Source organism: Ictalurus punctatus, chromosome 10 (assembly GCF_001660625.3).
Source record: "Ictalurus punctatus breed USDA103 chromosome 10, Coco_2.0, whole genome shotgun sequence".
NCBI lineage: Eukaryota > Metazoa > Chordata > Actinopteri > Siluriformes > Ictaluridae > Ictalurus > Ictalurus punctatus.
The window spans coordinates 3,068,772-3,127,261 of NC_030425.2; the positions used below are offsets into that span (position 1 = coordinate 3,068,772).

Below are 58,490 nucleotides of genomic sequence, written 5' to 3' on the forward strand. Positions count from 1 at the left end.
TGTGTGTGTGTGTGTGTGTGTGTGTGTGTGTGAAATGCATTTTCTTTCTTACTCGCAAATGAAACCACTTTTATTTACTCATACAGTAATTTTAGTTGTTAATACAAATGTGATAATTGCTGGATCGTTTAAAATTTCAAAATATGCTCCCCATACTCTTGTAGTACACTTACCCCTGTTTTTAATTAAACAAAAAACAAATACCCATATCATAATGCTGTGAGAGTTACACTATTATAGGATATACACAACTGGAGACGGAAACACATAGGGTAGCATTTTTTAATATGGTAGCGTGAATCGATAGACTCTGGTATTGACTTGCGCTACCGTAGCAAAATCTGACAAGGTACTGCAAATCGTCAGAACAGGCGACACGACTACGTATTCGTGTGGTAAAACGTCACAAATAAATTTTTAACCACATTTTTTATGTCATATCAATTTGTTAGCTTAATCACACACATTTCTGCAATAATGTGTCAAGCAGGATCATAGGAAAGCCAGTGGACTTTTAACAAAATCATTAAACACTTAAAAGTCCTTACACTCAAACAAACTTTATATAGAATGTGAAATATAGTTAAAAATTATTAACATAAGTAATCATTTGAGAGATGCAACAATGATAACAAGCTACCTACATTTGTAGCCGGAAGTTGGCTGAGAGTTCGTCCCTCATTTCTTGGTCAAGCTGACAGGCTTGAGAAAACATGATGTCATTTACAGTAAGGGAACATAATAGAGCGGTGCAGGGACGACGTCATTTTGTACCGGAACCCGGAAGTTATCATCACACCGGTTCCCTCGACCAAAGCCCAATAGGATTTTCACATAGACTTTTGGATTATCGCAAAAAATAATCTCTGTGACCAACAAATGTTTACAACACTAACACGTTTCGTCCATCAAGATCATTTTCACAGATGAACACCACGTTTATGAAGTGTGAAGCCTAAATACAATCACCAGAAATAAACAGTTAACCGTACGCTATAAACAAACTACACCACGGTCACTCGACTTCAACGTCACCATCAGCGAGCTTCCCACAACTTCTCCAAACTTTATTTAAAACATTTTCCATAATACGGATTTACTCTGTGGATGATCTTCATCCACGTTTTTTTGGGGGGGATTGTGCACAGCAAACCTGAACCAGTTTATCTGCAAAGTTTTTCCTGTTCTGCGTGATGACGTTTAATGCCCCCGGCAACGTCTGTAGTCCCAATTATCAACTTGCTTGCAACCGCCTTTTTCAATACACGTAACGCTTTAAAAACTCATGTGTGGGACATTAATGATGTATTTTATGTCGTAGAATAAAACATGAAAATATTTTGAGCTTGTGTTCACCACAGACCTTATTTCAGTTTTTTAACCAAAATCCCATTCAAAAAACCCACTGACTTCGGGACGATGGAACCGGAAGGACTATAATGTTAACTTGTTTCTGGGTTTTGGCGTACAAAATGACGCCATCCCTGCACCACTCTATGAGCATCAAAGCTCCCTGGTTTTTGCGGTGCATTGTAAAAAAATTATAATAAAATAAATAAAAATGAAAATAGTACCAAAACATGTAAAGCAAATTATAACATAGATTAAATTACATTTCATCCATACATGTCGCCAGTAATTTAGAGAGTTTTAAGGCCCACCGCTTTTTAAAATTGCTTTAAGGATTGAAATAAAAAATGTAAATAATTTTTAAATGCCTCAAAACATCTCCATTTCAATCACATCTAGGTTGCTTCATTTCAAATCCGTTGTGGTGGTGTACAGAGGCAACATTTTTAATATTGGGCAGGGTGGCTTAGTGGTTAACACCTTTGCCTTTCACCTTCAGGGTTGGAGGTTTGATTTCTGCCTTGTGTAAGCAGAGTTTGCATGCTCTCTGGTCTGGTCCCACACAAGAGCTAATGTAGCACTAATTGCTAAAAATGTTAATGATGGAAATGTGTCGGAACATTGCAACTTGCTGTTTAGGGGAAGCAGAATTATTGGCACCCTTCATAAGAATGGGAAAATCTTTGTATAAATATTAACAATTTTCCACCCAAATGTCACACTTTTATAATCTGTAATGTTTATGGTTATCCTGTTAAACATGTTTTGTTTTTGTTTTTGTTTTTTAAACAAAAAGTAAGGTTACACAAGTACAATGGTTCTGCCACTGAGTGGTTTCCCTGGGTTATAGAGGAGTATTCCCATTTGCTTACCAATTACCAATAGCCTTGTGACTCCACATGGGTAGTCTCCACTACATCAAGCTTGTCCTTTGACCATTCATGTCATTCCCAGTGATCAAGATAGCACACCTCACAAGACCAAAACAGCACACATACTGTAAATAGTGCTGATACTGTGGATACTGAAGAGGAGAATCACTCGGTCTCACCACAGAGCAAAGTATATCGCTCACTGAATGCCTTGAGTGTATGACTGGCCTGCAAGAGAATGTACTGAGCTGGTTTAGGTCCCAAATCAGTCATGTTCTCAGTTAACATTGGTAGCGTTTATTCATCCATTGCTCTCACTGGAGATCGTTTATCAATATTTTAGAAAAGTCAAAATTTAGCAAAGTAAAATTTTCATCCATTTATAAAAGTTTTTTTTTTTAATAATGCTGATTTTCTTAATACTCATGTGTTATGTTGATGAACGCTAATCACGTCTATGTCGATAAAAAATATTATTTTGCAGCTTGCAAAGTCCTTGAAAGGGGTTTCAAAGCACCTCACACAAGGAATCTGCTATGTTTAATATCAGCAACTGTTGCCAGAATTCTACCATGCACCCATGTGCCTTCTCTGATGCCACGCTGGAAAAGCAGAAGAGCGTGCGTCATAAAAAGCTGATGCTAGCACGCAGCACACTAGTGAGTATATGGTGCGTTGCAGCTTGAGACATACCAGATCGGTCATTTATCAGTCAGTTAGTGCTGGCTCTAACAAAGTGTCGCACAGCATTAAAATAAGATGTCATTGCTTGTAGTTAGAATTCTCTTAGTGCAGCCCAGGAGGTAGGCATAAGGTGCGTCAAATGACATCTAAGGGGGAACAAATCTCTTTATCTGCATTCAAGTATACTTGTTCAGTCATTTCCTTTACTCAAACAGTTTGTGTTTAGATAGCAGAACACCTTAAACATGATTGACCATATTTCCATATACCACTTGAACAACAACAAAACAAACCTTTCACAGATTCACTTTAACAACAATTAACTGGGAAGACATTAAACAGAGTTGAGACTAAGAAACAAAATTGTATCTATAGAATCAGTTTCAGCTGGCCTGGCAACAGGAAACACAGTGTAAAAAAACAGGTCAACCACATAAAGGCCAACTGAGAAACTAAACTACACGGTTCCCACCGCTAAACATGAAACTCATGTTAATAGTGTGTTCTCAGACACCAATGAACCTAACGAACATGACAGAACACAGTACAGGGCAGAAGAGTGCTGTTCAACATGACGTCAGTGTTTCAGCATTAATCCAAAACTTTTCCAAGCAGCCGGACAAAAAAAACATTCAGAATCTCAAATGAAAAACCATGAAAAGATCAGTCCCCCTCTTAAATTAACGGAATTTTGGAGGGTTTTCCCCTTCAGTCTCCTCTACAGGCGGTGAAATGTTGCTCATCTGGGTTAAGGACTGGGCCCAGTTCTTCGGAAGTTAATCTAATCAGATTTCAGCTATCGGATCGGATTTAATCTTGAAAATGGGTTGTTCAAAAGAAGAAGAAAAAAACACATTCTGAAATCAGATTAGATCACGTAATCTAATCTTGCTTTTGATCTGGATCAAATATTCAGTATGTGTTGTTCAGTATTCAGTATGTAGGATTGGGATACCTGCTATCCAAAAACATCAGGATTATCCTGATCCAGCAAAAGGGTGGATTCTGGGAGGATGTCAGGAAAAATATGTAATAAAACTTTATAACTGGTCAAATAATCCAACATTAGTTTCATGTAGTATATAAATTTATTTATATTTTGCACTTGATTTGTTTCACCGTTACAGTGATAAAGCAGATAAAGTATACATTAGGCTACCAATTAAGCCTTTCAGTACAGTAAAGTAAAAAAGAAAAGATTTTGTCCCCATAAATAATCCCTCAAACAGCTGACAAAGATCATACATTTAATTTCATTTGTCACTGTATATTAATTACAATGACACAATCATCAGAGATGAACCAGTCAAAAGTCATTTCTAACAATTGCATCTCTTACTGCTCTCCACACATGAAGGACTCTGGACGTTCTTATTGCATTAACTATTGGACATTTAGACTTTTGATGATTTAAAACATGTATTCAAAATATTCCCAATGTATTTGTGAATAAGGTGTATTTGCTTGTTTGTATTTATTTGTTGTGGGTCTGATGAGGGGTCTGACTGTTTAAAAGAAATTGAATAAGGACAGGGATGTTTGCATTGTTTTATTGTGCTGTTTTCTGTCTCCATGCTAGCCATGATAGTAGTAGCCTACACTGTGATATGTAGTCTGATTTAGAGCACTAGTAATCCGGATTTGGTCATCTTGAAAGGTTTTGTCTGGTTCAGGGTGATCCAATCCAAAAGTAAGATCGATTACTTGATCCTGGATAGCAAAACATAGGATTTTGATCCAGATGACACTTTTTGAACAACTGGGCCCTGGTGATTGACTTGGCCAGTCTAAAATTTTCCATTTCCCCCCCGATAAATCCTTTGTTGAGTTGGCAGTGTGTTTCGGATCATTGTCTTGCTGCATGGTAATGTTCCTCTAATTCATTTGGATGCATTTCTCAGACAAAATGTTCCTGTAAACTTCTGAATTAATTCTGCTGCTACCATCATGAGTTAAATCATCAATAAAGATTAGTCAGCCTGTTCCAGAAGCAGCCATGCAAGCCCAAGCCATGACACTACCTCCAGCATGCTTGACCAGTGAGCTTGTATGTTTTGGATCATGAACAGATCCCTTCTTTCACCTCACTTTGACCTTTCCATCACTTTGGTAGAAGTTAATCTTAGTTCCAGAACTTTTGAGGCTCTGTGTATTTGTTTGCAAATTCCAGTCTGGCCTTCTGATTCTTACTGCGGATGAATGGTTTACATCTTGTGGTGTGGCTTTACATTTCTGCTCTCAAAGACTTCTTTGAAAAGTGGATTATGATAGCTTTACCCCTGCCCTTTGGAGGTTGTTGGTGATGTTAGCTCTCACAATGTTTATGTTATCAACTGCTGTCATTTTCCTTGGCTGACCTATTCAATACCGGTTGTTAGTACAGTACACCAGTGGTTTCTTTCTATTTCAGTAAATTCCAGATGGTTGGCTATTTGATTTTCCCTCATTTTCAGATTCAAAATGGTCTTTTCCTTATAGACAGCTTTCTGGTCTTCATGTTGGTTTATCCTTTTTAATAATCCAGTCTTTTAATTGGAAGTCCAGTCTTCAGAAGTGAAACCCAGGGCTGAATCCAGGAGTAGACATTCAGAGCAAAACAATTGTTTAAACAATCTTACCAGGGCAAACCTCGTCAACAAGAAACACCTGTCGGGCACAAGTCCCAATATTTTTTGATCACTTGAAAAATGGGTGGGTTCAAACACAAGTTGTAATGTTCTAAGTTGTTTAACTTATCTATGTGTAAATATCAGCAAATGAAAGCTAGAATTCTGATCTGTCATGTCATATACGCCTTTTGATCTCTAACCGGAATTTCTTCAGTGTACAGTAAAACCAAAAGAATTGGCCAAAAGAGTTCCAATACTATCAGAGGGGAGTGTAATTATGCTGTAGTTCATCATGTAGCGTAACTGAATATAGAGAAACCAAAACGGAAAAATATTTTTGTTCTATGTATTTTGCATCTTAATTGTGTTCTGTTAAACTTAATGCAATTGCCATTCAGAAAGCAATATGACTGCAGTCCAATCTTAAGCGTCCATATCATGTAGCACTTTCCTCAGTTGTTTTCAGAGTAGTCCTTCTTCTGTCATTAAATTACAGACATTTAGGAAACTGCTATAACTATGTTTGCCAGCTGGTAAAAAGCCAAAGAGATTCTTAATTACTACTATTAATGGCAATTATTTTTAAGAAAGTAAATAAAATGTCAAACATATCTGTAACTCATATCATTTTAGCTATGTATGGATTTTTAAGATGGGAAAAATGTTTTTAAAATCCATAGTCCCTGGATAATTTTCATTTAAAACCACATACAGTGCCCTCCACTAATATTGGCACCCTTGGTAAATATGAGAAAAAGAAGGCTGTGAAAAATTGTCTTCATTGTTTAACCTTTTGATCTTTTGTTTAAAAAAAATCACAAAAATACTCTGCTCTCACTTGTGTTTAAATCTTTAATTTAAAATACATTATTGTTACAAATATCTTGTGTCAGTTTAAGGTATAATTAAATATGTGTCACAATACACATCAGTGCGTGGCCATGCTCCTTAGCACAAATAATGTGAACAAGTGAGTCTAAACTAAACTCCTTTGCCATATTTAAAGGACAGTGCAAATGGCAACTGGAGAGAAAACCAGAACCATGAACCATGATAAGCCACAATTTAGAGACAATTCCTTGAAACAGGAACAAACTACATCTTAATAATTTGATATCACTCTGTAAAAGAAAATACAGTGCTCCAATGATTGGTGCTACCAGACTGAAAAAAAAAGGTTTTGCTGTAAGGCATGTGCAGTAAAAACAAATCATTTGCAAATCCTCACACCAATACTAATAAAATTTCTCTCTTAATGTACCTGAACATTTGCTTTAATAACCCCACGAAAAAGGTATCTACACTGTAGATTATCTCGTACAGTATCTCTGCATGATCCATGATGCACCAGCATGTTAAAGGTAATATTGGAAGATATGACCTAAATGTAACCTGATATGCACAACAACTCAATCTCATGGACTGAATCACAGAAACACAGTGCAACAATAAACAGTATAAAAATAAAATAGTTCTGATAACATTAGGCAAAATAAATAGTAACTGCTCTATATGAAATGCTTTCTGTGAATCTCAGACTTGCTCTCATTGACTTGGACTATAACTCATCTTTCTGGTTGATGTGATCCCACTGGTGCTGGTTTTCGAGAGCTTGAATCACTTCGTCAGCTTGAAGCCTCTCCTAAAGAAAATGAGATTTTGAAAACACAAAAGGAAGTTCATGAAGACACACAGAAAACCCGAGCACAATCTGATGTGTCTTGACTTACTACCCCTGGCAAAAATGATGGAATCACCACACTTAGAGAATGTTCACCTGGTGTTTTTTTTTTTTTTTACCTTGTAGCAAATGAACAAATCACCGATATGACACAAAACAATTTTTGTTTAATAACTGAAGAGTCTGGCTTCGTAAAACATACTTCAAACAAATTAAATGAATTTATTTTAATCGATGCTGTTTTTTTTCCAAATCAAATAGAGGAAAAAAATATGGAATCATCAACAAAAGAAATCACAATTAGTACTTTGCTGCTCCTCCTTTGGCTTTTTTTTGAAGCATGGACTTCACTAATGAAAAATACTCCATCAAACTGGATCCAACTTTCTCGATTAGCGGTTGACTGATCAGCTTTGCAGGATGGAGCCTTGTCATGGACCAATTTTTAAAATTTCCACCATAAATTTTCAATCGGATTGGGATCCGGACTGTTTGCCTTGTCATTGAGTTGATATGCCTTTCCCTGAAGAAAAGCTTTAACACTAATTGCTCTGTGGCGAGATGCATTATCATCCATTATCAAACCTATATTCTATCGATGGAATGAAAAGAGTCTAAAATTTTAACGTACAACTGTGCATTGACTGTTGAGGTCTCCTGTGCTCCTTTACCTGACATGCAACTCCATATCATAAATGAGTGGGGAAATTTGATTGTTTTCTTCAGGCGGTCATCTTTATATGTTTCATTAGAACGACACCACACAAAAGTTCCAGCATCATCTCCTTGGGCAATGCAGATTCGTGATTCATCACCAAATATCACTTTCATCCGATCCTCCACACTCCATGACTGCTTCTCTTTAGCCCACTGTAACCTTGTTTTCTTCTGTTTAGGTGAAAAAAAAGGTCTTTTGGCTTTTCTATGTGTACAGTGCCCTCCACTAATATTGGTAAATATGAGTAGAGAAGGCTGTGAAAATTTGTCTTTATTGTTTAACCTTTTGATCTTTTGTTAAAAAAATTGACAAAATAGTCTGGTATCATGAATATCAATCAAACAATTGCAAACACAACACAGCTTAATAATAATAAAAAAAAGCTTTGTTAAATATGTGTGCAACAATTATTGGCACCCCTATCAATTCATATGAGAAAAATATATTTGAAGTATATTCCCACTGATATTTACATTTTTTAATACACCTGGGTGACTAGGAACAGGAAATTGTTCAACCATGACTTCCTGTTCCACAGGGGTATAAATATGAGGTAATGCACGCCAAATTCCCTTAGTCATTCATAACAATGGGTAAGACCAAGGAATATAGCTGTGATGTGCAGCAAAAGGTTGTTGAGCTTCACAAAATGGGACGTGTCTATAAGAAAATAGCACAAGTATTGAAAATGCCCATTTCCACCATCAGGGCAATAATTAAGAAGTTCCAGTCAACTGGAAATGTTATGGAATAGAATGTGTGTCTATATCGTCTCAACGCACTGTGAAGATGATGGTTCAAGTGGTCAAAAAATCACAGCTGGAGAACTGCAGAAGTTAGTTGTGTCTTGGGGTCAGAAAGTCTTCAAAACTACAATCTGAAGTCTCCTACATCACCACAAGCTGTTTGAAAGGGTTTCAAGAAAAAAGCCTCTACTCTCATACAAAAACAAACTCGAGCGTCTTCAGTGTGCCGACACTACTGGACCTTCAAATGGGATCGGGTTCTATGGTCAGATGAAAACAAAATAGAGATTTTTGGTAATAAACACCAGAGGTGGTTTTGGTGCACACAGAGAGGTAGCCGTATGGAAAAGTACCTCATGCCCACGGTTAAATATGGTGGTTGCTCTTTAATGTTTTGGGACTGTTTTTCTGCCAGAGGACCTGGACATGTTGTTAGGATACATGGCCTCATGGACTCCATCAAATATCAACAGCTTTTAAATGAAGACCTGACTACCTCTGCCAGAAAGCTTCAAATGGGCCATGGTTGAATCTTCCAGCAGGACAATGATCCAAAACATACATTAAAATCAACACAAACCTGACAACTCTCTTGTTGTTTCCTTTCAATTAGCCAAGTCCAACAGCTTGTTAAGGTCTGTAAGCACTCTCTTTAAACTGCAGACTAATTAGCATTTTTAGATTTGTGCAGGTATTTGGTTTAGAAATGCAAATTATAAAAATTCCATATTTTTTTCCTCTACTTTATTTGGAAAAAGATATGCTATTAATTAAAATAAATTCATTTAATTTGTATGTTTTATGAAGCCGAAATGTTCAGCTATTAAACAAAAATTGTTTTGTGTCATATCTGTGACTTGTTTATTTGCTACAAAGTAAAAAATGCCAGGTGAACATCCTCTAAGTGTGGTGATTCCATCATTTCCATCACGTGATGGCAATACTCACTAGCTCTCTATAGAGGGGATCAAGGGTGAACCAGATCGCCACAGCGCAACGCTGCCCTCTTGTGACTGCACGCACACCATGTGGGTTCTCACCACCTGAGGAGAAACCCACCATCCGCCCACACCTCGGCTTCACTGAAGCCTGAAGCAGAAAATATTATTACAAACAGAAAAAAAAATACTTCGGTTATGTAAACCAAGTAAAGGTTTCATAACTTTCATACCGTGATAGTTTTGGCATCCATTTTAGTAAATATGAAATCACCACCTTCAAAATCCCCATTGAGGTAAAGAAGGGCACTATGAGACAAAGAGAATTTCTCTATATAAGTTATAAAAGGAAATGAATGCAGACATCTTGAATACAAGATTATTATTATTTTAGAAGTAATGAAACTCCAGTGATTAGTGATGAAACATGTTTAAGAGTAGTCCTGTTGTTTTGATTGACTCTTACTAACCATTACTATGAAATGCAGTAAACCAATCCCATCCAACTATCAAATCAGTTCCTACCTATAGTCTCTGTATGTGTAAGCAGGAGGCTCTTTCCAGCATTCACTGGCTTCGGGGTCTAGAAGACAGTTATCAGCGTGGATCGGGTGGCTAAGGTCATTCCTGTGCTCCTGCTGATCTAATGTGAAAAAAAGACAGTTAGGACAGTTAACTTAGGTAAGGGTCAGTATTCTAGTAAAAACAGTCAAATGAGCTTAAAGGTGCATTACTGAAGATTAGTCAAAAATGTTTCAAGTTGTGAAGTTTAACAATACCGGACACAAACACATTCCAGTGTTCAGAAAAACCTGGATGGCCAGAATAAGGCCATACTTGTATTTCTAGTCTCAGAAATTGATAAACATATAAAGAAGATCTACATGAATTATTTCTGTGTAACTAGTGAAAAGAAGCGATGTATAAGGTAACGGCTTTGTTCATCTTTGCCCATAAATATTTATCAGTCACATATCATGTAAAATCAAGTTTTTTCAAGTAGAAAATGAGGCCAAGGAAAATCTTTTTCCCACTGACTACCATTTTGTTAATGACATTAGGCTTGTCAGAGAACTCTGGCAAGGCAGATGTTGCACCAGTTCCCTACTGGGAATTCCAAGCATAATTCCACATAATACACTGATGCCATGGCTGGTTTTATTTTTTTTACATTGTCTATTATTGCATGTTTCAGCACTACGTTATTGAACCTGGAAGTTTTGTATTTCTAATTACAACGTTTATACTGGATTCTCAGCGAAAGTGATTTAGTGCAACACACACCTGGGACAGCCGTCCTGCACACTAGATGTGTGTATGAGAAATGTAGAGTGGAATTCAGCATGAAATAGGACTCGATTATCTTCCTGGCCTTCTCGCTGACGTCGTAGAAGAGACGAGCACTTCTTAAAGGAACACGGCCTTCATAACCATACTGTAAACCACAACAGTTCCAAAATTAGAGATACCGAATTTTGCATAAAGCAGCAGTTCTAGTTTCCGCAGCCAATACAAATTGATTTATGAACACAATGAACCTGTTCAAATATAAAGCACATGACATGATCCATCATATGTACTTGAATAATTTTGACTAATTATAAGAATAATTTTAAAGTTTTTACTCCTGACCACTTTCGTTTTTAGTCGTAACCAGTGGCGGATCATCCATGGGGCAGATAAAGCAGAGCCCCACTACACACTCATCACTCACATATCAGTTACCTTACCAGAATAGAAAACAAAATCACCTTCAAAGTTTTGAGCACAGTTGTCCCTTCAAATTTTTCATTTGGTGTGTGAGGGGACACCTTTCCTCTGTAACCATCTCCAGTACTTGTCGTAATCTAACATTGGAGATAAAATATAAAACAATAATTATTGCAAATATCTCCTCTGGTATCATGATACTCACAGAAAGCATGGATATCCTCTTGTGGCTTGTTTACAGCCAGTCTTTCTTTTTTTTTTTTTAACTGTTTAATACTGTCAATAGGGGCAGAATGAATGACAATGGATTAAAAAATGTGTGTCTCTGAAATTTGTAGGCGTAACAGAAACAACTGTGAGATTGAAGCCATATTTTAACCAGGTTAAGGGCAATTTTAATGCCTTCTGCAAGCGGGAAGCAGTAGACAAGTCAGTATGGTTAGTACGGGTGTAACGATCCGGTGATATGGATCGATGTATTGATCAAATCGGATTTTTTTCAGCTTTGTTTTGTAGAGTGTGAAAATGTTAAGTTAATTAAGGACATGGGTCCTTAAGGTGCCATATGAGAGCTTACTAATGTGAGATGGGGGGTTAGGTAGTGTTTCTAGGGTGTCCGTTAATATTGGAAAGTTCAAAACACCTATGCAACCGTCAGTCATTCTATGTTCAAATGTCGACAGGCTCATCTACATTTTTTGGGGAACCTGAAGATTACAACACATACTAATACAGTTGTGAACACACAAGTCAAAGCCATGTGTGTGTGTGTGTGTGAGATCAAGGACATACATGTGCCAGATGCCTCAGGTCAGAACACTCATCTTCAGAAATCACATCATCAAAGAGAACCCTCTGTGTTCCGTTTAGAGCAACTGAGTTCTTCACCAGTCGAATACTGTCATACAACAAAGAGCCTCCTACAGCGGGGGAAATAAGTATCGGACGTGTCAACATTTTTTTCAGTAAATATATTTCCAATGAGGCTATTCGCATGAAATTTTCATGTTAATATTAACTCAATATTAACTCAAGAAATCCGGAAAATGTAAGACTTCACAACATTAAACATAAATAAAGTTATGTGTAATAAAGTGGAAAATAATTTTGGAAGGTCGGCCACTTCTGGGATGGGTCACTACTGTGCTAGGTTTTTCCGTTTGGAGGAAAATGTGGTTCTTTGGCGTCCCAGAGCCTTTGAAATAGCTCTGTAACCCTTGTATTGTATATTTGTAACTGATGTATTTCAATCACCTTCTTCCTCATGATTTCTGGAATTTCTTTCAACTTTGACATAGTGTGTTACTGAGTAAGACCTTTTAACTAACTGCATGCTGTAGAAAAAATTCTATTTAAGTGTCAATTTGATTGAACAGGGTTTGCAGTAATCAGGCCTGATTGTGTCTAGTCCAGCTGAACCTTATTTTGAATGCAGTTTCAATGCTAATGGATATTGGGTCACTTATTTTGTCATAACATACATATATGTAGGTGTCAGAAAGAGCCAAGCAGCAATAGAATTGATCATTGTAATTTTCCTTGTTTAATCAGGTATATTGAGCTGTTATTCTGTTAATATATTCCGATGTTAATGTATGTGTGTCCTCCTGCTAGCTTAAAAAAATCTTCTGCAGTGTTGGCTACTTCAAACACTGCACTACATCAACCTACCCTCTTGTAGCTGCTGCATCATGACCAATGAGCTGTTCTTTTTCTTAGATATGGGCACATACTCCATCCACCCGTCTGTTCCGGAGGGGATCCTGAGGAAAAATGAGAAAATATGAGCCACGGACTCATGCCGTTTGAATACTAATATCGACAGTGTTCAGCTGGAACTAATAAACAGAGTGAAATACCGATGTTCATCATCTCTTCCACCAGAGCTGCTCCAGTAGTTCTTAAAAGAAAACAGAAAAATAATCAGACGAGGACATGTATTTCAAACAACTATGCATGCATCATAGAAATAAATGATTTCTAATTTATAAGCACCTGTTACCATTAATCATCCTTTAATCATCAACGTTGCACAGATATGAGCACACAGAATGAAATACATAATAGTTATGCATGAAACAGAAAATGACAACAAAGCAAACGTTGATCTGACTGCAACTAATGAATCAGTTTCAGCTATATGGACCCAAGTTCCTGATCACTAGTCCTTACTTACCATTACCTATATGTATATTGCATGCCCTAAATTTCCCTTATATACACCCCTAATTCACATAAAACACGCCCTGATGTATGCAGCAATGAGCCAATAAAAGTAAAGCTTTCAGCAGACTACAATTATCATTAATCTGATGAGGTAAAGCCAGGTTTACACTGGATAATTTTCAGCCTGATTATGGGGTCTCAGAATTCTTTAGTTGTAAGTTGAGATATGAGTTGACGAGTCTTGTAGGCTGACTGGCACTTCCAAAATGTCTGTAGTGTGTGATTGTGTCCTGCAATGAGTTGGCATCCCATCCAGGGTGTCCCCCGCCTTATGCTCTGAATTCCCTGGGATACGCTCCAGTGTAAGGTAAGTACTATGGAAAATGGATGGATCTCAGAGTATGAACACTGCTACACCGCTTGTCTAAAAGCCACACATTGGACGACAGCACAGGAGGATGCCAAACTCACAGCGCAGCTACAAACAGTGGCGATGATGAAATGTAAACAAAACTAAAACTAATGTTAACTTTCTTATTACCTCAAGCACCCTTTGAAAAATTTTTATGTTTATGTGAGCCTGTTTTCTGCATGATTTCTGATTTCCACATCACGCCGATTAATGATGTAAGTAGAACATAGAAATTTTCTTTAATTGCATGACTACTGTTGTAGGACCAGTGTATAATGTGACATGAAAGACACATGATCACAAACTCTGTTGTACATTTTACGCAGCTTTGTTTTTTGGGATCATCTCACACAGTGTGAAAAGTAATATGATATAGACTACTGAAATCACAAGTGGGAAAAAAATGGCTTTAATTGATTCAGTGAAGCTGAGTTAGAGTTGCTTGTGCTGCAAATATGAATATTGTGTTTTTGAGGCCTCCAAAAACTTGAAATATGGAAAAGATGTCCAAATAGTTTGTCTTTCAGTGCTTTCTTTTTTGCTGAAATAAATGGTGTTGCGGCCTATACAGACTGAAGAGATGAGTGCTGGACATGATCACTAGTAGGAACATACATGGACAAGTGTGCGCACACACACACACATACACACACACACACACACACACACACACACACAAAGATATATGTAATTAAACAGTCCAAATTAAATTCTCACCTCCTCTACGTAGGGCACACCCAAATTATTACTGCCGATGAGGAGTAGTTCCAACTCTTTCTTGTGTCTCTTCAAATAGTGCACAGCATCCTACAGACAAGGAGGAGGAAAGTTTTACAATGCTGCATTATTCTCAACCAAGCAGTCCACAGTACGGAAAAGATGAGCTTAGTGACAATGTCCCTCTTTCACAGACCATTAAAATATGATCTAAATACAATTGTAGTACTGTAGTAAAATACCACAACCGGGCACCATTAGTGAGAAAATGCAAGAACCTCCATATTACATACATGTAATACAGACGTCTATTTTAGTCTAAAAATGAGCCCCATACCCGAGCATAACGTCCCATCTCCTTCAGGACTAGCCTGAAAAGAACCGCTGAAGCAAAGCCTAATGCTTTGTAAATATTCTGTAGTGAAATTATGTGTAGTTTTGAATACTCGGCTGGCAGTGAGAGCTAAGTTATGAACAGAAAACAGATGGTAGCATTTGTATTTTTTGGAACGGTTTTACTCTTTCACAACAGCCATGAAACAAGAGCTCTGTGACATTTCAACATTTTCGGAAATCCATGGATATTTGGCAGGCCTCTGTAGAACTGAGTGAAAAACTGCTGCTGGAAATGAAGCATGCTTAATTTGTGATCCTAGGAACTGGAAACACTGCGAATGAATGAAAAAAGTAGCCACATAATAAGCTAAAAACTTAACATACCATTTACTCTGGTCTGATTAGGCAGAAAGTAAGAAGCCTTCATGAGCTTCTCTACACTATATGACCAAACATTTGTGGACACCTGCAAACAAACTTATATGTGCTTTTTGGACATCCCATTCCAGATTTAGTCCCCATTTACTGTCCCAACAATAACCTTCAGTCTTCTGGGAAGTCTTTCTACTAGATTTTGAAGCATGGCTGTGGGGATTTGACTATTCAGCTACCGGAGCAATAGTGAGGTCAGGCGGGGCATGGCATGCAGTCGTCATTCCAATTCATCCCAAAGGTATTCAGTAGGGTTGAGGTCAGGGCTCTGTGCAGGACACTCAAGGTCTTCCACTACAACCTTGTCAAACCATGTCTTCATGGAGTTCGCTTTGTGTGCACTGTCATGCTGAAACAGGTTTGGGCTTGGTCCCTTAGTTCCAGTGAAGAGAAATTGTAATGCTACAGCAGACAAAGACATTCTAGACTATTATATGCTTTCAACTTTGTGCCCACAAAACAAACAAAGGCCTACATAAAGGCCTACACTTTTAATTCTCAAGTGTCCACATGTAGTATTTGGCTATACAGTATACAGTGGGGGAAATAAGTATTGAATAATGACCCCAATGGTGCTTACTGGAGGATTCAGAAGTTTTGAAATACAGTTGTATCCGATTACATCGATATGTTTCTCAACAACAGGATTGCGGAGATCTTGGGAGAGCTCTTTGCTTTTACCCATCATGAGATGTTTCTTGTGTGACACCTTGGTAACGAAAAGCCTTTTTTTAGACCATCAATTTACTAACCCAGCTGATATTAACTTGCGCAGATCAGAGGTATAATTACTTTCTAACTACTTATGGATTTCAGCTGGTTCCTTGCCTTGGAGAACTGCTTTTTCTTAGCGTGTTCAATACTTTTTTCCCATGACATTGCAATTTATTACACATAACTTTATTTATGTACTTTAATGTTGTGAATTCTTTATATTTCCAGATTTCTTGAGTTAATACTGATGTCTGGTGAAAATTTCATGTGAATAACCTCATTGGAAATATATTTACTGAAAAAAATATTGATGTGTTCAATACTTATTTCCCCCACTGTATATATAATGCATACAGTATTGTGTGTGAGGCTTTATTTTCTATTATAAATATTATTCGTGGGTTTGCTGAATAGGTATGGTGAACACAAGACTTAACCAACCTTAAGCAATCTGGCAGCTGTGCTTATGGAAAAAGAAACTGCATATTTATACTGTAGATTCAAAAATATAACTAGAAATTTAAATAAAACAGCTTTAAACGTAACATCCAAACAATTCAATTGTCTAAATACCTCAATTGTGAATTTTAATATCAATAATGGTTTCGTTCATAACTCACCTGGCGAGGCTGTCCCCCATGTCCCAGCATTTCAGTGTAGTACTCCACATTTTCAGTCATGAACTCCTCTTCTTCATGGAACAGCAGGTAAGTCAGAGCACAGCACAGAGCCTGCTCCAGATTGTTCACTAGAGAGAGAGAGAGAGAGAGAGAGAGAGAGAGAGAGAGAGAAGCAGAGAAACAGACAAAGAGATTTAAGATTTAACACACATCTTTCTTCTTTATTTTACCCAATAATAGTTACAATTCAGTAAATTGTAGCCTTTTCATCGTTCAGAAATTAAAAACTAAATGTTCATCTTTATCAATGGGACACAGAACCTCCCCACGCCCCACACATCACAAACACCTTCTACATTACTCACCAGCCTGTAACATGCATATATTCCAGCTATCAGGGCAATCGGCATCATTTTTGGACCAATGCAACCAAAGACCCTGGTTCTTTCTTGTTTTCCAAATTGCTCATTTGGAACACTATGTTTTCCCCTCCAAACTGCAAACTATATTTTCCTAGCTTTAATATTTCAGTGGAAGCTCAGTGGTTAAGATGTTGGGCTACTGATTGGATGGTCATGAGTTTAAATCCCAGCACTACCAAGCTGCCACTGCTGGGCCCTTGGGCAAGGCCCTTAACCCTACATATAATCTAAAGCACTTTGAGTGTCTAGAAAAGTGCTATATATTTTTCTAAGGAATTAAAAGGTAATAAGGAACCCTCAACTGCTCAGTTGTATAAATGAGATAAACATAAGTTGCTCTGGATAAGGCCAAATGCTATAAATGTGCACCCACCTTCAATAAATGTTCTGTTAGAAAACACTTCCCCAAACCCAAAGAAGCATCTATTTAAAAAAAACAAAAGGAACTAGTAAGCAACCAAATGTTTTCCGATTTCCGACTGGCCACAAATCCAACGCTGTCCTGTAACTGCTGGAATTAGGTGCACCACATGTCTGTTTTTAGCTATTGCCCTGTGAATAATCCTCCACTGTTGATCAGTTGTTTTCTTTTCCTAAGGAGGCTTCCTGTTCCTCATACAACACAGAAGAACTTTTACAAGAAGAGGTTCGACTATCACTGCCCATATTTGCACACATTCCCTCTGTATCAATTTTTCCAATCTGCAAGTTCTATGCAGAACCATCCAGATCTCTTCCAGTAGCTTTGATGCTACTCTGGAGGACTGTATTACTGTTGCCTCCCTAATGGCTTCAGCAGATTTCCACCCACTGCTGTCCATAGCAAAAACCACGTTATGTTCAACCTTTCCTTCGACACATGTTTGTATGTTTGCCAAAGGCAGCATCCTTTTTTGGATTAGTGTGATATGGAGCAGTGTTTCTTCCCTTACCCACTCTCCAGAGGTTTCCACAGATTTTTGCACCTTGAAATCTGTCTTCCATGTCTCAAGCATTGATTGAAAAAAGGGACTGGCTAAACCAACTTGTTCCAGTCTCATTAAAAGCAGATTATTCTGTCCTCTGTAGAATAGCCTTAGCTATTACAGTTCATGGTAGAGCTTTTCTGTTCAAAAGTTTTTAGCTGCCTGCAACCTAAAAGCTTGAATCCAGTTTTTAATATCCACTAGACCTTTACCCCGTTCCTCGATTAGCAAATACAAGACTGCAGCTTGAGTCCAGTGTTGTTTGCTTCAGAAAAACTGTACTGCTTTCCTTTGTGTACCTTCACACATTCCCTTTGGTGGTTCTAAAACCAACAGTTTGTGTAACGGTGTGGAGGCAGCCAGGTTGTTCATCACCAGCCTTCAGCCTTTAAGCCTTCTCGTCCCCAAATTAATATTTTAATAATATTAATAATAATAATAATAATAACCATTATTATTATTATTATTATTATTATTATTGTTGTTGTTGTTGTTGTTGTTGTTGTTATTATTATAATTATATTAAAAGTGGACCAGTCCAGTAGGCAAAATAATCTCAAAAAGAGAGAGAACTTGATAATGGTTGCATCAGGAATTTGCCTGTTATCTGAATGATTTGATTGGCATCAAATTGGTGAATATGTTGATAGCTTTTGTGATAAGAGAGAAACAGACATGTAAAACATACAAAGTATAATAATAAGAAGAAACTATCAAGTGAAAATATATCAGATATCAGATAATGAGTGGAATGCAGCTTAATGGCAGACACACAGAGAGTGTAGTCAGCTGTGGTTGCTTGGGGAATAGATATTTACTAATATCAAAGTAAGGATATGTCCTTTAATATTTCTTTTAAATAACAGCAGTCAACCTTTTAGTACTACTTTACCACTAGTAGTGCTGTGACAAATCATTAACTCCTAGACCACAAAAAGTTATTGCTACCTCTTCACTAACATGTGTTCCATGGCTAAAAGTACATTGACCCATCTACCACAACCCCATTCGGCTTCATTGGGTTCAATGACTATGGGTTTCCTGGAGGAGCACAAATTAAGTTATTTCTGCTGATAATAGGGTTCACGTCCCCTTAAACCTCCAACATTTATATTAAGCGAACCAACCTTCAAGAATGTCATGGCAAGGAATTAGTGGACAAAAAGGAAAAACAACAAATTGTGATGCATGGTTATTTCTTCTTAATTGGATTTTTTTGCTTTCTGGATACATGTGGCTTTTGAGTAGATAGCGTTAGGTTTAGCATCAGGTCCTCGTCACCTACACATTGCTCATTCCTTCACACTAGTCCTATGATTGTTTATTTGACATAGGTTTTCGACAGCTCACCCGCAAATGGATGTGAGTGATCAGTATCAGTTTGACATGTTTTTCTTACCTTATGCTCAGTAGTTTTTGACTTAATAGTCATTGTCTCTGTGATAATGAAGTTACTTTCTTCTAATATTTGTTCTGCATATTCGTAAAAATTTGAATCCCTATGTCTGCCTTCATTCCATTTAATCCGCTGCCCCTCCATTTGCAGTCTAACAACGCATGGTTTTGACAGAAGTGCATTCGGCAGCCTGCTGTTTGTGTGGACATGTTGTTCTATCCTATATCCCTACATTTAACACACTGTCAACTTACTGTGGTTGCACTATAAACAATTTTTTTCATCTTTAACTCCAAAGAAAATATTGAACGTTTGCATTGGTGAATCATGCACCTGTCTTCGAAAGGATGTTATGTGTGTTAAAGCCACGTTGTTGACATCCTAGCTAGACAGCTGTATTTTACTTGCCAGTTCTCCAAAGTACAATAAGTCAATCTCCAAAATCTCATGAGGGATGAAAAGTGAAGGATCATTATTCATATTGATGGTTAGTAATGTGGAGTGACCTGAACAAAACTTTCCTTAATTACAAGACTGCTTACTATGAGCTTATTAACTAGATATTCTTTGGCAAGAAACACGACTACAGCTTTATTCAACTTTGTGTCCTACAGCGAGGAGAACATCTTCAATTGATATTTGTGGCTCAGGCATACACCTTAGGCCATGGCATAGTGATAGGGACAGCCTCTGAGATCCATATCTACCGCTTTACATTTTAAAAAATCAACCAAAGATTCATCCAACATGCTACAAAAAACAGGCTGAAAAATAGCACTTCCAAACACCTGCTTCCCAGCATGTACTGAGAGGGAGGGAGAGAGAGATTAGCGGTTAAAACACTCACTGTATTAACACGCAACAAAGTTTTCGTATTGTCGAGGCTGTCTGCATGGACACAAACAGCACATACGTGCTTACATTCCATGTAAATGACTATGGCAGTACAGACACTGAACTGAGGTTGTGCACACGACAAACCAACGACATACTTTACCCTGGAAATAAGCAAACTGCAGGTAATCATAGTGCAGCGGCAGATAGCTCTCCATTGGCGAGAGGCGACCGGGGCGTGTAGCCAAATCTCTCACACACCCGTGCTTGCAGTTCAGGACTTGTGTGTAATGATCTGGAAGGAATAATTCAACCCATTAGTGCTGAGCCACTAAGTTTTCTCAGGGCTTAGAGGCTTTCCACATGGTGCATTCCTGGCATGTCATAGTGTTTCTGATCATACAATTCAACTTATAATGCAAACAAATCTATAATGCAATATTGTAAAAGTGCCTAACAAGTCAACATGGCACAGTTATTCTGCTACCCTTAAGAGGTCTCTAAAAAATTCCCCTGCATATTATGAGTCAACTCAGCTTATTTTGTCGTTCTCTAGGATTTAATCACACATTAAATGTATTTTATTTATAGTGACTTAGTTAATTATAGACATTATTATATAATGTCTATGATTATAGACATTTGTTTAATTTCACAGACACAGCACTATCTATTTCGACTCTGCCACTCAATCAAAGCCTGGTGAGATCATCTCAGTGAGCTGAGCACATAAACCAGCTGCGTGGTTTTAAGTAGACATGTGCCACCACACAAGGCTTTGATCTGGGTTAATTAAAGAGTTAAGTAGCAGCAAGGCCATACAGTACCACTGCTTCAACCGATTATTATAATTATTATAAGTCAGGGTAAATTAACAGTGATCAAAACTAAAAAAAGGCAAAAACACTGGGAAACAAGATAACCTGTTCTGTATTCCCAGTGTCTGCTATTTAAGGCTGGGTAATATGATGACATCTTATCAATATTGTGAGAAATTATGTATTTTCTGAAATACACTATACAGATAGCCAAAAGTATGTGGACACCTGACCATCACATCCATATGTGGGCATTCCTCAAACTGTTTATGATTTCCCTTCATTGGAACCAAAGGGTTCAAACATGTACCAGCATGAGAATGCCACTGTGCACAAAGTGAGAACCATAAACATATTTTTTGCCAAGTTTGGAGTGGAAGAACTTGAGTGGCCTGCACAGAACTCAACCTCACTGAATACCTTTGGAATGAACTGGAACGCTGATTGCATTCCAGCCCTCCTTGTCGGACACATTCCAGAAGACTGGGGACTGTTCCAACAGCAAAGGGGAAACCAATTTCATATCAATGGCCGTGGATTTGAATGTGACGTTCAGCAAGCACATATGGTCATGATGGTCAGGTGTCCACATACTTTTGGCCATATAGTGTATCGGGATATCTTTTTATTGTGAATTGTGATTTTAGCTTTTTCACAACACACAACCCTAATACTACTATATAATGATAAGTAAACAATGTAGTGTGCAACACTGTTTCCTAGAATCATAAATTCCGTCCTATTAGTGTGCATTAGAGGAGCTAGGTGCCATTACAGACACCTTGCAAGTAATTTTAGTAACTACTCCTAAAACCACCTAGTACAAAAATTGAAACAGTACACCTATGCATATTTAATAAAGAATGCAAGTACTGTAGTGCTAGATCAGATGTTGACTGTTCAATATAGGACATTAGAACTGTTATAAGCTGAGATCTTGAGACCTGGCACAGGAAAATGTTTTTTACCTGAGATGAGCTCAGAGAGGGTGTAGCGGTAGAGCACATGATCATGATCCCTGAAGCTCTGAGGACCCTCACATAGTACTCGACACGCTGCGTCTGCTTTGTAGTATTCAGTCAAAGCCTCCTCGAAGAGAACCACAGATGCTTCATAGTTGCCATTATCGTACAGTTGCACTGCAGCAGTGAAGGCTCTCTGAACATACAGAAAGTGTTCCATCGTCAATATAAATACAGCTTTAAAATGTAGACAGAGTAAAATACTAAACATATGAGTTCTGTCAAACCATAACTTATGCTAAGGGTGCATTCTCATTTATTAATCCAATGGCCAATTCTAGTGAAATTGGTTGGATTGTGATTGGGTTTCAGACTGCATATAATTAGACAAACCAAAAACCAAAAAGCTGGGGAGCATGTAGGTTAGGTTAAAAATAGGCATAGGCAAGGTTACAAATGAAAAAAAAAGAAAAAATTAACTGGCTTCTTCTCCTTTCCATTCATTTAATCAAGAGGATGAAAGATGATCCTGTTTTAAAGATTAAAGTCCTGCTTTAATCTAGGATATAATGTAGAGCACTAGATCAAAATGTCAACTGGGGGGCCAATTTAAATCCAACAAAAAACAAACACTTTGTTCATGCAATCTCTTGACTTTGGCTAGCTGTGTTGTTGACACCAGAGAAAAGGTCTTGAGCTGGTTCAAAGGATTACTGTAGGGTGCAGCAGAAGACACCATCGTGCTCCCAGTAGCAGTGCTGTTGCTGGAGGGCAAACTTTCTGCTGAAATTTCTTCCCTTTTTATTGTTACCCAAATGTCCTGAAAGAGAGCTGTGCTTTTGTTTTCACATTTTAGAATGGATGCTTACAGTCGCATGGAGTGCGAATATTGCTATGTCCTATTCAACAACAGTATGTAAAACACATGAACATAATTAGCCAAATGCAATGGGTTGGCACCCTGTCCACGGTCTCCCCTGCGCTGTGCCCCAAGTTCCATGGGATAGGCCCCAGGCTCCCTGATACCCTGTGTAGGATAAGCTGTACAGAAAATGGATGGATAATTAACCAATTGGCTATAGCACCAACCTGTGAGAGAATGGTGCTGTTGCTCCAGTTAGTTAATCTGCCATTTCAAGGGTAAAGCATTCTGGAGCAAAATAATCTTTCTCTGAATTTGTATTTGGACATATATTTTTCATGCAAACTCAGTAGGGCTAACAGATACTATAAGTTCTTATGTTCTTAAAACTCCTTGTATTTCACACCTTGAAAGAGATGCAAGAATAGAGTGTCTCATTACTCAATATCTCAGCCTAGAACTTCTCAATAGCGCTGACACAATCTCTCCATTTTAGCACTGAGGAGATTTTAAAGAGAGCTAAGGAAACATTAGCACCCTTTAGTCCTGAGCTGCAGCAGCTGCTAGCTACGCTAAAGATATTTTTCTGCTTCAACCCACAAGGTGCAAAGGACTTTGTCAGATTCAGAATACACTTTATTCGTAAACATATTATATGATGAGAGATACACAGACATGTATGATCATTTTTCTTGGTATGACTAGTGCTGTGGACAGACTATAGATCAGACTTTACAAGTGGATAGACAATAACACATGTACATACACTGGATATAAAAAGTCACATTTCTGTTACAATGGCGAGTTTTTCTGATGAAAAAATTAAACCAAGATAAATCATGTCAGAACTTTTCAATTCAATTCAATTCAATTTTATTTGTATAGTGCTTTTTACAATAGACATTGTCTCAAAGCAGCTTTACACCCACAATGTTAAATTCATGTGACAACACTGAAGAAATGACACTTTGCTACAATGTAAAGTAATGAGCTGTACATTTTCACTTAGGGGTGTACTCACTTTTGTTGCCAGCAGTTTAGACATTAATGGCTGTGTGTTGAGTTATTTTGAGGGGACGGTAAATTTACACTGTTACACAAGCTGTACATTCACTACTTTACATTGTAGCAAAGTGTCATTTCTTCAGTGTTGTCACATGAAAAGATATAATCAAATATTTACAAAAATGTGAAGGGTGTACTCACTTTTGTGAGATACTGTACATGCAGCTGTCATCAATTAAATTATTCTGATTAGCCTCAAATAAAGACCAGCTGTTTCTGTAGGATATTCTTGATATCTTCTTGATTTCATCTGTCTGCTGAAGTCATGGTCTGCAAAGAGCTTACAAATCATGTACAGGGTCTCACTGTCGAATGGAATCGATCAGGAGATGGGTATAAAAGAATTTCCAAAATATTAGAAGTACCATGGAACACAGTGAAGGCCATCAACACGTGGAGAAAATAAAGCATATAGTGACATTACCAAGAAAAGAACATCCCTCAAAAATTTACAAAAGAACAAGACAAAAACTTACCAGAGAGGCTGCCAAGAGACCAATGGCTGCAGGAATATCTGACAAGTACTGATTACTCTCTGCATGTTACAACAATCTCTTGTATTCTTCACATGTCTGGGCTATAAGGTAGGGTGGCTAGAAGGAAGCCTTTTCTCACAAAAAACTAACTAATAATAATGAATTAATTAATTCCAAAAGGTATGTTTGCCACAAAAAAGCACATCAACAAACACCATACCCACAATGAAGCATGGTGGTGGCAGCACCATGATTTTGGGCTGCTTTTCTTCAGCCAGAAATGTGGGCTTTATCAAGATAGCGGGAATCATGAATAGCTACAGATACCAGCCGCTAGTCTGCAAGTAAGCTGATAATGAAAAGGAATTTCACCTTTCAGTACAAGAAAGAATACATCCATATCAACAAAGGAATGGCTTAACCAAAAGAGGCTTCAAGGCGATTCAATTCGAGGCTTGTCGTTACCGACTTTTTGTCATTACGATTATTTTACTGCTCTGGATCGAGTCAGAGCCTCCCCGATCCCAAATCGTAACTATCAATAGTTTGATATTTACGACTCTTGATAGGGCTGCTGAAGGCAGGATACCCACAACAGCCAATGAGTGCGAGCAAGCGTCACCAACTGGGTGTTGCATGCTTTTATAGCGGAAAAATAGCAACCACAAACATGCCATGAACCTGGAGTATGGTTCCACAACAGAGACAACCGAATAATTTTAATAGTAGGTTCAGCCTACACTATACACACTGTGCTCTCTGGTTCTTGAGAGAAAGAGAGAGAGAGAGAATGTGTGTGTTAACTTTCTTCTGTGTGAATGAGGCAGCTTCTATGTGGCTAATAAACAAAATGAAGTGTGAGTGATACTGTCTTCTGAATTCACGTTTGATAAAACGTGAATTTCTGTGAGATTATGTATTTGTGATGTTGTTACTACAATAGACAGGTGTGTCGTCTGGGAGTCTGGCCAAATCATCTAATGTGTGTGTTCAGAGGATTATAATATTAAAAATCGGTTGAAACTGTCCTTATATCTGTGATCTCCCACAGTTTTAAAATCGGTTAAGATAAAATGGTTTTGATGTCGGCTTCAGGCATGAGCAAAACCTGGTTGGTTGTGATGTCGGCTTCAGGCATGAGGAGATCTTGGTCATTCGTGTCAACAGACTCTGGCGTGAGCATAACTTGGTTGGTAATGACGTCGACTTCAGGTGTGAGCAGAACTTGGCTGGTCTTGACATCGATTTCAAGCATGAAGAGATCATGATTGGCCATGTCAACAGACTCTGGTGTGAGCATAATTTGGTTGGTCGTGACGTTGATTTCAGGCATGAGGAGACCTTGGTTGATCGTGTCAACAGACTCTGGCGTGAGCATAGCTTGGTTGGTCATGACGTCGATTTCAGGCGTGAGCAGAACCTGGTTGATCATGACAAGTTCTTCAGGCATGAGGAGAACTTGCTTGGTCGTGTCAACAGACTCTGGCATGAGCATAACTTGGGTGGTCGTGACATCAGTTTCAGGCATGAGGAGCACACAGTTGGTTGTGTCAAGAGACTCAGGTGTGAGCGTGACGTCGTGATGTCAGTTTCAAACCTGAGGAGAACTTTGGTGGTCATGGCATCCGTTTCAGACTGGAACTTGGCGTGGGAGGTCACCTCTTCGACCTCAGACAGGAACTTGGCATGAGAGGCCATCTCTTTGACCTCAGACAGGAACACTGGGAGGTCACCTCATTCATCTCTAACAGAAACTTGACTTTATGCTGGAGCTCTGGAGATGAGACAACCTCATGGGTCTCAAGACGGAACTCTGGGGATGAGACCACCTCATAGGTCTCCTGCTGGAGCGCTGGGGATGAGACCGCCTCGTGGGTCTCATGTTGAAAATCTGCAGGTGAGACCACCTCATGGATCTCAGGTTGGAGCTCTGGGGAGGAGACCGCCACGTGGGTCTCCTGCTCGAGCTCTGGGGAGGAGGTCAAGTAGAAATAACCAAGTAGAAGGATATATATTGACCATTGTGGCTGATCTAGACCTAGGCACTCCAAATCCCCTCCTCGTGGGGCAGCATGATAGTACTTTGCCACAAGAACTCAGTGGATGGTGAAGATGGAGGCAAAGTCAGGTACATTTGTATACAAATGGTCAGTATGACTATAGTCATGTTAGTCCAAAAAAGCTCCAATAGGATGAAACTCTATAATAGATGGATTGACCACATTTTTCAAGTGATATACAGTGTTGAGTTCATCAAAGTTATCTCTTTATTTCATTGATTCAATGTTAGATTTAATTCAGTCTATTGTAGAGCACCAGGGACAGAGTTTTGCATCCTTAGAAACTGCTGAGGAGGATATTGCACAACAGGTCACCTACAGTAGATTCAAAAAGTATTCAGACCCCTTTCAGACTACTCTCTGCAGGAGCAAATCCAGCAGGCTAAAATATTGGGATGTAATAAGTGTACTTTACAAGTGAGAGCAGTAGAGCTTGTGCTCCCATATATCCTGCAAGGCTTGGTATTACACTGCCAAATGGTAAAAATCTGTCTTTCAGATAAGATGTTAAATGTTAGGCATTAGGTACATTCTGCTATTGAGGCTAAGCAATACACTAAAATCATTCCAACATCTGGAGGGCTAGCTTGGACTGGCTAGATAGCAGGCTCACAGTTAGGATTTAGCTGATGACAGAGTGTAATATACAGCTAACACGACTTGACTGATTGAGACTCCTCAATGGTTCCTTCTTGTTAAATGTGTTGTTGACATTGCTTCATATTTTATAAGTACATATTATGTTTATATAGGGTCTCGTAGCTCACCTTTACTTGGCTATGTGTATTGGCCAGCCAGTATTGGTGGGCTACGTACTTAACTTAGGCTGGCTGATCAGTGACTAGCTATGTGATGTATATGGACCATTTCTGATTTTTCTTTGATACAGTACTGATTTTGTGTACATTGGCAAAAACAACTCAGTCTGGAGACTTTGAATCCAGCGATCCGATTTCAAATATCAGTTGAACCTGCAAAGCCTTTGCTCAAGGCTCCAAACTCTTGGGGAAGGTTAGACTGGAGTTCTCATGGCGGCAGGTTCCTGCTTGCCTTATGTAGGTTGTAGTGGGCCAAAATGCTAATGACTTACAAACGGGGAAACTTTTGGTCCATGGAGACTCTGATCCAAATTTTCGGATCAAAATGTTACTTCTTTTAACCGGCCAACAGCCGAAATAGCTCAGGTGGGAGATTCTGAAGCCAGTGATCTGATTTCAAATATTGGTGGAACCTGCAAAGCCTTTGCTAAAAGCTCCAAACACTTGTAAAGTTAACTAGGGACCCTATTCTGTTGAAGATGAACATGGGCCAAGACTGAAGCTTTTGGTCCAGGCAGTTAAGCCCATGTGCACATTGACTGAAATATAATGGCTGGGGGAATGTTACACTAGAGCTCTGATGGTGGGAGGTTCCTGCTTGCTCTATGTTTTCTGTATTAGGCTGAAATGCTATTCAAGATGTACATGGACCAAATTTCAGATTTTTCTTTCATACAGTAATGAATTCATGTGCTTTGGACAAAATAACTCATATGGTGGAGCATTGGACTGAATATTGATTTAATTTCAGTGAAAGTTGCGTAGTCTTTACTCATGGCAGCTCAATAGCTCAGTTGGGAGAGCGTTACACTGAAGCTCTTAAGGTCTGTGGTAGAACCCTGGGTTTTGGCAATGGAGCCTCTCTTTTGATGACAACATCTTAGTCTCTGACCTACTGGAAAATTGCTGTATGCTAGGTTTTGGCTGGTACATTATGGCTAGGGAAAACCAAGACTAAAAAGTTGCCTGGTTCGATGGTGTATTGCAAGGAGAAGGCAAATGATCTAAAAAATCTTGTGCTTCCTGCATATTTTTCAGAATAGCCAATATTTGCATTCAAATTTTTGGATCAAAATGTTACTTCTTTACTTTGATGATTGGCAAAATAGCTCAGCTTGGACAGCATTAAACTGAAGATCTAAAGATCACTGATTCAGTAATGGGTTCAGCACTGGGGCCTCTATTTTGACGACAATGTCTCTAACCTACAGGATTAGTGCTGCTGTTAACTATTGGCCTGACGGCTGGAAAAAAACCAAGCCTCAAAAGCAGCTTGGTTCCATGGTGTAATAGTTAGCACACAGGACTTTGAATCCAGTGCTCTGAGTTCAAATCTTGGTGGAGCCTACAAAGCCTTTGCTCAATGCTCCAAACACTTGTAAAGTTAACTATTCAATTCAATTTTATTTGTATAGCGCTTTTTACAATAGACATTGTCTCAAAGCAGCTTTACAGAAATATCAACACGGTATACAGATATTAAAGGTGCGAATTTATCCCAACTGAGCAAGCCACTGAGTGGCGATGGTGGCAAGGAAAAACTCCCTAAGATGTTTTAAGAGGAAGAAACCTTGAGAGGAACCCGACTCAGAAGGGAACCCATCCTCATCTGGGTAACAACAGTTAGTGTGAAAAAGTTCATTATGGATTTATATGAAGTCTGTATGGCGTTAGGAGCAGCCGTAGTCCCAGCAGTCTGGAATTAAAGAAGATTTGAGCTCCATCCAGAGGCAGAAAGGATCTGGATCTCTAGTATCTCCATAAATTCATGTGGGGCTCGGCAAAAGGAGAGAGGGAGAAAAAAGATAATTATGACTGCGAAGTAGTAGAACAGAATCTAGTCAGGGTAGGCTTGAGTAAACAAATACGTTTTAAGCTTAGACTTAAACACTGAGACTGTGTCTGAGTCCCGAACACTAATAGGAAGACTGTTCCATAACTGAAACTATGGGCCCCATTTTTTTATTTTTTTTTTTAGATGAACATGGGCCAAGACAAAAGCTTTTGGTCCATGCAGTAGGGGAACATTACACTGGAGCTCTCATGGTGGCAGGCTCCTGCTTGCCCTATGTAGTAGGCTGAAAGGCTAATGACTTAGAAACAAGGAAACTTTTGGTCCATGGAGTTAAGCCCATGTGCTCATTGCCTGAAATATCATGGCTGGGGGAACGTTAGATTGGCGTTCTGATGGTGGCAGGTTTGTGCTTGCTCTATGTATTTTGTAGAAGGCCAAAAGATATACATGGACTGTTTCTGATTTTTGCTTGATACAGTACTGACTTTGTGTACATTGGCCAAAATAACTCAATTTGGAGATTTTGAAGCCAATGATACGATGTCAAATATCGGTGGAACCTGCAAAACCTTCGCTCAAGGTTCCAAACACTTGTGAAGTTGACTAGGGACCCTATTCTGATGCAGATGAATATGGCCCAAGACTGACACTTTTGGTCCATGCAGTTAAGCCCATGTGCGCATTGGCTGAAATATCATACCTGGGGGAATATTAGACTGGAGCTCTGATGGTCACAGGTTCCCGCTCGCTCTGTGTAGGTTGTAGTAGGCCGAAATGCTATTCAACATGTACATGGACCAAGTTTCTGATTTTTCTTTCATACATTAATGATTCTGTATGATTTTTCCAAAATAACTCAGTTGGGAGAGCATTGCATGGAATATTGATTAAATTTCAGTGAAAGCTGCAAAGTCTTTACTCACGGTTCATAACTATTGCAAGGAGAAGGCAAATTATCTAAAAAATATTGTGCTTGTTGCATATATTTAAAAATGTCAAATTTTTGTATCCAAATTTTTGGATCAAAATATTACTTTTTTCACTTTTCCAGCAGCTGCAATAGCTCAGTTGGGAGAGCGTTAATCTGAAGATTTGAAGGTCCCTAGCCCAATCCTGGGTTTTGGCATTGGAACCTCTGTTTTGATGACAACGTCTTAGTCTCTGAACTACAGGGAAATTGCTGCTTGACAGCGTTTGGCTGGTATATGAAAGCTGGAGAAAACCAAGCCTAAAAGACTAGCTTGGTTCCATGGTGTAATGGTTAGCACTCTGGACTTTGAATCCAGTGATCTGAGTTCAAATCTCAGTGGAACCTGCAAAACCTTTGTTCAATGCTCCAAACCCTTGTAAACTTAACTAGGGGCCCAATTTTTTAAGATGAACATGGGCCAAGACTAAAGCTTTTGGTCCGTGCACCCTGCCTGAAATATCATGGCTGGGGGAACGTTAGACTGGAGCTCTGATGGTGGCAGGTTTGTGCTTGCTCTATGTATTTAGTAGAAGGCCAAAAGTCTAACAAGATATACATGGACTGTTTCTGATTTTTGTTTGATACAGTACTGACTTTGTGTACATTGGCCAAAATAACTCAGTTTGGAGTAGGTTGTAGTAGGCCGAAATGCTAATGACTTACAAACGGGGAAACTCTTCATCCATGGGGACTTTGATCCAAATTTTTGGATCAAAATGTTACTTGTTTTAACCTGCCAACAGATGAAATAGCTCAGCTGGGAGACTTCTGATTTCAAATATCGGTGACTTTTTGTTGATAACAAACTGACACCACAGGTTCATTCTTGTGCATACCAAAACATAGTCATATCTGACCATGCCCCCATAACACTTGACATATCATTCCAACTAACTCAACTAATTCCAGGAAACACTGGTAGTTTAACTCCTCTGTTTTAGCAGAGGACGTTCTCGTAAAATGTATTTATAAATAGATACCACTTGTCTTGAGCACTAACAGATCCACAGAAGTGTTAGACTCAATTGCATGATAGGCCCTTAAAGACTGCCTATGGAGACAGATTCTCTCTTCTTCAGATCTCTTTTCTCACCACAAATTGAGAGGGTTGAAATAAAAGCCAGTATACGTTACAGATCAGATTCTGAATTTTAATTGGCAATATGATAGCTGCCCCACAGCAGACTTATACAAAGAGTGCCTAAAACATAAACACAATTTGATCTACTCTCAACCCAACAAACAATACTCCTCTTGCAGAGGAACAGAAGGCATTTTCATGACCATGGGGAGAAAGCTGCTTGCCAGTCAGCTGCATGGTATGAGAGCCCGACAAATTATTAGTGGTCTCAAAATCTGCCTTTTCCAAACCCTGTACACTATTTTAAAGCCCAGCATCAATACCATCATTGCAAAATGTGCTATGATATTCAAATGTAATGTCATGCAGTATATGATTCAAAACCTGCCATTTTCTTAAACATTAAAAAGTAGTTTGTTTCAGTTAAAAAAAAAAAACCCTGAAACTTGAGGACACAACAAATGTTTGCAAGTGCTCACATCAGATCACAATACTCATTTGACCCCATTCAGACCTATTTTTAGCACTGTCCGCCTGTGATCGAATCATCTGAGATGTTCAAGCCAGGTCAGAACGGTGCCAGAGGACCACTGAAGTGTAATTAAATGGCACCAAGAGGCAAACAAAATACTACATATGTGAAAGCACCCTAAAGATCTTAAGGTTCATGTTTTCATTCATAAACACTTCAAACATAATCCAGTCATCTAGATTAAAGTATTAAGTTAATTTTACTGGAAATACTGAGATCAAAGGTCACTTGCCTGATGTGGACGGGCTTCTCGGTTAATGAAGTCCTTCTCTTCCACGCCATGTAATGCCTTGTACTGCTCCAAGTTTATCTCTATGTGCTCAGGATTTGCCTGGAAATATGTGTGAGCAGCAGCTGCTGCTTTGTCCGGCTGCTTAAGCTGACAGAAAGACAAAGAAATTGCAAGTTTAGTACAGGCTGGTAAATATTACAAATAATTAGGATTGAAATAGATTCAGTTTTTGTGGGAAACAATGATCCTTTGATAACCAAAAGATTTTTCTGTGTAAGTCTGGAAAACAATGAGTTCACAGCTATCCCATTAATCTATAAATTATTTTAGATTAGCAACATCAATTTCAGGATTGAAAAATGCTTGAACACATAGAAAGCCCACCAGCATATACGCGACTCCTGGCATAGTGTACAGAGGTTTGGCTCTATTATTAAGCCAATCATGATAGTGATAATGATAATGAGTCATTATTGATCACATATACATTACAGCACAGTGAAATTCATTTCTTCGCATATCCCATCATGTCAGGAAGTTGGGGTCAGAGCACAGGGTCAGCCATGATACAGCACCCCCTGGAGCAGAGAGGGTTAAAGGCCTTGCTCAAGGGCCCAACAGTGCCAGCTTGGCAGTGCTGTGTCTTGAACCACCAACCTTCCAAACAGTAACCAGAGTCTTAATAGCCAAGCCCCCACTGCCCACTTATTAGCATCAAATGTCTACAATAAAAAAGAAAAGGAATGATCTGACCACAATAAGGGATGATAACTCTCAAAACTATTATTCCCGTTTTATGTTTGAGAGTCCTAAATTAGACATATTTCTGTAGTACAGAACAATATTTAGTTAACATGACTTCCAATTCACATACACTTCTAAATTGCATTGCATTGTCCCCCCCACACTTTCTGTAAAATCTAGATTTACTTTCTGTCAGGAGGAGTACTCCTAAACATTTTAACATTTTAAACCGTTAAGATAATTGATGCAGAATCAGTAATGGTTTAATATTTTTTAATGCCAATAAAACCACTAAAACCACTAAGATGGCCTAGGAACATTTATCTACTCTGAATATAATGGCAGGATCTATGAATGTGTAAGATCATGCATTTTGGAAATATGCTGTCGTCATCCCAAATGGTCTAATATCACTAACTTTCTAAACTATTAAGTCAAGAGTAAAATATAGCTAGCTAGCTTTGACAAATCTCAAAATGAATTTATTTAACAGTATACAAACCCTTCAAAATGTATCATAACAAACTAAACTACAATCTAAATGCATGCTCAACTGGGTTAAAGTCTGGTAATTGACTTGGCCAGTCTTCCACTTTTCCACATTTGTTGTACTGGCAGTATGTTTTAGGTCATTGTCCATTGTTAGGATATTGCATGATGAAGTGACTCCCTGTTAGATTTGATGCATTTCTCTGTAAATTGGCAGACAGAATGTTTCTGTGGACTTCTGAATTTATTCTGCTGATACCATCATGATTTACATCATCAATAAAAATTAGTGAGCTCACTAATCTTTAAAGAAAAGATCTGCTTATGATCCACAACATGCAAGCATGGTGGAGGTAGTGTAATGACACTACCTCCACCATGCTTGCATGTTTGTGGATCATAAGCAGATCTTTTCTTTCTCCACACTCTGTCCTTTCCATCACTTTGGTAGAGGATTATCTTGTGTAGAGAATTTTTGTGACTCATCTCTGTATTTCTTTGCAAATTCCATTCTGGTTTTCCGATTCTTATTGATGATGAGTGTCTGTATTTCTGCTCTTGATGTCTTCTTTGAGTAATGGATTGTGAAACCTTCACCCCTGCCCTGTGGAGGTTGTTGGTGAGGTCAATGACTGTTGTTTCTGTGAGTTTCTTCACAGAATTGGCATTGCTGTTCCAAAACTTTCAGAGGAGACTGTATCTACACCCACTTTAACAGGGAACACCTGTATGCTTTCTCATCCATGAAATTACCCAATCATGTGGAAGCAGCACAATGCATAAAACCATGCAGATAAAGGCCAAGAGCTTTAGCTAACGTTCACCTCAAACAGCAGAATAGGGGGGAAAAAAAAAAATCTCAGTGAATTTGATGTTTTCATGCTTGTAGGTGCCAGACGGTCTGGTTTGAATGTTTCAGATACTGCTGAGATCCTGGGATTTTCACTGATAACAGTCTCTAGATTTTAAACAGAATGAAGGCAAAAAAAAAAAAAAAAAAAAAACGGAAAACATCCAGTGAGCGGCTGTCCTGTGGCTGGAAATGCCTTGTTGATAAGAAAGCTTAGAGGAGAATAGCCAGACTTTGAGCTAACAGAAAGACCGTCAACTCAAATAACCACTCTTTACTGAGTAGAAAAGTATCTCGTAACTTGACCTGACCTGCATCTGAATGATTTTATACCCTGTGCTCTGCCACATGGGGTGGCCAGAGAATGTTTAACCAAAATGAATCCACCCAAAAGCAGTTAACTTTTAAATGTAACCATTTAAATTCAGCAGTAGTTTAAACACTACTTTACCAGATGGATGGATATATTTTTATTTAAGTAGAGTTTGCAAGGACATACAGTAACCAGGTTGTTATCAGAAGAGATTTCAAGCATCAACACGGGCCTGAGGCGACCGTCTGTATTCCACAGATAGACAGTGATTATGGTGCGGAACGGTCACATGTACAAGCCCAGTAAACAAGCCCACACTGGCAAACCCTCAACAAGCACAAACACACATTCTGCAATGCAGATTAACCCAGAACACAATCTCCGAAATAACTGGACCATTTGTTGCTGGAATTGTAATCTAGAGCCTAATAAAATCACAAGTCTCTCATCTTTTGTGACAAAGTCAAGCACTGTTTTTGCGTTGGGTAAAAGAGTGGGCTTCCTATGAAATGTTAAAATGTTAAATTATTAACATTTTAATAGAAATACCATGTTAATTTCTAGGGGATATCATGATTACTGTAAGAAATAAGCTCACCAGGAATGTGGGAAGTAGGGGTTCTGAGGGTGTTGCAGGTGCGGTACCCCTGAGTTTGAGGATTCTTTTAATTGCAAATACAACTGCGACTGCTATAATAATAAGAAGAGGAAGAACAAGAAGAAGAAGAAGAAGAAGAAGAAGAATAGTAATAATAATAATAATAATAATAATATAGTTAAACAAATAAAGACCTAAGCTAAACAACTTTAAAATGACGTATGTTGATTAGTTTTTGAGTCAGAGATAGTATTTCTCTCTGTATACCACAGTGATTTGCCAACAATTACAGTTTTCAAATTATTAATGAATGGCACATCATGCATTTTAACTGTTCATAGTTACATTTAATGTTACAGAACGTCCAAGAGACTCAGCAGAAAAGCATCTCAGAACAGGCTGGTGAGGGAACGATTAAATGTAGCTGCTACAATGTAAGACAGGAACTAACTAATATATCAGGCAACGTAATGACTTGTACAAAGCACTGACACTCCTTCAATAAATGTAAAAGAAAAGTCTCCTACCATAAACATCACCATATCAACAACTATATGCTTGTTGCTGTTATACAACAGCACACTTTTAATCCACTTATTATTTGGCTTAGATTATGTGGAACGTCCGCCATGAGTCCCTGTCACTGAGCTGTTACTACAGGAATGATAATATATTAGAAGAAGCACATTAATATAAACCTGTGATGAAAATCATCTGGATGTGAAGTCATAACTCATGCCACATGTATGCTGCTTAAACTTCCAGCACCCTCAATGTAAACCGCCTTCCGGTGTCACTGAAGGCCACCATATGCTTTTTTCAATATATTCTGTTATACACCGACCACCTTAAAGGATTAGCTGTAGATTAATTATAGAGAGGCTCGATGTTATAAACAGTAGAGCTTGAGGCAATAAATAACAACCAGTAGAGATCCCAGGTGGCATGACTAGGTCACGTCCTATTTTATCCTATTTTAGGGAGCACAGATTGTAAGAGAATTACTGCAGGAGACATGCAGTTGCCCTTTTTTTCCAAGTGTATTCAGCCACTGTATTCAGTGTATTCAGCCACTGCTGAATACACTTGGGAAAAAAAGGGCAACTGTATGTCTCCTGCAGTAATTCTCTTACAATCTGTGCTCCCTAAAATAGGACGTGAAAGCTTCTCAGAGCACATCATAGCACTCTATGATGTGCTCTGAGAAGCTTTCTGTATTGACTGGGATCATACTACAGGAAATCGTTCATTGGGGAGTTCATCTGGTAATAATATAAAAATATGAAAAAAAATTACATTAAAACTGAGGTAAATCGACACAGCTCTATGCAGGCCTATTATTCCATGTATGTTGTAACTGCTATATATATATATATATATATATATATATATATATATATATATATATATATATATATATATATATATATATAACATATACCGAAATCTTTAAATGTGCCAAAATATAAAAGGTTTGTAGGTGTCACAATTTGGAGACGGACGCAAGTGCAAATAATAAGTTTAATAAAGAACAAAATAAAATAAGACACTATGACCTTGTGGCAAAGACTAAACATAAACCCCAGACCTAAACACAGCAACCAAGACAACGGCAAAGAAAGACAAACGAAAGACAAGGAGCGCAGTGTAAACTGTGGTGCAGGTGGTCATGTGACTGTGATGTAGTGAGATGCAGTGGCTGCTGGGAACTATAGTTCAGAGTTCCTTCTCTGATACACATGACAGTAGGTATCTAGTACGGAAACATCCTAATTTTAGTGTTATTGTTTTCCCTTTTGTAAATAATACTGTTTGTTTTCTTTATTTCTTTTTTTTTTTTTACAATCCCAGAACTCAGAAAGCAACGTCAGTGTTTAAATTGTCCGCTTGTGGTAAGCAGTTCATCATAGCTCTTTAGCTGTTCTCCAATCATTAGCTATTCTTCGCCTGGCACAAGAGCTTTCATACAAATTATATTCATACACTGTAATCTGTGGCAGAGATTCTTAGATGTAAACATATTAGTTATTACTTATTCATTCGCCTGTAGTAAATGAGAGAGGAAACTAGATCTACTATTATTTTTAACCACCACTTTAAACTGGCCTACAGAAACATGGCACACACATGTGCTTCAGGAAACACCCACAGCTTGTAGGAAGCCTAACTATGATGTCACCTCTTTCGTTGGACCTCCCCTCTGTGAAACACTTTTTCTTTTATTTCTTCCCTGCTCTGCTACTGCTGGATCTAAAGTAATGTGGGAGGAATGTAAGCTAACATCACACATAACCTCTTTTAGTAGGGTCAGCATGTGGAGACAGGACTGGGGAAAAAACACAGAGTGGAAACATGCCTGGAAAACAGGCCTTCTACTGTATACTGCTGGGCTTGAGATCACCTATGAATGGAAGCCACTGAACCCCATGTATGGTCTGGTTCACATTCAGGACTAGATTTAATTTTAGCATGTTGATTTTAGTTCATTTTTGCAGAAAATGTCACAGGACCCAGGGAAAAAATGATCTGAATCAACTTACCACCCCACCCATGTCAAAAGCTCGACTTGAAATGTCAGTAACCACGTTTATATATCCTCCCCTCTCCCTACACAATGCAGCGATGCGAAGACACAATGAAACTTGTGAAGTCAGTCGATAATTTTAATAACTAAGGACCTTTTTCTGATTAAATGAAAGTTTTTACAGCATGACGTATATTTTGTTCTTTTCCTTTCATGTTGTGGTTTGGAATATTAAACCGTCTACCTACGGTATATCTTCAACTCCTATCACACATTCTTCCCAAGCCCAGGAGTCTTGTTTAGCAAAGGGTGGGAAGAACAAGTTCAAAATTTGTGCATAAGAAGAAAAAGCCTTTATTTTGCATATACATTATAGTTAAATTCATTCTTTGCATATCCCAGCTTGTTAGGAAGCTGGGGTCAGAGTGCGGGGTCAGAGTGCAGGGTCAGAGTGCAGGGTCAGAGTGCAGGGTCAGCCATGTTGCAGTGCCCCTTGAACAGAACGGGTTAAGCGCCTTGCTAAAGGACCCAACAGTGGCTGCTTGTGCATTAGTGCAAATGTAAGAAGAACACTCATATTGCACTGAGAATTGTTCTTCAGATAGCATGCAAACATAAACCCTCATAACAAAGACAAACGCACATTCGAGAGTTTTGCAGTGTGAAAACCACAGGCTCTAATCTATGGGACTCCCTTTTGCTGCATCAGGTTTGTATGTGTGTATTATGTGTATGTCTTCTCTGATTCAGTACATCAGTTGTACAGTAAATTAATTTATATGCATGATTTAATTATAATATATTACTTATTTATATACTAAAATAAAACAATTTTAACTAAACTGACAGGCAATTATAAAAGATATTACTTGCAAGTTTGGACATTTAGAAAAAAATATCCTGGGCTGGCAACATATGGTATCTGAAAATCGTCAGAAAGCCTTAGGAAGTCACATTTTACTGAAAAAAAAAAAATCATTTTCTAAAAAAAAAGAATTTGATAAAGGTGGGCACAATTAAGTGATCTAACACTGAGCTGGACAGTGTACCTGTCTAAGACTTTATTTAATTATACTGTATTGTAGCATCATATTCCTGTTCGTGGCTGACAGGAATTGAACCTGATGAACCTGATTGAACCACCATGGTTGTAAAGAGTGGTTATTTGTGTTAACAAATCCTTCCTCTCAGCTCAAACTAGTCTCCTCTAAAATCACAGAACTGATGCTCACTGGATGTTTTTGTTTTCTGCACCAGTCTGTGTAAACTCTAGAGACCGCTGCACGTGAAGAAGATCAGCATGAATGAGCAGATGTGCAGGTGCTTCTTGTGGCCAGTAAGTGGATATTTAAAGTCTTGTTTTGATATCAGGAATCGCAAAAATGCAGTATTGGTAAATAAGGGTGTAAAGAAAATGGATTTAAATTAGAACATCAGTCCAATAGTCTTGCTTATAGTGGTCCAGGTGGATTTGGCCCTTGTTCATCTGTACTTAAAGACGCAGCAGTGCTTTATTTCTTTAGCCTGTCCAGCTATCTCACTTCCTCATCTGTATTCACTGCTCAAATGGATCAGCTTACAGAGATTCAACTTTCATGCTAATACCGGCATCAACACCATCATGCTAATCATCTTGTAGTTCACTAACTAACTGAGCCAATTTTCTGTTATTTTCAATTATCTACATTGTATAGTTGCATTGCTTTCAGGGACTTTGAGGCCAACATCTGTGCCAACATCTCCCGTAATACTATGCTGGGTTTCTCATTAGTGTGACATTGAACATCGATGGAAAATGATGTGTGAGAAAAGTTCTTCCTCTTGTTTTCAGGAGGGAACAGTGAAACCTGACTTATCCCACATAATCTAAGCCGAATTTTTTAAGAAGAACGACTGACTTCTCATGTGAATAACAAAAATACAGCACGACCCGACAAATTAGCACCAGAGTCACTAAACACATCAATATTTTAATATTAACATACATTACATGGCTAAAGGTTTGTGGACACCTGACCATCACTCTTGTGTGTTTTTTGAACATCACATTCTAAATAGTCATAAATAGTTGCTGTTATAATAATCTTCACTCTTCTGCATTAGTTACAAGCACTGATGTTGGGCGAGGAGGTCTGGGGTGTAGTCAGCAGGCACTGTGGTCTCTGTGCACCGGGGCTCTGTGAAGAACACTTGAGTTCTTCCACTCTTCCACAAACCTTCGCAAACTATGTCTTCATAGACCTCACTTTGTGAACAGGGGCTTTGACATGCTAGAACATATTTAGGCCATGTGTATTTCATGTGTTTCAGGGTGGAGTTTTCCTTAAGCTCCGGATAGACTCAAAATGTTTGTAATCACTGGGTCATTACATTGGATCACATAGGGAGATCAAAATAGCTACAAATAAATAAGCTCTAGAAGCTCTACATTCATTTTCAGGGAAAATGAGAGGGCATGGAGAATACACCCATCAGCCATAGCATTAAAACCACTGACAAGTGAAGTGAACAACATTGATTATTATTATAAGTCATCCCAAGTTCTAGGGATAGTATGCTTTTAATTTCCGCCATACTGGATTGTCAATTTCTTCAAATTCAAAGTTTTTTTTAGCTTTGTCTTCTCCTACATAATTTACAATCATTTCCACATTTGGGTGACAGCATTGTGATACCAACTAAAACAAAACTTGCTTTTGGGATTTTTGACATGCAGGATGTTTTGTCTATAACACACAAAGGTATTGGATGGCTATGTTGCCAAACAGAAAGTGAGAGCATATCCCAGCAAAACTTTTATGTGTTTAAACCAAACTTGTGATGTATGTTTATTAGTATTACCTAACAAACAATCTTTGAGTTCCCGGGAGGGCTACTGAAAACAGGAAGTGAGGCAATATCTCAGCAAAGACTTGATGTTTTGCCCTCAAATTTTTATCTCCTTGGGAACAAGTGCTGATGGTCCCCTGAACAAGAGTGTGAAATAATACACTTAATCATACAAGAAACTACCTGCAAACTTTCCAGTGCCTTGTTCCAAAATCAGATAACAGCGGAGAAGAGATTTAAATTATCATTAAAGGAAAGATATGATCCGTATCATATACTTTACTGTAAATCCTGTTAGGAACACTGAAATTCAAGTGTAAAATATTTCGTCATTAACCATTCCATACAGTTAATTCTACATAGGCACGTCCTCTCACGCACGAACAACCAATGAATTAAGTCACATACTATGCATAGAATTGTGTGTATGCATTTAATGCAGAAAACCATACACACAAACACTTTGATAAATGAGAACTCAGCTACAGCTGCTTTCTGCTGGATGAGTAAACAGGAAAGGTCTGTGAGTGTTGACAGCTGGGAAACCCTTATTCAGATAATGCCAGAAAAATCACATGGTGGTGGGCAGAAGTTTGTCCTGGGTCAGCGCAGTGTAGTGGAGAATGCCTGCTAAATCATTTATTTCCATTTCAGGGCACCATGCACGCCCATTCACACAAAAAGCCACCTCTACAAGTAATTTAGCATAGTTAATTTTTCTGAACATTGGGAGGAAACCAGAGAACCCAGTTTTGTTATTATATTTGTAAATGATCATTCTGTTAACTATAATATAATACTACAAGCGTGTGTACAAAAACTGGATCACAGTTTTGGTGAGCCCCCTCCAACAACCATTCAGAAGAGCTGCAGTTATGATATCACTTCCTTTGTGCTACGGGACCCCCCCCCCCCCCCCCCCCCCCCGCCCCCCGCGTCCCCTTATCTGAACAACATTAAACATGTCCCTAAAATGGTTTTAAAAAGGTTTGTTCTTTCACACTAACGCAAATTGAAAAATGAGGAAAGAATCAGTGGTTTCTCGCAGGGATCACAATGAGAATAGTCATCCACTGTGTAGAAAGAGGGGCATTTTTCAAATACACATAGGTGAACATTTTATGTTTCACGATCAAGGTTCCGGATAGCTAAACTGGCCATGTATTGGGATTTCATGTTTTAAATTTAGGATGGAAAACACATGTCTCCTCAGTTATTCATTGTCAGACAAATTATGGTGAGATTACAGTATGAGGTAATGCCTTGTAGAGCGAGACAGACGGAATGATTCACTGCACTGTGGAAACTGTGGTGTGATTCCCTGGGGCGAATTAGAGGAAAGCCTTTTTTCAAGAATGTAATAAGATGTAAGTGTTTGCAGGTAATTCACAGTGAGTCAAATATAACTTTCTGTGGATTTCAACAGGTCTGCATGATCAAGATCGAAAAAAAGCTTGTGATCAAAAATATTTGTGAAGCAATCGTTCAATTCCTGTATCGTCTTTTAATTTCAAACAAACTGCTTATTTTTTTGCTGGCTTATACGCAAATGGACTCTACTTGATGTATAAGACTGCCATTTTGTTCCAGTGTAGGTGAAACGCCTTTTGGGTGCTTTGATCCATCTGCAGTTTAGCACACAGTGCCAAAAGCAACCAATCAATGACCACAGCAGCTACAGACATAAATATAATCCATTCATAACCGAGGACAAGGTGGAGCCTTTCCATTTAGCAAAGTAAACATGCTACAAGAGGGAAACAAAATATTTGGTTGAATAAACCTGAGGTGAACAGGAGATACACACAAACTTTGTCAAGGGAGGAACAGTTGGCATCTGTGGCAAGCCTTTCCAGAAGGGTATTTATGGCAGAGGCCAGATGCCCGATGTTTGGAGGCCTGTTTGAGACTGCTATATTAGAGCTGGTGGAGTGTTATACATTTCCCAGAAATATCATTCCTAAAATACACTTGTGGTGGGTTTTTATTTATTTATTTTTTTATGTCCTCTAATGTAGAAACAGACCCAAGAATGTGTCTGATCTCAGCCTGCTACAAAAGTCAAAGCAGCCTTCATCTGCTGTGTGTGTGGTCATTTACAGGGGTGTACAATCAGACAATTCGGATAGATGCATCGATTTAAAAAGTTAATGATTATAAAGCAATTATTATCCAAACAAAAAAGGAAAGTCAACATTTTAGTTCGTTAAACTGATGTGTAAATAATTTAAATAGGCTAGCAAGGTGCCCATAACTCCAATTAAAGAAAAAAAAAAAGTCCTTCTCTACATCATCATCACCTGCAAACTGGGGTCTAGGCTTGGTGCAACTCAACAAAATTTCAATTTATAGTAAGGTTTCACTTATCCCCCTCAAACAAAACATCACAATATTAATAAATCAGTAGTGCTCCGCACTCAGTTCAATTCATTATAAATGATTTACACAGTTAGACATCAGTAGTAGAAACTGTAATGGATATAATGTAACGCATTGACACTCATGCTGTTTTAGATCATTCCTTTATCCTGAAATTCATTGGTGGAAGCTTACCCTCAGCACTGGATTTAATAAATAAGATATTACTGACTGTATTTAATAAATAAATTAACTATCAACTACTTTCACATCCCTGGTCCTGTCTCCTTGGAGCTTTCCCAGCTCTAACATATCAGCTGAAATGAGTGCTGGCTCTCCAGGACCATGGTTTGGGAACCTGCGCCACTGCAAAGCATGCTGGGGGTATCTCGCACTCAACTTAACTTTCTGGCTCATTTCTTTTTACCTTGAGGTACGCGAGCTGAAGATAGTTGTATGGGATTCTCCTGTGGAAGTCTTGCTCGACATCAGCGCTGACTTTGTGCATGGAAGAAGGTCCGAGTTTTCCTTCCGTGCAGTCGTTGAGACAAGCGGCTCTCCGCAAAATCGCATCAAACAGCTGGAGGTCAGTCGCAGTCGCATCGAGCTTGTGTTGATCCCTGCACCCGAGTCCACAGCGGATTTTGGTCTGGCGCACTTGGGCGAAATTCTCCAGCGCTTTCTCCATGTACCGCACCACGTCTGCGTAATCACCCCGCTGGAACGCGTCCATCCCGCTGCTGTACAGCAGGTCGTAGGGTTCGAGTGTGGCTGCTGGTAACAACACGGGCATGTGGAGCAGGACTGTTAAAGCCCCCCATGATTGGAGAAAGTGGACGACCATCTTCGGCGCTCAGAAGGCAAGAAAACGTTCCCAAAAAAAGCGCTGTCTCAGTCTAATAACCCGAAAGCACCGGATATCCGACTGGTGTAAGCGCAGAAGAGAACACACACCATTCCAAGTGATCTGATGGTCATTGTGATAGTCCCATAGCCGGCGACGTTTCTATCACGTCCCTCTACTGCTGAATAAAATGAACTCCTCCCACTCGAAGTAGGAAATCACTAGGGCTGTGTACTACACCATGGTTTTCAAAGTGGGGGCCGCGGCCCCCTTGAGAGCCGATAGGGGGCGCCCGGGGGTCCTCAACAATTTTGCTGTGAAAAATAAATAAATACATGATTTTCTCTTTTTCTCTTTCTCACTCTCAGACAACCACACACACACACACACACACACACACACACACACACACACACAAAACAAGTTCCTAATGTAATGTAATGTAAGGATGTAAGATGTAATTACAATTTTTTTTAAAAAGGGTATATATTCAGAAGTCTGTATTTTTAATGTGTTTTTAAAGACATCTTGCAAAAGGGGGACCTCGGTCAAATGTTAATGCCATTTGGGGGGCCTTGCCCTGGAAAAGTTTGGGAACCCATGTACTACACTACATAGTGTGCTTGGTGTAGCATGGAGTACTGTAGTATGTGACGTTGTTAGAAAAAAGAAAATAGTTACAATTTTATATACATACTAATACTTCATTAATAATAGGATTTTGATATGGGGTGAGCAGGGCAAGTTGTTTCAATATTTATACCTCCAACTCTAGACGCGCAATAAGCTCCTAAATTAAATTGTAAGGGTGTAAACATCAGGCTTCCACACGATTTAGATTCTTAAGGCAACGATTCGATATTCGACAATACCACTGAATCTGCTACATTACGATATGATACATTATGATATGAGCTGTGTTAGGACTAGCGTTAATTTCTGGATGATTATGTAAGAAGGATCATTTTTATTTCTACAGGGCTTTTAACGATGTAAATTGTCTCAACGCAGATTTACAGAAATGTATCATTCTGGGTATCGAGTTGAAATTTCAGAATAATGAGAATAAAGTCAGAAGCAACGGTGGCAAGGAAAAACTCCGTGAGATGACATGAGGAAGAAACCTTGAGAGGAACGAGACTCAAAAGGAAACCAATCCTTATCACCCTGTTATAATTAGGGACGTGGTTGTGTTTGGAATGAAGCAATCACATTCAATCACATGCTCAAAAGTAATTATCATAGAGCTGTCATTGATGAAATTATTCGGATTAACCCCAAAATAAAGATCAGCTATTTCTGTAGGATTTTGTTGACATCTTCTTGGTTTCATCTGACACCTGAAGCCATGGTCTGCAAAGAGCTTACAAAGCCTGTACGGTATCTCACTGTCAAAATGTATCGATCAGGAGAGGGGTATAATATATATATATATATATATATATATATATATATATATATATATATATATATATATATATATATATATATATACAGAGTGAAGGCCATCTTCAACAAGTGGAGAAAATGGGGTACAACTGTGACCTTATGAAGAACAGGACATCCCTCCAAACTTTACCAAAGACAAGACAAAAACTTACCAGGGAGGCTGACAATAGACCTACAGCAACATTAAAGAAGCTGCAGGAATATCTGACAAGTAATGGTTACTCTCTGCATGTGACAACAATCTCTCGTATTCATTCAGATGTCTGGGCTAAGGGGTAAGGGTGTCTAGAGGGAAGCACTTTCTCACAAAATAAAATCCAAGCTCAAATGAATCACCCCAAACCATGTAGAAAAATGTGTTATGGTCTGAAGAGACCAATTCCAGAAGGTATAATAATTCGATAATTCCAAAAGGTTGGATGCAAAAATAAATTTAAAAAAAGCACCACCCAAAGAACACAATACCCACGGTGAAGCATGATGGTGGCAGCATCATGCATTAGTGCTGCTTTTCTTCAGCCAAAACTGGGGCTTTTATCAAGGTGGAGGGAATCATGAACAGTTACAAATACCAGTCCATTTTAATGCAAAACATTCAGACTAATATTGAAAATGCTGATGAAGGAATGGGGTGAGAACATCTTGTCATTGTAAATAATAAATATATTAGCTTACAAATGAAGAGGTAGGCAGGGTGCTTGCCGTTAAATCAGTATAATGCCTACTAAGTTATCAAGAATTCTTATTACATGTTCTACATTTCCATTCATTCATTTAGCAGATGTTTTCATCCAAAGTGACTTTCAAATTAGGAAATACAAGCAAAGCTATATATCAAGTGGAGAACAATATAAGTAGTGCTACTGTACAAGATTTATAATTGAGTTTCAGAGAAGCAACATGTACAGAGTAGAGGTGTAAGGGGCAGTGTAAATGCAAAAAAAATTTTAAATATAGAAGTGTGGGGGGGAAAGTTAGGAGTTAGTTAAGTATTCACGGAAGACGTGGGTCTTTAGGTATTTTTTGAAGATGGTGACAGATTCTGCTGTCCGGATTGAGGTTGGAAGTTCATTCCACCACTGAGGGACAGTCAGTTTGAAGGTTCTGGAAAAGTACCTCATGCCTTGCTGAGTAGGCACTACCAGGCTTCGGTCCTTAAGTAATCGTAGGTTGCATGAGGGAACATAAACCCCAAGTAGAGTGTTGAGGTAGGGGGGTGCTGTTCCAGACAAGGTCTTGTAGGTGAGCATCAAGGCCTTGAATTTGATGTGGGCGGCTACAGGAAGCCAGTGGAAGGAGATGAAGAGGGGTGTGACATGGGTCCTTTTGGGCTGGTTGAAAATAAGGAACGCTGCTGCATTCTGAATCATCTGAAGGAGTTTGATGGAGCTGGCTTGGTGGCCTGGGAGTAGTGATTTGTAGTATTTCAGTTTTGAGATAACAAGAGTCTGGAATAGTAGCTGTGTAGTCTGTTCAGTGAGATAGGGTCTGATTTTCTAGATGTTGTACAATTGTTGAAATGTGGTCTATAAAGGTCAAGTTGTCATCGAAAGTCACCCCAAGGTTTCTGGCTGTCCTGGTTGGCTTGATTGTGATTGAGCCGAGCTGTACGGTGAGGTAGTTGTTGATTGAGGGGCAGGCAGGGAGGACGAGAAGCTCCATTTTTTGCCAAGTTGAGATTAAGGTGGCATTCCCTCAGCCAGTTTGAGATGTCAGACAGGCAGGCAGGCAGAGATGCGCGCTGAGACAGACGGATCATCAGGCTGGAAGGACAAATAGAGCTTGGTATCATCAGCATAGCAGTAATATGAGAAGCTATGAGACTCAATCACAGGCCCCAAAGATGTAGTATAAATAGTAGCAGTGGACCCAGAACTGATCCCTGGGGAACCAGGGAACCAATTGTGAGTTGCTGAGTTTCAGAAACCCCTCCCCTCCACAATATCTTGAAGGATCTGTCTGAGAGATAGAATCCCACCCAGCGCTGAACCGTTCCAATGATGCCTAGGCTGAAGAGAGTTGACAGGAGGATCTGATGATTCACAGTGTCAAAGGCAGAAGAGAGGTTGAGTAGAATGAGGACAGATGATCTTGCTAGTCATAAGGCGCCAGTGACAGAAAGCAGAGCAGTCTCCATGGAGTGACTGCTTTTGAGACCAGACTGCTTGATGTCCAGGAGGTTGTTCTAGAGAGTTCTTTCAAGGGTTTTGGACAGAAAAGGGAGGAGGGAGACAGGTCTGTAGTTGTCAACAGCAGCAGGGTTAAGTGTTGTTTTTTTAAGTAGCGGGGTAACCCGGGTCTGCTGAAGGGATAGGGTCTAGAGGACAGGTTGTCGGACGACTAGAGAGGAGTAGTTTTGAGACATCAGTCTCTAAGAGAGGGGAGAAGGAAGACAGTTGAGAGTTACATGTAGAAGGAGCCTGTCTATGGGTGTCTGGGGTGGAGATAGTTCTAATTAATATAATGATTTTTAATCATCCAAAAATATTTGAAATAAATATTTTAACATTAGAAACAACTTTAAATAAAAAAATTTTTATTATTAAACCTGGAATAGGTTGGATTTCTCAAAAGCACTATTAAAATTTACATAACTGACAGAGGTGTTGACAAACAGTTTAGGGAGGATAATTTAGGGTTGGCCTACTGATTTCATGATGCACTCCACGCATGCAAGGCGTAGGCAGGAATCAAACCTTCGACCCTGGAGGTGCGAGGTGAACGTGCAACCATGCACCACTATGAAGTTATAAAATGGTTATAACACATGCTTTATATTATTAGAAACAGAATCAGACAGGATAAACTTACTGCTCTAATAACGCACTACAAAACTGCTGGTATGGAAGCAAGAATTCATAAAAATGAGAAAAGGCACCTGATCAATTTTGTGAAAGAAGTACCAGAGCAGTTGTAGATTTCATTCTCAACTATGCTGAAGCAAATCCAAGGGCACTGGAAAGCAAATATGATACTACCGCCGCACTAAAGTGTATGATCAGTACTGAAGAGCTGCAACTTTAACTGGAATAGATTCGCATAGATTCTCTCAGGAGCTTATAGCAACTCCTGATGCCTTTTGTGACAAATATGCATCCTGCTACAGATCTTTACTGGTTTTGTCAGTCGGCAGTTTCAGAGCTTGCCCTTACTGCAAATCTAGCAGAACAATTCAAAAGTGCTGCAGTGCGTGCTGTGGAAGAACACTCTGTGAAAGAGACAACATGGAATGGCCACTGTATTATGAAACATGTGAAACATGTCCAGAAATTATAGGAAAAGTTCTTAGTCCACACCCTCCATGTAGCTTTGATTGAAATATGCTCTACGGATTTGATTTTGGCCAGAAGGCGTATTTTCCTTCCAAGTCTTTATAGCCTGGATCCATTTAATTTAAATGTCCTCGGAAATATGGGCTCCTTGGGATTCCATGTGAAGCTCTCCCAAAATAGGTGAACTTTCACATTGACGAGAGCTGTCAGTTTAATAGAGGTGCAAGCTAAACTCTGTTATATCTAGGCTTCATTTCTTTTTTGAAAACATGGATTTGTGAGTCATGTGCATTGATGTGCAGATCATTTCAGCCTCCAAAATAAAAACTCCTGCATGTTGGAGGGACATGGGATCTGGCTTTATAGAGCTAAATCAACTTTTCAGACAGTCACATCACAGAAATTCTACTGAAGAACATACCAGCCCCAATGAGAGAAATGTCCTAAGTGATTGTCCCTGCAGACTTCACGCTCAAGCTTCAGTGGTACCTGTATGAGGAAATTTTACAGATGACAAATTTAAAGAAATTAACTCTCCACATCCTTCAACACCAAAGCCTTCTGAAAGATTTGATGATTATATGATTAAAAGTCTTTGGGTAGGAGTTAAATAATTAAATTGCATATACATTTTTTATACTCACCAATATTGTTTATAAGCTAATATTTATTAATTATCTATATTAACATTCTGTATAGTAATATTTTTTTTGTTTCGTTTTGTTTCATTGACTAATGTGTTGAAAAAGTTATGTGGTTTGATTGATTATGAATGTTCCGTTGTGTGTAGAAGTTTACATTCCTACATAAGATGGCAAAAATTAAATAACATATTTTACCTTTGTTAGTGCTATTTATTTATTTGTTTCTTTGTTTTTTGCTTAGTGATAGTTTGGTAGCCATACTATACTATATACTATACATACTATATGATTTTTATATATTGTTTCTTGATATTACAATTTAAATGTACATCTCATTAATAAATGACAGCTTCATTTAAACCAATGTGTCTGTGTCATTCACTGGAACTGGAGTGTAATCCTTATATGCTCAGAATCTTTAAATGTGATTTCCTTTCTTCTTCCTCCTCTTCTTCTTCTTCTTCTTCTTTATTTCTTCTTCTTCTTCTTCTTCATTTCTTTTTCTACTTTTCGGGGTAACCAGAGTTTAAAATGCTATAGCTTCAATTCTGATTGAGATATCTACAAAGAGGACATACAGTCATGTGAAAAAAATAAGTACACCCCATGGAAATTGCTGGGTTTTCTTTTACATATTTGGACAAGCGAACATTTGATCCTCTTTGAAGCAGTGCCTGTTAATAAAGTTGATACGCTCTATCAAATGACACATAAAATTTATATTTTGTAGTAGTTTTCACAATTTCACAAAAACAAAAAACAGATCAGTCACATGGAAAAAGTCAGTACACCCCTTTTTGACACCGTTTCTACCCCTTTATGACACCCTCGATGACAACTTAAAATCCATAAAATTAGAATCAGCTGTTCAAGATGATTAGAACCTGCTTAGAGAGTGCATGTGGAACCTGTATTATTTAAACCCCTCACATGTAGTGTCTGGTGTTCCCTTTATTATTGAGGTGTGTGGTGTCATCATGCCAAGATATAAAAGAGTTCTGTAAGGTCTTCAGAAAAGTCTGATGCAAAAAGAAGTCTCCAAGAACCCCAAAATTTCATCACAGGATCTGAAGTCTTGCAGCTGTTGGTGCCAAATTGTATGTTTCTACTTTCAGAAAGAGATTGCACAAATTTGATCTGCATGGGAGGTAAGCCTTTGCTGTCTAAAAAGAACATCAGAGCAAGACTACAGTTTGCCAATGAGCATATAGGCAAAGACCTGGCCTTTTGGAATAATGTGCTCTGGACAGACGAATCAAAGATAGAGTTGTTTGGTCACAGTAACAGCAGACATGTTTGGCGCAGACCAAAGACAGTTTTTCAGGAGAAGCACCTCATACCAACTGTGAAGCACGGTGGTGGAAATGTTATGGTTTGGGGTTGCTTCACTGCCTCAGGGGCTGGAGAGTTTGCATCCATTGATTCAACTATGAGTTCTGCATCATATCAAAGAGCGCTTGAAGATAATGTGAGGCCATCTGTCTAACAGTTTAAGTTGAACCGAAATGAGCCTTTCAACAGGATAATGATCCTAAGCACACTAGCAAATCCACCAAGGAACGGCTCAAAAAGAAGAAATGGAGGGTTATGGAATGGCCTAGTCAAAGCCTGGATATGAATCCCATTGAAATGTTGTGGGGGGTGGGTTTGAAATGGGCAGTACATGCAAGAAAACCCTCAAACATCTTGCAACTGAAAGAATATTGTATTAAAGAGTAGTCAAAAATTCCAGCAAGCTGATGTTAGAGACTGGTGGACATACGAAATACAAAATGCCTACAAGAACCTATTACTGCTAAAGGGGGCAATATTAGATTCTGAGGCTAAGGGTGTACTTACTTTTTCCACAGAATCTTTTGCTATTTCTGTTGAATAAATGATTTTTCCTTGTGGTTTTGTTCAAGTATTTCAATTTTATTAATAGGCACTGTTTCAATGATGATCAAATGTTTGTTTGTCCAAATATGTACAAAAATTAAATTAAAACAACAACAACAACAACAACAACAACAACAACAACAACAACAATTTCCATGGGGTGTACTTATTTTTTTCACATGACTATATATTGACTATACATGACTATATTTGCATGGCTAGTCTTTGAATTTAATAAATTTTCAAAAAGAGCTACATGAATTATCTCTCCCTTAATCATTACACTTTAGCTCTACTGTCTCATTAAATGTTTAATTATGTATAAGCTAATAGGTCTAAGCATGCAGTTAGGTATTTTGCTGTTTTATGTTTATTTCATGATGAATGCATAAGCATTCTTATTTTTATAAGTCATTCTATTTGTGAGAGTTTGTCTCCCTCTTGGGGAAACATTGAATGAATGATAAATATAACAAAATAAAATGTTTTCATGGTTTTGTGTTCTATCATTAAACCATACTTGGTAACAGGATAATATTCTACCACTTGCTAAAGAGGGGATTTGGAGCGCATTTAAGTTATAAGAATATTAATAATAATAATAATAATAATAATAATAATAATAATAATAATAACAAGAAGAAGAAGAAGAAGAAGAAGAAGAAGAAGAAGAAGAAGAAGAAGTATAATAAATAAGTATGTAAGTAATGAATAAGAATCCTTCTGATGTTGTAAAGGAGAAATCAGCATGAGAGTGTCAGTTTAGTAATGTGAGAGAAGAAGGACACTTGACAGCTGCCTTGGACTTGCCTTGGCTGTGATGTGGTTCTTCAGTTGGCGATAATGAATCTAATCATGCTGGTTGCTGCTGCAATATAGCCTTAAGAATCTTATGATCTCTTGTTTGACCTGACCATTGGACTGGTGATGACAACCTGAGGACAGACTGATATTAATGTTCAGTCGCTAAGAAAATACTTTCCAAACCCTTGAACATTATAAAAACCGGATAGTTCATTTAACTCAAAAATTCAAGTCAAACTTTGTAATTTAAAATTATTTTTTGATATATTTAAGTGTATTCGGCTTAAAGAAATTGATTTATCAACTTACAAATTTTGAGGTCATTATTTTCCTCAAATTTTTTCAGTTAAATGAACTTATTCGGTTTTATAGTGAAGCGAACTGGCTCATGTCTGACACCGTGTCTTCTGGTAGTGTCTTCTTTTGTTGTAGAGACCTTTACCAGCCAGATTAGATTTGTGATAATATCTGTGGATGTCAATAGGCAGAGGTTTCAGCAAGTCTATGAGTAGAGTCCTTAAAGCATGAGATGCACAGACTGGAAAGGCTTTGACATACTGAGTTACATGTTGAGACAAAGAAGGCCACCAGAACTTGTTTACCACCAGCTTTATGGTTTGTAGAATCACGGGATGCCCTGAGCTGAGTGTGAACTCACTGCATGAGTTATTCTCTCATAATTTGAGGAACAAATATTTTTCCAGGGGGTCATTCTGATGGTGTGGGTTCCTTTGGTTGTGCTATCAAGATGTTCTCCATGATCTCCCATCTAACTGAAGTTACAATACAGGACTGAAGAAGGACGGTTTCATCTCTGTTCCTCTTGTGGACTTTCATATAACTTGGATAGAGCTTCTGTTTTCATTAGATCCAGACCAGTATGTCAGCATAATCTAGAACCAGGTGAAGACTAAGCAAGCAAGTGTTTTATCTTTTAGCATATAGAGCTCAACTAATCTAGAGTAGAATGGATTCAGCCTAGGAGGAATTCCATGACATTGGGAAAGCACTGCTCCTATTCCACTCTCAGATACCTCCAGATGAATAGCAGTGATGGATCAGGGTGGTTGAGTATGGGGGTTCTGGTGCAAATGACTTTTGAGCATTTGAAAGGCTTCTACATTGATTCAGGAATTCTCAAAGAACCTCATTAATAAAATTCTTGGAAAACTCAGGGTGCTTTTTTCCTCCACAAAGGAAAAACGAGCAGACATGTGACGAGGGATGTTAGTGGGCAAATTTACCCCAACTTCAGAGCTTCTTTGAAATACTTGAAACAAAACTGCAGCTAAAGCCGAGAGTTTTCAGCTAAGTGAATCACTAAAGGGACTTCCATACAATAAAATTTTAAGCTCATGCCTTCCAAAGATTCTCATTCCTCAAAGAATCTATATTTTACTTCATTTTATTCTGTGGCCCAGAAAATGTAAAAGGTGGTAAAAGTTAAGCTAATTACTTAATTGAAATGAGTAAGATTATTTGATCATATAGTCTACTGAAGCATTTCATCATTTCATAGGCTTTTGATCATTATCATAGTTGCAGTGTTTTTGAGGTATTTGACTATCTATCCCTTTAGGTTTATTGAAATGAGAAAAGACTGTGCATGTTAAACAAGTGGCACTGGAGAGAAACAAAACTGCACAAACTAGGAGTCATACACAAGGATAATCTAATTCTCCATCAGATAATCTACAGGAAAAGTCAGTACGAGGGTTAGATAGGGGAAGACAGGGGCGACATATACACAAGGAACACCCATGACTACATTCTTAGTAGATAATGACAGAGTGACACGAAGTAACTGTTAATATATATTCTACACTGATATAGAAAACTGATCACGCTTAGTTTTCAGAGTTTTTACAGCATGTAGAAATGTTGTTTTTTTTCTCTCTCTGATTTGCACCTAAGTAAATATGTTATTTAAAAGCTATTAATTTTCTAAGACGTCAGTTTATTTTTAGCTTCCTAGTGAACATACATTAACATAAAGACTTTTTGAATAGGTAAGTTTTTATAGCTTCCTATAATGGAACTAAATGGGACCCTGTTTGATTTAAAAAAAAAAATATATATATATATATATATATTTAAAAAAAAGCACATATCTGTTGGGTCTGCATTTCCCTCCACAATACCTGGGGGAGGTTTTCTTTTTCTAAATGGCCTCTAAATGTGAATGGGTGTGTGTGTGTGTGTGTGTGTGTGTGTGTGTGTGTGTGTGTGTGTGTGTGTGTGTGTGTGTGTGTGTGTGTGTGTGTGTGTGTGTGTGTGTGTGTGTGGTGGTCAGTGATGCACTGATGTCCCATCCACAGTGTATTCCTGCCTCAAACCTTGTGTTTCTGTGTAGGAGCCTCTCTGAGCAACCCTGACCAGGATAAAGTGATTACTATGTAAAAATGTCAGTGATTCTACCTTTGGGTGAAAGTTTCCCATGTGCATATGTTTGTTTTTGTTTATGTTTTGGTTCTGTCTCTGGATCCTCTTCTGCATTTGCTTATTACCTGATTGTAATTACCACGACAGAGAATCACCAGCAAATAATAAAAAAAAAAGCCAAAATTATACTGTATTCCTGTGACTTTGACAGTGTTTGAATTAATTCCAACATCTAATTAGTTCATTTGCTGGATGCAATGATAATTCCATTTCAATCCTACATTCAGACACTTATTCTTGAGATATTACACTAACTGGTGTCTTGCACAGATGAATGGACGGATGGATCACCTAGTGCTCATCTCATCTCCTAGTGGCAGAGGCATAAAAATGAAAAGAAGCACAACTACGACTCCTACAGGCGGCCATCCATCAAAAGTCAGTCGCCAGGTAAGGAGGTCATTAGTCAGGAAAGAAAGCAATAGTAACACTGAAGGAGTTTTAGAGGTGCACAGCTCACATGGGAGAAGGTGTTCACAGGACTACCATAGCACAGCACTGCACAAGACTGAGCTTTATTGAAGAGTGGAGAACCGTATTTAGAGTTTTACCAAAAGGCATGTTGGAGTCTGAGCCAACATGAGAAAAATTCTGGTCTGATGAAACTAAAATGTAACTGCTTACATTTGGTGGAAAACTAACACTGTTCATTGAAGCGTGGTGGTAGTAGCATCATGTTGTCAGATCAGCAGGGACTGGGAAAGTGACCATGGTTGAAGGAAAGATGGATGGAGTAATCCTAAATACAGGGCAATCCTGGAAGAAATCCATAGCTTTCCCTAGATCCCGTTTCAGTCTGTAAGAGACATTGAATGTTCACCTTTCAACAGGATAATCATCCTAAGCACACTGACAAAGCTACAATGGAGTGGTTCAAAACCAAGAAACTGAATGCCTTAGGATGGCCCAGTTAAAGCCGAGACGACAGCCTGATTGAGATTCTGTGTCATGACTTAGCTGTTCGCTAACTGATTAATCCAATTTGACAGATTTTTCCAAGACGAATTGGGCAAAAATATTATGATCCAGATGTCCTTGTAGCCAATGATGGTTCTACAAAGTATTGACTCAGGGGGGTGAATGCAAGCAACTCGATATCCGAAGTGGGGTGATGTGTTTCACAGAACTAAAACAGCTACATTCTGAAATAGTATATATTGCACGTGCTTCGATTTCATGATAAGAAAAGGCACACTTTAAAAGTCATATAGACAAAACAATAAGATTTGAATTTGAACATCAACGCATAGGTCTTGTTCTCATGTCACACAACTATGTGTTTTAACTTCACACTGTAGCTGCTTGACTACTAGGCAGGGTTTTACTCTCAGTCTGTGCATGTGGGATTTGTGCCTGTCTCTCGCAAACCTGTTCGATGTCATTCCTAGTTGGGGAAAAGAGCCTGGGGCACAACGGCCTGCCTATTTTATTATTATTGTTATTTTTTTTTACACACTGCTTTATATGAGAGTGCTGTGTGTGTTTCTCAAACTGCTTCTGTCCACTGATCTATGTCTGAAAGTAAGTTCTCTTCATAATAAAAAGCAAAACACCACCTTATGAGCTATAGGTTAATGGACATTCAGTGGAAATGCAGAGATAATTATGGAGTGGAATAAAAGGAAAGGTGAGAAAATGTCCATTACTGCACATGACGTAGTTACTTTTCCAAAAAAAAAAAAAAAAAAAAAAAAAAAAAAACATTTGCACAGCCAAAGATATTTGAATACCTGAAGAAATCTGGCCACATTATTTCACAGGCTTTATCTTCAATAGGGTCAGTCATTGTATTTGTTTTGTCAGAGATCGCACTGCAACTTTAAGTTGCTTAGCATTTCTAATAAGTTTTTTTTTTTTGAACACACACACACACACACACACACACACACACACACACACACACACACACACACACACACACACACACACACTTCCCAACCTTTCTGAAGTTTTATGAACTTAGTCGACACACCCTGGTGAGCACCTCTACCGGTTTTTCCTGAAGATGTGCCCAAGGCTGATGGGGGGGAAAAAAGTCAGTCACCTGAATTAAAGTGAAGTTTAGAGGTTGACTGAGCAGAAGGTGTGTTCTGACTCCTCAAAACTACTGTTCTGACACAAGCTTTTCAGTGTTTTTGCTTTCTACTAGGTTGATAAACTGCAGATAAAACACCAGGCTTTCAATTATTTATTTTGGGGGACCTCCATGTTTCATCATGAAGTTTGATTGTTCTTCATCAAACAGCATTTAATCTCAGGTAAGTACTATGGGGAATTTATTTTTTAATAGATTCATAGTGCAGTCTTGTGGATATAACAAAAAATATTACTCATATATGGTGATAAACTATATTACACATGTAATATAGTTTATCTAATGGGGCAGCCAATCGAATTAACCCTTTCATGCCTAGTGTCCACATTTATGTCTATTTGTAGGAAAATATAAGATGTAAATCACCTCCAAATGACTTGAGACCATTACCATAATATAACATATATAGCATAATATAAGCGTAATATAGCATTATTCTGATTTCTGTTGCTCTCTAGACTATTTCACATTTCACTACAGCATGTCTCTGGTATATCTGTCCAAACTTTATACAGAAAATCCTAAATTTAAAAGATGAAGAAGAAAAAAAAAAAAAAAAAAAAAAAAAACCCTAATGAATGCTGTAGCATTTTAAAATTGGAACAGGCCCAAACCTGTATATAATACTTTTCCTGATGTCTTTGATGCACTACACAGGTACAGTTCATTTAAGATTTATTTATTTTTAAAAGTCCAAATTTATATTACATGCAATTTTGAGTAATTGGATTGGATGAGTTTTTTTTTTTTTTTTTTTTTTTTTTTTTTTAAATTATGCATGAAAGGGTTAAGCAAACGTCTATTAGCTGTGGTGCAGAGCTTACTAGTATTTCAGTCTTACTGAGTGAAATGTTTATGTTTACATTTTTCTTGTCACACTTCTCTAACTCAAGGCATTAACACTGTACAGGACTTATGACCCAGGCCTGAACACTTCTTCTTTACACATAAAAAGGAGCTCCAAAGCACACTGAGAAAACTTAAGCCAATATACAGTGTTGTGCTTTCAGGTCATGTGACAGCATCGTTTCCCATCACACTGTTGCACACTCTGCTGGGAACTGTGGCTGAAATGAGCACAAGAAATTTCAGTCATTGTTTCTGGTAGTGGGAGCAGCAGGCATTCGGCTTGAATGGTGATTTCCCTTTGCGGAAATGACGTCACACCTTCATCATGTCTTTAGTTAAAAGATTAAAAAGCACCGTGTTGATTATGTATTATTCTCATTGTTATTTATTTTTTATTACTACGATTACTGTTAAGGTATTATTGTTATCTTTCAATTATAGCTACATGAGCTGAATAAACTTAAAAGCCAATCATACCGTGTTTTCTTTATATGAGGTTTATTTCCTGATTGAAAGCGAATTAACTTAAAGAAGAATAATGTTAATGCACTTATGTTAAGTTAAATCCATCTGCGATTTTAATAAAACTAGAAATGTGTATGATACAAAAATGTTTCAAATATTTTAACACATTGTAACTGGTTTGTGATCTAGGTCACTTAAGTTCAAAAATTAAAAAAATTATTTCTGCCTAATGAGCAATTCAGTCAGAAACCAGAGAACCCCGAGGAAATACACACTTACAATTACATACACAGGTGTAGCTGGTATCAGTCAGCTAGCATGGTTTCTCCCCCTGTCTTTCTAAATAAATAAACAAACAAATAAATAAATAAATAAAAATCAGGTTTGGTTTTTGGCACCCTTATCAGATAATTTGCTGTTAACAAATGGATTATTTTGGACCTTTGTGCACCATAAACACACAGAATAGTACAGTATAAAGTGACACTGTGGGCTGATTTCTTTCTAGTTCAGACTGTAGATTCATTCAGCCTATCAGTGACAGCCATGTCAGGTGATTATAATGTGCAGATTGGGGCTTGTATTTTTTCAATGACACATCTGTAACACATCATCAGATGTCATGTTAGTGACTCAGTCATGGGACTCATCTAAAATGGGATTTTTGTCCCAGTGTCAAATGGCACACACACACACACACACACACACACACACACAATATACACATATACATATACATATATACACATATACATATATATATATATACATACATATATATACATATACATATATATATAAATTGCCATGAAAGAATTGATTTGCAACACTATAGTGAACATTCTTGGTGCTAAAATCCTCGTAGAAGAAGGATTCCTCCTGGCCCAAATCTTCTCTCTAATTTGGTCACCTGCCTATTCTGACCCACCAGCCAGCTTTGCCATCATACGACAGCTACGCCCTGGGTTAACATGTGCTTCCTCTTTGACAGGTGAAGCCAGCCAACTATTTTCAAGTTGCTGCTCATGTTGCATCACAGAGCAGTATAAC

The 58,490-nt window shown here is 38.3% G+C and overlaps 1 protein-coding gene and 1 non-coding gene across 2 annotated transcripts; one reads left to right on the top strand and one right to left on the bottom strand.

The window, feature by feature from the left end:
• Window positions 1-6,349: 6,349 nt before the first annotated feature.
• On the bottom strand, window positions 6,350-43,738 carry p3h2 (prolyl 3-hydroxylase 2). The gene is made up of 15 exons (XM_017477668.3): window positions 43,126-43,738; window positions 31,994-32,140; window positions 22,109-22,298; window positions 20,486-20,617; window positions 16,706-16,833; window positions 14,604-14,693; window positions 13,168-13,208; window positions 12,980-13,071; window positions 12,101-12,228; window positions 11,350-11,445; window positions 10,883-11,033; window positions 10,124-10,241; window positions 9,832-9,907; window positions 9,609-9,749; window positions 6,350-7,157 (listed from the first exon to the last, which is right to left on the bottom strand). Exons 1-15 carry the CDS (start codon window positions 43,540-43,542, stop codon window positions 7,074-7,076), a joined length of 2,031 nt encoding a protein of 676 aa, XP_017333157.1. The 5' UTR covers window positions 43,543-43,738; the 3' UTR covers window positions 6,350-7,073.
• On the top strand, window positions 30,422-30,493 carry trnaq-uug (transfer RNA glutamine (anticodon UUG)). Its single transcript has one exon. It is a non-coding gene; the product is annotated as a tRNA-Gln (tRNA).
• Window positions 43,739-58,490: the final 14,752 nt, after the last annotated feature.

Excerpts from the sequence above, each read along its gene's own strand:
- p3h2 (XM_017477668.3), bottom strand. The coding sequence starts at position 43,542 with ATGGTCGTCCACTTTCTCCAATCATGGGGGGCTTTAACAGTCCTGCTC. Across the intron at positions 20,618-22,108 it reads CCTCTCTGAGCTCATCTCAG|ATCATTACACACAAGTCCTG; the intron begins GTAAAAAACATT and ends TATTCCTTCCAG. Across the intron at positions 7,158-9,608 it reads ATCCCCTCTATAGAGAGCTA|GAGAGGCTTCAAGCTGACGA; the intron begins GTGAGTATTGCC and ends CATTTTCTTTAG.